Here is a 72,089-nt window from a genome sequence, read left to right as displayed (position 1 = left end):
CGAGCAGCAAGTGTCACGACCCAAAATCCACTATAGGTCATGATGGCGGCTAACGCCACCGTCAAGCAAGCCAACAGTGATTTATCAATTTAATTACTCATTTTATTACTTTCGAAATCATAGATTTTAATAAGAGAGGAGATTTACACTTCTAAATCCATAGGAACGTACAATATTTGTAGTTTAAAAAAGAAATGAAAGGCGATAATAATATACGAAACTTTAAACATCAACTAGTATAACCCCAAAACTCGGCGTCACAAGTGCATGAACATTTTCTAAGGAGTAAAATAATAATACAACATCTGTCTAGAATATAAATAAGACAGGATAAAATAAATAGTACGATGGAGACTCGGTGGACTGCGATGCGTAGCCCGGAATGCAGATCACCTAAAGTCCCCTCAACAGGTGCACCTACGCGCCAAGATGATCACCAAATGAACCTGTCAGATCCTGCACATTTAGTGCAGAAGTACAGCATGAGTACGTAAATCAGCGCGTACTCAGTAAGTATCTAGCCTAATCTCGGAGAAGTAGTGACAAAGGGTCGACATAGACACTTACTAGAGATCCAACAAGCAATATAATAACATAATAAACATATGTGAAGCACACAACCATAAAGGGGTGTTTCCGTAAGTTACTTAATCTTCCAAATATTTCTTTTAAAGTATGAATTTCTCAATCCTGTATTCTACCTTAACAGCTGAGAAAATGTCAAGTACCAATATCAAATGAATAAGGAATACCATATAAAATGTCGGGCATCAGTGGAAAGATAATCTCGTAAATGTTCGAACTACCAGTGAGACGATTATGCCGAGGTCGTTCGGCCCAATCCAGAATAATGTGTACACTACCGAGGGTCGAGCGGCACGAACCATATATGCATCTATTATACTGCCGAGGCGTTCGGCCCGCTCCACAAGAAAGGAAAGAAGTTACCGAATTACGAGACACGTGCTTACAATACAGTACATGAGCACAAAGTGAATATAATCTTTACCGTTTCTCAAATAACTAGCCAACAACTCAAGGTGATAAGGCTCGGCCCAGTATACATATATTTATTTCTAAATCAATTTCAATTATAAATTCAAATAATTAAGCCAGCAGAATGAGTTCAAATAATTCAATTATTACATTATAAGTTCATAAATCTACCGGACATAAACATGCTTTAGCTATGTACGGACTCTCGTCACCTCGTGCGTACGTAGCACCCACAACTAGTTGCACATAACAATAAATATCACCGAGGGGTAGTTTCCCTCTCACAAGGTTAGACATGAGACTTACCTTGCTCCGAAGTTCCATAACCGGCTCCAATACCTCTCTAACTCTTCAATTCAAGGACAAACGATCCGAAACTAGTCAAACAATGTTCAAACCAATAAACATATACTCCAATACTCGTAATAAATCAATTTATAACAAGTCCTAACTCCGCTCAAAAAGTCAAACCCTCAGGCCCACGTGCCCGGATTTCGAAAATTCTTGGAGATTAACATTACCCATAACACCATGAACTCATTTATATAATTTATTCCTAATTCCATGTCCAATTTCATGGTCAAAATCTAAAAATACTAATTTCTAGGTTTTCTACCAAAATCCCACAATTTCTACTAGTTTTCATGCTTAAATCCATACATAAGCCATGTATTTAGCTCACAATGTGTAGAAATCACTTACCTCAAGATTGATGATCTAAATAGCACTCCAAAATTTGCCCCAAAGTCGGCTCCCATGGAAGTAATGAGGTGAAAATGGGCCAAACCCCCATTTTTAAAAACCATACTGCCCAGAAAATTCCACTTCTGCGACAGCCGCTTCTGCGGCTTTAATTCTCGCACCTACGAGAACCCAGACCAGGTCCCCGGCCACTTCCCTATTGCGCATTTGCGCCCCCGCTTCTGCGCTGCCCCGAAGTCACTATTCAACACCTTGTGCACATACTCGTGCCACCACAACCCAGTTGAGCATATTAGCTCGAGCCAGACTGAAGATTCTCCCTTTTTACTTAGTCAATAGGCCTTAGAACTAAGTTCCAACCTACGAATTCCTCTACTAGACCTGATTCTAACATATGAACACCATTTCAATCTCCACCCGCTGAACCCACACAGGATCATGCACCCATGCTAACATCACACAACGCACCGCATCACTCATTTGCCCAAGGCAACCTCTCCCAAGCACAACATCTGCAAATTCACAGACCCGACGCCCGTAGTATACCTCATAACACATATAAGCCTGGTTTTCAATCCTCACAATACTGCCATGACGGAAGAGATGTGTAGAAACTTATAACCACCTACCGAATCAACAAAGCATGGAGTCTTTCCTCCTGACAGGAACCATTACCTCATTCTGAACTGAATAACGATATTTGCTCTTTAATATACCTTATATAAATCTGATTGCACTGATTTCAGGTCCAAAAAATCTCGTCTCACCCAATACATGTTGCTCGGGCAATAAGTCACCTCAAACACTGGCCAAGATCTTATGCAGTCCCATCAAGCTCCAACAAGCTACCACTCAAATATAACTCATAAGGAAAAATGAACTCTGACAAGGAATTGCCCAGCCTGCGTAATGAATAAAACGGCTGAATAGATGCTACGAACCTACCTAAGGGATGAAAAACAAGGCATACAAAATAAGTGTAAGGAACTATACTCAACATCTCACTGTTGCGGCGTGCAACCCAATCTAATATGAAACTATTGCGGCGTGCAACCCGATCCAAATATGATAATGTTATGGAATGCAACCTAATCCACACAACATACCCATGGCGGCGTGCCACCCGATCCAAACATTATACCCATAGAGGCATGCCACCCGATCCGCACATAACAATCAAGAAGAAAACACACATCAAGCCATAATGATTATACTTACGAAATGCCCGAATATCGACCACAAGCACGGCAAGTGCATAATACAAATCCTGGGGAGACGAATAGCGCCATACGCTACGAAACCCAAGCACAACTAAGGTGCGATAAATGACCTGCATCTCGAGAGCCATCCTGCTCATATAACACCGCAAGCTACACGGGACCTCAACACATGTGCGAATAATCAATCCGTCTCACAACCCACATAGTACAATATAGATTACACAGAATAGTTGACGATGGGAATAACATCCAATGCCTGATGACTCCTCCGTAAGCAATGTTATGACAAATGAACATATCCGACCTGACGTAGAGCACACATTCACATTATACCCACCAACGGACCTCAAACCGATTTTGATCATACCATACTGGGCCAATAACCTTCCAAGGATCCACAATGGCCCCATTTATGACATATACGGGCGGTCGTCCACTCCAGACCTAACACCCACAGTTCACAACCAAAGGGATAGAGCGCCTTCCAGGCATAAACTCTCACATTAACGATAGTACCAAAAATCTCCATACTTGGTTTCAATCTTTAACAATCAAGTGACTAACATGTCACACTTATACCAATCTCCTTGTGGGGTACGCTACTACGACCTTCCGCCATGGTAGAAAAGTCTGCACATCCATACCACCAACCGTACTAATTTTGTAAAGCAAATCAAGAATCCGTAAATCAATACAAAAAGCCTCTTACATAGAACGTTATTCTTAGGTGACACTAAAGAAAATGCCAGCTTACTCTGAACATCTGAATTCACCCCTGCTCATCCGAGCTCATGGCATTCTTGTCAGCAACGAACCGCAACCTTGATCCTCAAGTTTCAAATGCCCATGCCACTCACTGTACCTATCATGCCGCTACGCAAGAATACAAGAATTCATCATAACCCCCTAAACTACTAGTAGAATAAACACTTCATTGGCTAGAAACCTTTCACTTAGCTCATTTTAGAAGAACCAATGCAAAACGCAACTGAATTCCCAAACCGCAGAAAATACAAACCTCAAGTCATGATCTAAACTGCCATGACTCTTCCAGAATCCATTTACACCACAAGGCCATTTAAATCACATACCTCCCAAATTAATCAAGTGATGGTGGTTGTCGAGACCGTACGTACAACCACAAACTGCATGTTTAACTTCACACGCCGAAGGAACTAATCATCGCCACAATCATGCTGACTCAACCATTATAAACTGAATCAAGTTCTTCCAATTCACTCTTGACTTGCCTTAGAAATAATAGTAGCTCCATTCAAGAATCATAACGAAACTCAACAACACCTATCCCGAGTGACCCACTTCATGAGACCACGTCGTCTCAATACCCATGAACCATCTCAAACCTTCCTCATGCGCACAATAGCATCTCCAACTGGTACACCCATTCTGAAAGACCTTCCGCCAATCCAAAACTGCTTTTCCTATTTTTTCCAATACTGCCTCGCAGACCCGATGATAACATAGAAAATTTCCCCAAGTATTCTTCACACTATACTGCAAAATCCCAGTCTCCAGACACATAACGAACCCATTAAAACCATTATTGAGAGTCACCCACTCTGACTTGGTCCCGAAAATAAGCCAAACTCTAATGCGCTATCAGCACATGAACACTCCCAAATAAGCAACCAGATGAATTGATTTTTTCCTTTGTACATCAGATCTATCAGAAGAATAAACTCTGAGTCTCCCTATAATTCTGCGCATGAATCGATAAGGAGAAATATATCACACATTCATCAAATCCTTTGCTCAAATTACCCCTCATATTTTCATTTCTTAGTCATAAATAATCTACCAATGCACCGATAAATAAAAACTACACAAGCAGACAACCACGCGATCTAATCATAGATGATAGGCTCCCCCACTTAGCTTTAATCTACAATCACATAAATCTAAAACCCACAATGATTCTTCCTTCTCAATCACCATGATCTCGCACCATTAATCCGCCAAATTCGCGAAACCTCCTATTAAACTTTTCATAAAACTTACCGAATTATCAGCCACAATTGCTTTTTGACCTCCCGCTGGATAGTAAGTAGGACTATTCGTAGAAACTTTATCAAAATCATGAAACCGCCAACTTGCTCATAGGATATAGCCCACCTGTGGAATTCCATACCGACACCTCCCAACGACGCTGCACAGGGTACAACTATCGTGAAATTAGTAAACCCTCCTGAGCCCATGCTCGCCCACCAGCTGTACAAGTCTGTTCAGTCCCTATTGACATCAACTTAAAGTCCAACAATACATCCCAAACGCGAAGTCATGTTTCACACCTCTTCATTTCCAACAAACCCCCCTCTACCATAATCAAGCTTCCTCCGTCCAGCAGCCACCATTCCAATTGAAATGCATGGGCTTAGTCATTACCCACCATGATTCCCAAATCGCTCTAAACATTCCTCGAGGCAAGTGGCTTTCCTACCGCATAATCCATATGCTACTTTGCCACTCCCACTTCGGTTAAACCACCTTCTTCAAGCAACTTCTCAACCTCTGCTCTTCATACTTGACCTTCGAGTAATTTGATCACCGCGAGACACATCCCGCCATGTCCTTCCTCATCTTTCGCTGCCCAAATGTTGCCTCAAATCAAAATCCTTCTCTGTAGCACCTGAACTAATAAATTGCTACCAACTCTAAGCCTCCTCGAAGATCATCTTTCTCGAGCCATCAGCTTTCGAAGCACCAGTTCGATTATGAAATCGCTGCACACCGCCATCTCTGACAACCGCTTCTTAGACACTACTTCACCACACTCTGCCCCGAAGGCAAATCAAAGAAGACCATAACACCGACAAACCTTAATACATTCAAATAAGTATGACAACACTACATCACAAATGAAAATTCCACCATGCTCGAAAATATGAAGTCTCGTTACTCCATCAACCAAAACCTGAATATCCATAGTCCGACTGTCCTTCCTCCGCTGGAATTAGATACCGAACCTCTAAACCATGAACTGAGAAATCCTTCTTTTGAGGCATTCAATGTCGCGATGCATAAATAAGCATCCTACCATTACCCCAACGATGTGCGATAACAATGTATGAACATCATAGCAACCTGTGCATAACCTCAAACCATAAGAAGTATAGATACTGAGCTAAAACGACAGAACATCCTTCCGCGAGGCGACGATAATAGCCCGCCCGAACACGCAGTGAAAATATCTTGTACCTCATTTGTGGTAGCATTTACAACTCTCCAATGCCCCATTGATACCAAAAACTCTACATCGCATAAGATTGAGTAGGAAGGAAATAAAGGCATAAGCCTCAAAGGAATCCAACCGCACGATGAGGAATCAAGAAGGGAAGTGCTCCTAACAACCCTGTAGCCTCTTGAAGATAAGTACAGACGTCTCCATACCGATCTGCAAGACTCTACTAGACTTGCTCATGACTCGTGAGACCTAAGTGAACCTAACGCTCTGATACCAAGCTGTCACGACCCCAAAATCCACTATAGGTCGTGATGGCGCCCAACATCGCCGTCACGCAAGCCAATGATGATTTATTAATTTAACTACTCCTTTTATTACTTTCGAAATCATAGATTTTAAAAAGGAATGAGATTTACACTTCTAAATCCACGATAACGTACAACATTTGTAGTTTATAAAAGAAATGAAAGGCAATAATAATATACGAAACCATAAGCATCAACTAGTATAATCCCAAATCCCGGTGTCACAAGTGCATGAATATTTTCTAAGGAGTACAATAATAATATAACATATGTCCAGAATGTAAACAAGAAAGGATAAAATAAATAGTACGATGGAGACTCGGTGCTGCGATGGGTAGCCCAGAATGTATCTCACCTAAAGTTCCCTCAACATGTGCGCCTACGCGCTAAGATGACCACCAAATGAACTTGTCAGATCCTGCATATTTAGTGCAGAAGTACAGCATGAGTACGTAAATCAACGCGTACCCAGTAAGTATCTAGCCTAACCCCAGAGAAGTAGTGATGAGAGGTCGACATCGATACTTACTAGAGGTCCAACAAGCAATATAATAACACAATAAACAGATGTGAAGCACACAGCCATAAAATGATGTTTTCGTAAGTTACTTAATCTTCCAAATATTTCTTTTAAAGTATAAATTTATCAATCCTGTATTCTATCTTAACAACTCAGAAAATGTCAAGTACCAATATCAAATGAATAAGGAATACCATATAAAGTGCTGGACATCAGTGGAAAGATAATCTCATGAATGTTTGGACTACCAGCGATATAACGTACGATTATGCCGAGGTCGTTCGGCCCGATCCAGAATAATGTGTACACTGACGAGGGTCGAGCGAAATGAACCATAGATGCATCTATTTTACTGTCGAGGCGTTCGGCCCGCTCTACAAGAAAGGAAGAAAGTTACCGAATTACGAGACACGTGCTTACAATATAGTATATGAGCACAAAGTGAATATAATCTTTACTGTTTCTCAAATAACTAACCAACAACTCAGGGTGATAAAGCTCGTCCCAGTATACATAAAGAGTGCTTGTAAGTCGGAGAGCAGAGAATACATAGATGCACCGAATCAATCGCTTGCCACTGCTCAGTGAGACAATGTAGTCAAGTCAATCGCAGCCAGAGCAAAAGATTGATATATAATGACAGTTCACCTTCTTGTGCCAACATCTCCATACTAAATAGATTTGGAGATTCTACCACAAGTGGGTGAAGAGCTATTTGGGCAATGTATAGCTTAAGTTGAGCTTGTAAATATTTTATTTTATTATTTTATAGATATTTGAATTCAAAAGTAATAATCAATAACTAATTATTAACTAAATAACTAATTAATAATTACTTGTGCCATGTGGCTTTTTTCAAGGATGCCACTTGACTTAAGGAGAGGGCTTTTCCCTCTCCTTTTATTAATATATAGATATCTTATTGTTCTCAATAATATTATCTGAAATTTAATGAGTAAAATATATTATAAATTAATGAGACTTATATAGGTATCAAATAACTTTTCTGTTATGTATTTTTCTTTATTATATTACCCATATTTTAATATTATTGCATTGTTAATAGAAACTTTTAAGCATATTACTTTATTTATATTTTTGTATGCTACTTTCTTTTTATAATATAGTAGAAGATATATTTTTTTTTATTCTATTATTCTCAATAATATTTTATGGATAAATAAACTTTTTATTTTTAAAAAGAAAAACAAAATTATTAAAAAAACAAAGAAATTTTAAATTGGCAATTTTTTATTTTTTCTACTTTTAGTTTTTTATTTTAAAATAATTTAAAAACTCCAACTTGAAACTACTCTCCAATTTGAATGGATTAATTTTTTAACAATTTTTGTTTTTTATTATAAAATAATTTATTTTATTATTTTATAGATATTTAAATTCAAAAATAATAACCAATAACTAATTATTAACTAAATACTAACTAATTATTAACTACTTATGTCATGTGACTTTTTTTCTATGCTACCACTTGGCTTAAGGAGAGGGCTTTTCCTCTCCTTTCAATAATATATATGTATATCCTCAAAATCGGATAACAATTGAATTTGTAAGTGGTTTTAAGGATACGTGGATTAACGTGACACAAAACAATAAATTAGATTGCAATTAAAATAAATAGCGATTAAGAAAATGCAAACCACACGAATTGGATAATTTCAGTCTTGGAAGGTTAGCCACCCTAGAGCCGAATGTACTTCGAATGGTATCAAGACACAGAAGAATAAGAGCTTAAAGAGAATAATAATAATGTATTGCTTTAGAATGCATGTTACAATGTGTTTTACAAGTAATCAGACCCTCTTTATATAGTAGGGGAGTCCTACATTAGGTACAACTCTATAAAAGGTAAAAAAATCCTCTAATTAACGGATTGTCGATCTCTTTATCGATACGTGCCGAGATCTATGCCGTGATATTCGGTCGGTCACTAATATTACAGCCTTGTGTTGGCCTAGCTAGACTAACTGGCAACATTCTTTGAAGTTAATCGAGGCTAGGGACCGATCCCGAATCACGACCCCGACATCCTCGAGGGCGGGCGTTATGGTACAGACTCCAAATTGATGATATTTCTACCTCGATCTAAGCTCCCCTGTTACCATATCTTGAGCTTGGCTTATCATGTCGGAGACCGAGATGTACTATGAGACCGGTTCTACCTGTATACAGATAGTCCCCTTATTTTTCGGGGAGTAGATGAAGAGAAAACAATATGAGCTCCCGATTCTCACTTCGATATACTGTGACAAAAATGACAAAATTGTTGAAACGTCTCGTTGGTCTAGTCTTAATGGCATTAAATGCTTGTCAGTTTTCGGTCGGCCACCCCCAGATGTGAACCGTCGCTGGAAAACTATAAATACCCATTCTTTTATTCATTCAAACTTTACATCCAAGCCTTCTGCCCTCGTGTCTAAGAAATTTCAATACTTCCAAGTACTTATATTTTGGTTACTTTGAGATCTTTTATAAGAACTTTCATTCATCTTCATCTCAAACCATCAAGTGTACTCTTTTAACTTCTTCTTTTTCCTCATTTTTTCTCCATCTTTCAAAGAAATGGCAAAGACTTCAAAATTCGTTCCCCAAAAAGAAACTTCCTCTACCTCACGACCGGCTACCGAGGAAGTCGTCTCGCATACTGCTGTCGAGGAACCGGTACCGTAACCTCCTCTGAAAATGTTCATCCCCGGGGGGTGCCTACTTAATGTTGATTTTAAGGTCGAAAAGCCCTCCTCCGTACCAGGTCGGTGCGAGAAGGTCTTGAGGTACATCATCTGCTCGATCACCGAGGATATTCTTTTCGAAGTCAAAAAGGATTGCAACTAGGTTGACAAACATATGGTGATTCCCAAACCTCACGAAGCCTTCACCACCCACGTCGAGGGATTTTTAAGTGTTTATACTTATCCCTTCACGTCGGGCCTCTTGGACCCGGTTATCATCAACTTTTGCAAATGATACGAGGTAACCCTTGGTCAAATTCACCCTTCTTTTTGGAGGATCGTAATACTCCTTCGTTTCTTTGTAAACAAGATCGAAGGGTGCCCTTTCACTATCGACCACCTCATGCATTTATACAGTCCCCGGCTCTACCGGGGGGACTGATCAAGCTCACCCGCTGGGCCAGTAAAGCCCCGCTCTCGAGTATCAATGAAGATCGAGATCGAGGTTGGCTAGGCCGTTTCGTCCGAGTGAAGACCTCAGACTTGATCCCGGTCGAGCACATGTTGTTCCCTAAGAAGTGGAACATGTCACGTAAGTATAATTTTGTTTCCAAGATTTAATTTATCTCTTTTTTCCTTTCTTCTTATCGATGTTCTCTAGTGGTACAGTTGTTGCTCGGATCCCGAATGCAGTTTCTCGACTCAAGGAGTGGGTCGAGGGCATCGTAATACAAAGGCCTTATTCCGAGCGTTCGTGGCGCGAGCTTTCAAAGGGATGATGGGAGGCCCGTTCGCACGGTGAGATCTCTTTCATGAGTAATATTTGGTTTCCCTTTTGCATCATTAAGTCCTCATTTGATTTATTTCTTTTTGCAGGTTTATCCAAGGATGTCAAAATGAGGCCCTCATTCGGTAGCGATGATTTCCCACCGAGTCCCCTGCTCCGAGACAGGGTGAAGAGAAGAAAAGAAAAAGGGCTCCGAGATCTCTAAGCTCAGAGAAAAAGAAGCTAAGGAGAAGGTTGGTGCGTAAATCCAAAGAAAGCACCAGCGCTCGAGCACCGTCTCCGGATTCACTCTATTGGCTGAGGGATAAATCAGAAGGAGAAGGAGAAGCCTTTGATCTGATGGCCAGCGTGTCATCGTGACTCGAAGGGAAAAGGGCCTCCGAACCGGAGAGAGGTGAGGTCGATCTACCTCAAGTTAGGGAGGCCGACGAGGAGGCCGTAGTCGAAGCTTCTCGGGATGTAGGCGACACCCCGGAGGAGGCACTTAGTGTGATAGACATCACCGAGTCATTTTCGTTCACTGAGTCCACATACAATGAGGCTCAGATGGTGAAAGAACATCCCAACAAGGGGGCTCATGGAGCGGACGACCCCTCATGTGGCTTTTTTAGGGCGTGGAATCTACCGCCATGGAAGATGTCACCGGGTTGGGTGACTTGGAGGTGCCAAAGAAGAGTCCGTCTTCGGGAACAAGCGGGCCCTCTTCAAGCCCGAAATTAGTCAATTGATTCTGAGCTCCGAGTGTGGATCCCGACCGGAAGTAGTCGATCGTCATCTCCGTTCCGGAGGATACCGGGGTCCTTTCTGCCCCCCGTAGCGGTGGCCAACTACCTTCAAATTTTGGTGATTGAGGAAGACCAAGCTAAGATGACCGAGGTGGACGCGCCCTTCCTGTTCAGTGAAGCACAACAGGTGCTGAACCGGGTAACTTCAAATACCTCTTGATGACTTCAATTTATACTTAGACTAATTTGTAGATAATCCTAACATTTGTTTTTATGCATGTAGGCCTCAGTGCTTCATTATGAGACCTTTCTTCGATTTCAGGACGAGCTGAACCAGCTTGAGACCGAGGTCCGAGGGCTCACCGAGAAGAGAAATACTTACAAACCTCTTAGCGAGCAGTATGAAGGGGAGACTAAGAGCCTCCGAGTTGAGCTGGAGGTGGCTCGGAAGGAGCATGTTGATATGGTCGAGCAGGTAAAAATATTTGAGGTTAGTGACGACGAGCTAGGCTCGGTGACTAATGGTTGGAATCCGCAGGTCCAACAGAAAATCGACCAGATCGCCCAACTTCGAGCTGAGATGGATGTTGTCAAGGCCGAGACCGACGAATGGAGAGGCAGGATGGACCGTCTGTCCACAAAAAAGAGATTGCTCAAGCACAGCTGACTTTGGCAGAGACCCAACTTCGAGCGGCAAAGGAAAAGGCCGAGGTGTAGGCCATAAAGGTTGAGGAGCTCCAGTCTCAGCTAAGTGCAGCCGTCTCTGATCGGGAAAATCTTACCAAGGAGCTCGAAACGGCCAAGTCGGTGGTCTTGGTGGTTAAAGTCGATGCCAATAAGATGGTGGCCCAATACAAGGCCGATGCTAAGGCGTCCCAGGATCGAATGAAGGATATTGTCTAGCATGCGAAGCGACAATCCTGAAGGGACGCCCTCGAGGAGATTCATGCTCGGGATTTCAACTTGTCGGCCGAAATTGAGAGTGCTAAGGGGCTTGAAGCCGAGGCCAAGAAGTTGGCTTATACCGAGGAAGACTCTGAGGGTTCAAGCGGATCCGAGGGTGGAGGAGACTCTGAAGAACCTGACGACGAGGTGGGCTCCGGTGAAGACCAGGCCGTTCAAGTGCCTTATACATTTTTTATATTTTTATACTTGTGTACTTTTGTGCTTTTTGTCAAGGCCATTTGTCCTTTGTAAAGACTTTATGTATATATAATATAAGGCTTCCTTTTCCCTTCGATAATTTCTGAGTTTTGTTTTTTCTTTGCTTTACTCTTTATGTTCACAAAGATCGGAATGCCTTAGCATGAACTAGTTGGGTCATGTGTGGTGGTTCGAACACGCCTTGCCTTTGAAATTATTTTGTTCAAGGAATCATGGGGGTTCGGTATGACTACAATTTTTACCCAAAGTACTTTTAATTTTTTAGACTATAATTTGCCGAGGGCAGCCTTTCAAACCGGTTTAGAAATTTTTCAAGGCCTTGTTTTTTATTACGAGTCACAGACGTCTCCGAGCCATTTTAATAAGGTCGTAGCCTTTTTAGTTCAGGTGTTTCCCAGTGGGCTTGTCACCTTGAGTTATGTAGGCTTGCCTAAGATAGCAGTCCCCGAATGGGGATGGCCGTAGCCTTTAAGGTTTGGGCGTTTCCTAATAGGTCTTGTGCCCCGGGGCTCCTTTAGCCCGAGCCGCCTGAATATGTTTTTGGACGGCAGTCCCCGATTGGGAGTGATAGTTTGAACCCGGATAAAGGAGACCCTTGGACTTGATACCTTTAGGGGATCGAGTGTAGGAAATTCCTTAAGAGGAAAGAAAAAAGAGAAATTTTTAAGAGACAAGATATTTATCCGCAAGGTAGAGACTTCTTTTTATTCTTGTGCGCAATATTACACATGTGTACAAGTTTTGTGCTAGGTCTCGAGCAGTCTATACGGGCACGGTTCATTTGACCGTTTGGCCCTTATAGTAAATCCTATCGATCGAACCGGGACCATTCAATCATAAAGTTTCTTTCCTTGCTAAAGTCATTATCCGAGGATAATGCCTCCCATTGTTCAGGGCCAATCATAGAGAGGCCTAGAATACCGTTGTCGTGATCTTCGATACTGGTTCATAACCGACCTTCAATTTTAAGTTAACACGATTTACTGTTGCCTTGTTAAAAACCTCACCGGAAAACCCATTTGGGACAAAACAGGTTCAAGGAAAAAAGAGTGCAACGCGTGCTTTCAGGCCTATAAATTGTATTGTCCCTTGCTCGTTACCTGCAAGTGTTAGTTCAAAAATAAAAGAAATAAATAGGGTCGTACCTTAGCAGTAATATCGTTTTAAGTGAGTTATATTCCAGTTGTTTGGTAGTTGCTCGCCGTTCATTACACCGAGTTTGTAGGACCCCTTTCCGGTGATCTCGATAATTTGATACGGACCTTCCCAGTTCAGCCCCAACTTCCTTTCGTTCGGGTTTCGGGTGTTTAGTGTAACCTTCCTTAATACCAAGTGCCCGACATTGAAGTGTCGAAGGTTAGCTCTTCGATTCTAATACCTCTCGATCCGCTACTTTTGGGCAGCCAATCGAACAAGGACGGCTTCGCGCATTTCATCTAATAGATCCAGGCTTGTATTCATGGCCTCGTCGTTTGATTCCTTGGTTGCATATCGGAACCTGAGACTTGGTTCTCCGACTTCGATCAGTATTAGAGCTTCGACGCCATAAACCAGCGAAAATGGGGTGGCCCCCGGTACTGGACTTCAAGGTCGTACGGTATACCCATAAAACTTCGGGCAGGATTTCCTTCCATTTTCCTTTGGCGTTAGTTAACCGCTTTTTTGAGGTTCTAGAGTATGGTTTTGTTGGTCGATTCTGCTTGTCCGTTCTCACTAGGGTGATAAGGCATTGATAGGATTCTTTTAATCTTGTGGTCTTCAAGAAATTTGCTTACTTTGTTGCTCTTCGAGAAATTTGCTTACTTTGTTGCCGATGAATTGTTTTCCGTTGTCGCACATGATCTCGGACGGCATTCCGAACCGGCATATGATGTGGTCCCAAATGAAGTCGATGACCTCCTTCTCCCTGACCTTCTCGTATTCATGGGCTTCCACCCACTTGAAAAAATAGTCAGTCATAAATAATATAAATTGAGCCTTACCGGGTGCCCATGGAAGGGGGCCAATGATATCCATTCCCCACTTCATGAACGGCCATTGTGACAAAAACGAACGCAGCAGCTCCCCAGGTTGATGAATCATCGGAGCATGTCTTTGACATTCATCACATTTTCGTACGAACTACTTCGCATCTTTTTCCATATCGATCCTGTAGTAGCCGGCTCTGGTTACTTTTCGAACAAATGATTCAGCGCCTGAATGATTTCCACTGGTGCCTTCATGGATTTCCCTTAGAACATATCCGGTGTCTCCCGGTCCTAGACATATCATGAACGGGCCATCGAATATTCTTCTGAACATGGTTCCTTCTCCGGACAAAGTAAACCGGGCTGCCTTCGTGCGCAGGGCCCTCGATTCTTTCGGATCCGGGGGTAATTTTTCGGTGTTCAGATATTCTATATATTTGTTTCTCCAGTCCTAAGTTAGGCTCGTTGAGTTAATCTCGGCATGGCCTTCTTCCACTACCAATCTCATAAGTTGTACGACTGACCCCGAGTTGAACTCGTCATCCTCGACCGATGATCCTAAGTTAGCAAGGGCATCGGCCTCACTGTTTTGATCTCGGGGTACGTGTTGCAAAGTCCATTCTTTGAACCAATGTAATGTTACCTGTAACTTATCCAGATACCTTTGAATTAGTTCTTCTCTGACCTCGAATGTCCCATTAACTTAGTTTACCACGAGGAGGGAGTCACATTTAGCTTCGATCACCTCCGCTCCCAAAAATTTGGCTAGTTCGAGACTTGCAATCATGGCCTCATATTCAGCCTTGTTGTTAGTCAATTTCACAGTCCTAATAGATGGTCTAACTACATTGCCTATTGGTGGCTTCAATACGATGCCAAGTCTGGACCCTTTTGCATTCGAGGCACCATCCGTAAAGAGGGTCCAGATCCCCGAAGATGTCCCTGAGTTCACCAACAACTCTATTTCGACCTCGGGTATTAGGGCCGGCGTAAAGTCGGCCACGAAGTCTGCCAATATTTGAGATTTAATGGTAGTCCAGGGTCGATATACAATATCGTACCCGCTGATCTCTACGGCCCATTTGGCCAATCGTACCGAGAGCTCGGGTTTATGCATTATATTTCGCAATGGGTAAGTTGTCACAACACATATAGGATGACATTGAAAATATGGTTTTAGCTTCCTAGAGGTGCTTAGCAAAGCGAGCGCCAATTTTTCTAGGTGAGGGTACCTACTTTTGGCCTCACCTAGAGTCCTGCTAACATAGTAAATTGAAAATTGCGTACCTTACTCTTCCCGGACCAGGACTCCACTTACCGTTATCTCTAATACTGCCAAGTACATGTATTGTTGTTTGTCTGTCTTTGGCATATGAAGCAGCGGTAAGCTCGATAGATACTGCTTGAGTTCCTCCAAGGTCCGTTGGCACTCCGGGGTCCAGGAGAAGTTCTTCTTCTTCTTCTTCAGTAGTGAAAAGAATCGGTGGCTCTTATCGGAGGACCTCGAGATGAATCGCCCCAGGGCGGCTATGCATCCGGTTGATCTTTGCACGACATTCACGTTGTCCACAACTGTGATATCTTTGATGGCTTTGATCTTGTCGGGGTTGATCTCGATTCCTCGATTGGATACCATGAATCCGAGGAATTTACCTAATCCAACTCCAAATGCACATTTCTTCGAGTTCAACTTCATATTGTATTTCTTCAATATGCTGAAGGTTTTGCAAATGTTTTAAATGGTCCTTTGCTCGCAAGGACTTAACCATCATATCGTCAATGTAAACCTCCATTAATTTTCCTATTTGTTCCTCGAACATCCAGTTTACTAGGCGTTGGTAAGTGGCACAAGCATTTTTAAATCCGAATGGCATCACGTTATAGCAGTATGTGCCGTATTTAGTGATGAAGGAGGTTTTTTCCTGATCACCCGGGTTCATCCGTATTTGGTTGTACCCGGAGTAGGCATCGAGAAAACTGAGGATCTCGTGGCCGGCCATGGCATCGATCATGCAATCGATGTTGGGCAAAGGGAAGGAGTCCTTGGGACATGCCTTATTCAAATCCTTATAGATTATACACATTCTTAAGTTATTCCCTTTTTAGGGACTACCATTACGTTCGCTAACTAATATGGGTATTTAACCTCTCGAATGGACCCTATTTAAAGGAGTTTAGATACCTCGTCCTTGATGAAAATATGTTTGACCTCGGACTGGGGTCTCCGCTTCTGCTTGACCGGATGGAACTTCGGGTCCAGGCTTAGCTTGTGAGTGGTTATTTCCAGCAGGATCCCTGTCATATCAAGGTGGAACCAAGCGAAATAATCTATGTTAGTTATAAGAAACTGAATGATTTTTTTCCTGAGCTACGGACTTAACCCCGTGCCCAGGTATACCTTCCGGTCGGATAGATGCTCAATCAATATGACTTGTTCCAGCTCCTCAACTATCGATTTAGTGGCGTCGGAATTATCGGGGACTATAAAAGGCCTAGGAACTCCATAATCATCGTCTTCATCAGTCCTCTGTTTCTCCGGTTTGGTCGGGGATGGTGTCGGTAATTACATCTAGCTTCTTGCTTTATGACCGAACTCGGCCCCTTTGTCGTTGCAAGTGCGGATATCGAATCGTCTCTTCGACCGCAAATATCTCCTTTGCGACTGGTTGTTCTCCGTAGATTGTTTTAATCCCACTTGGTGTTGGGAATTTTAACACTTGGTGTATAGTCGAGGGCACTGCCCTCATGTTGTGGATCCATAGCCTCCCGAACAAAGCGTTGTACCTCATGTCTCCTTCGATCACATAAAACTTAGCTTCCTGGATGGTCCCGACGGTATTCACTGGTAATGTTATCTCCCCCTTAGTGCTTTCATATGCCATGTTGAATCCGTTTAGGACCCGGACTGCAGACACGATTTGATATTGTAGACCAAGCTGCTCTATGACCTTCGATCGTATGATGTTGGCCGAGCTACCTGGATCAATTAACACACGCTTAACTCGAGATTTATTTACGAGTGTAGATATTACCAGTGCATCATTGTGGTGCTGAGCGATCCCTTCCGCGTCCTTAATGTTGAAAGACAATTTTCCTTCCAGTATGTAATATCGAGTCCATTTTTCCCTGGTGATGGATACTTTGGTGCGCTTCAACATCGGCCCCTGAGGGACATCGATCCCACTGATAATCATGTTAATGACATGTTGAGGTTCTTCTTATTCGGTCTGTTTGTTAGAATCCCTATTCCTGAAATGATTCTTTGCTCGGTCGCTCAGGAATTCTCGAAGATGCCTGTTGTTGAATAGTCGGGCTACTTCCTCTCTCAACTGTCAGTAATCCTCCGTTTTGTGGCCGTGAGTGCTGTGATATTTACACATCTGGTTAGGATCCCTTTGGGTTGGATCAGATTGTAGAGGTCGAGGCTATTTGGTATCTTTGATGCGTCCGATGGCAGATACAATAGTGGCAGCATTGACGTTGAAGTTGTACTCCGATAATCTCAATGCTTATTTAGGCCCGATGGGCCCGTCGAAGCTGTTTTTGCTCATGAGTTCCCGATTGCTCTGACCTCGATCACTTCTCCTTTCATTTCTCATAGAGCTCTGCCCGGACCCACTGCTTCTTCGGCCTCCATTGTACAGCTGATACCGATTCTTATTTGATCTCGGTTCACGATCGATGTCTCTGTTGACTCTGTCGATGGTTCTGACGGGATACACGAACCCAGAAGGGGCCCCAAGCTGATTATCTTCGACCCTAAATTTTGATTGATATCAATTATGGAAATCAGCCTAAGTGACAGCCGGATATTCTACCAAGTTTTGTTTCAACTGATGTGAAGCCAATGAGTTCCGAACGTTGAGTCCTTGGGTAAAATCATGAACGGCCCAATCATCAGCGATCGGTGGTAGGTCCATCCTTTCCATTTGAAACCGGGACACGAACTCTCTGAGCATCTCATTATCCCTCTGCTTTACTTTAAAAAGGTCCGATTTCCTGGTCTCGACCTTGATAGCCCCGGCGTGTGCTTTCACGAAAGAATCTCCAAGCATAGCAAATGAATCAATAGAATTAGAAGGTAAGTTATGGTACCATATCATAGCTCATTTTGACAGGGTCTCTTTGAACTTCTTCAACACGATAGACTCGATCTCATCATCCTCCAAGTCGCTCCCTTTAATGGCACATGTGTAGGAGGTTACATGCTCGTTTGGATCGGTCGTTCCGTTGTACTTAAGAATCTCGGGCATGCAGAACTTCTTAGGGATTGGCTTTCGAGCCGCGCTCGGAGGAAAATGATTTTGTACGAATTTCTTGGAATCCAGGCCTTTCAATATCGGTGGTGCTCCTGGGATTTGGTCGACCCTGGAATTGTAGGTTTCCACCTTTTTATCATTAGCTTTGATTTTCTTCTCCCCTGATTCAACCCGTTTGGTCGGTTCCTCGAGCATCTTTATGATCTCGGGGTTAGTCCCTGATTCATTTTCATTCGAACTCTTTGCGACCGGTTCATCCCTGCGGGTGACTTCCTGGGACAGATCAGGTTCAATTCTACTAGGTGCACAACTTTGGTTCTGTAACTCAGCTATCACCGCCTGTTGAGCCTGCAACATTTCGAAGATCACCCGTAGACTGATCCCGTCTCCTCCAATATTTTGTGTATTTTGAGCTGTCGATCGGGTTCCACCACGGACGCTATTCTTAGGGTCGGTAGGTAGGTTTGTGTCGATAGCCACATGTGAATTAGCGTCAATTGGGTCTGCGACCGGAATTCCAATGGGATCAACAGGCGGTACCTCGTCACTAGGCGCTATGTTGTTATTTTCACCGTGATGACCGGACTCATTGCAAACATATAGGGGTACTGATTGAGAGTTCGACATTTTGAGTTTTAACTTGAAATTAGAGACACTTCAAAGAACAAGTGTAAAGTAGTGTGTGTTATGGAGATTTGTATCAAATAACCACTATTATCCTTATCCCCACGGTGGGCGCCAAACTGTTTACCCTAAAAAACGGATAACAATTGAATTTGTAAGTGGTTTTAAGGATACATGGATTAACTTGACACAAAACGATAAATTAGATTTCAATTAAAATAAATAGCGATAAAGTAAATGCAAACCACACGAATTGGATAATTTCAGTCTTGGAAGGTTCGCCACCCTAGAGCCGATTGTACTTCGAATGGTATCAAGACACAGAAGAATAAGAGCTTAAAGACAACAATAACAACAACCTAGTGAGGGTAGTGTGTACGCAGACCTAACCCCTACCCTGGGGTAGAGAGGCTGTTTTCGATAGACCCTTGACTCCGTCCCTCTAAGAACTCCCCACCTTGCTCTTGGGGTGACTCGAACTCACAACAAATATATTGCTTTGGAATGCGTGTTACAATGTGTTTTACAAGTAATAAGACCCCCTTTATATAGTAGGGGAGTACTACATTAGGTACAACTCTATAAAAGGTAAAAAATTCTCTAATTAACTGATTGTTGATCTCTTTATCGATACGTGCCGAGATCTCTGCCGTGATATTCGGTCGGTCACGGATATCACGGCCTTCTATTGGCCGAGCTAGACTACCTGACAACGTTCTTCGAAGTTAATCGAGGCAAAGGACTGATCCCGAATCACGGCCCCGACATCCTCGAGGGCGAGCGTTATGGTACAGACTCCAAATTAATGAGATTTCTACCTCGATCTAAGCTCCCTTGTTACCATATCTCGAGTTTGGCTTATCATGTCGGAGACCGGGATGTAATATGAGACCGGTTCTACCCGTATACAACATAGATATAGATTTTGCTGACAGATTGGTTAAATATTAAAGTCAGTAATTCAACATATTCTTCGGATGATTATTTGTTTTCTAGTCCATTTAAATATTTAGGGTACATTTGTGATTCTTCTAGTTTAACTATGATATAACATCGACTAAAATAAGTTTTTCTCTTCGTATTTTATCCGATTTAGTAAAATTAAAAAAGGAACCACTAGATTGGAAAACTTAGAATGCGATGGATACAAAATGGGCAACTTTATGTTCACATGAATCTTATAGAACAAAGGTCACATGAGCATATCATGCATAAAAGCACTGCAAAAGAAGAAAAAATTCTTATGCTTCAAGGAGACGCAGATGCCCTTCACACGCAACACCCGTTTCTTTTATCTATTTCTTTATTTTATTTTATTTACTTATAATCAAATCTCGAAACAAAATAAACTAGATATATAGCCAATTCGGATGCAGGCGAATGAAATTTTCCTATAGATTCTACAAATTCAGATTTGTGTTCTTGTGCATAAACATATACACAGAGATTTTGGTTCAAATACAGCTTGAAAAGCTCGTTTGAGTGGTTCATAAATCTTTATCGGAGTAAACAAGTAAGGCTTTCATCCTCTACTCGTAGAAATATTATTTCGAGAAAAATAAAATAATAAAATAATAAAATAATTTCTACAATTTTAATATTTTTCAGGTAAATTAGCTTCAAAGTATACTAGCAATGATGAAATAACAATGATATATTACGTCATGCTTCTGGCCTTGTCTTGAGAAATTCAATTATTTTTGTTATCCTAGTATTATCTTCTCGATAAAAATAAACAACAATTATACTAATAGCCATATGACTATAGGAATAGCAAAATTTCTACCATGATAAATAACTTTCTTATATTATATTAAATCTTATCTTATCTTTAAAAATTGATCACTATCACTTAAAATTCAAGATTACGATTCCAAAAATTGTGGCGCAAGAAATGGCCTACAATAAATTTGAAATATTTCGAACCCAAACCAGCTAACATGTCCTTAACTAAAAAAGAAAAGAAAGGGGTAGTTAGGGAGTAGGAAATATTATATAGGGGCATCCTTTTAATGTTAAAAAAAAGAGAAAGAAATAAACTAATAAGGGACCCACCAGTCTACACGTGCCTGTCCAAGCTGTGCACATGCTTCACCCCGCACCCACTCCTCACGCCCTAAATTAATTACTTAATTAATACTAATAATTAATAAATCTGGCGGAGTAAAAATTCAAAATATTTTAAAACCCCTGAATAAATCTTAGTCCTCTCTCTCCTCTTCACACACACACACACAGTAACGTTCCTAATTTCCTCATTTTCCTCTCTTCTCTCTCTCTCTTCTCTCTATCTATCGTAGCTCCCAAGTCCCAACAAACACTCACTGCAAGCAAAAAAGCAGAGAGTACATTCAAAGGAAGCACAAACCCCCCTTTAAAAAAATACAAATATTTTCTCGAACTTCTCCTTCTTAGATCTCTTAATTTATTTCTTTCCACAGAGCCCAAGCTGAGGTAAAGAGTCTTGAGCTAGAAGAAGAAGAAGAAGAAGAAGAAGAAAAAGAATCTGTTTGTGGGTTGTGGTTTTTGGAGCAATTTGGTGGGTTGGTCCAAGAATGGAAAAAAGCACTCCAGTTAGAAAGTCACACACTTCCACTGCAGATCTGCTTACTTGGTCGGAGAATCCGCCGGAAAATTCTCCGGCTATTGGCTCTGCTGCTTTCTCTGCCCGCTCACGCCAGGTGAGAGGATAACTTTTCCTAACAAAAAACATTTTTAAATTTAAAAGATTCGTTTTTTATGTGGTTTTAAAAGTTAAGGTTTTTTTTTTGGGGGTGAAATGACAGCCGTCGGATGGGATCCAAAAGGTGGTATTTGGAGGTCAAGTAACTGATGATGAAGTTGAGAGCTTGAACAAGAGGTAAAAAATATTTCAGCTTTTTGTTGCTTTTTGCATTTTGATTTATTAGCTTTTGTCTTTTCTGTTTTCTGTATATTTCGATTTTGTTAATTTATCTGAGCAAACGAGAGGGCATTAAATGCTTCCATGGGCAGATATAGTTCGGAGAATTTGTTTGATTGTTATTTTGTTTTCTTCTCTTATTTTTGGTTCTATTCTTCACGGTTTTCACTATGCTTTCTTCTCTCTTCCTTTTCTTTTCTTCTCTTCTTTCGGTCCTATATTTTGTTCAAAGAGCCCAAATAAAGTAGAATTGATTTAAATGATTTATATTGTCGATCTCAACTAGTTTGGAATGAGCTGTTGTAGTAGTAATTGTATCAATTTGACAATTTCTGGCCAATGCTTTTGTAATATTCTGCTAATTTAGTTAAGTTCTGACCTTAGGATATTACATTTTTATGTGATATATCTGAATCTCATTCATGCATTCAGATCTGCACTCAGCAATATGTGTGTTGCGTTATCTAGAAGTCGATTTAAACATCTTAACAAGAAATCTTTGTCTGGATAGTGCTTTATCAATTATTGACATCACATAAGTCATATTTGACAGAAAATGAGATATTGGATTGTGTTAGTCATGGTATTTTGTCCCTCGAATATTATTCATCACCTCCATTATTTGAAATGCCTTTATTGTTCTGTATTTTCCTGGCATCTCAATGTCTCTGACATCTATGATTATTGGAATGTTGTATCTTTTTCATTATTTGTTACTTAAGTTGTATTAGATAAGCTGAAACTGTTAGGTTTGGCACTGTCTCAGGAAGCCTTGTTCGGGTTATAAACTAAAGGAGATGACAGGTAGCGGTATTTTTGTAGCTGATGGAGAAAATGGCAGTTTAGAATCTGACAGTGCTAATGCCATCCCTAATAGAAGGATGTATCAGGTATGCGTCCTAGTTTATGTTATCTAGTATTTAATCAGTTCATCATATATGGTCTCCCATCCTATGTACATACATAATCATCTGTGGACTTCCTATCCTATCTATATATAACCTTACGAGCTGACTTTTTACACCTGCTTTTTGTCCCCAGCAAGCTGTAGCTGGTATTAGTCAAATTTCATTTGGTGAAGAGGATACTGTGTCCCCAAAGAAGCCGGTCACTATCCCTGAAGTGGCAAAGCAGAGGGAACTAAGTGGAACTCTAGAAAGTGAGGCTGAGATGAAGTTGAAGAAACAACTTTCTGATGCAAAGACCAAGGAGCTTGTTGGCCATGACATCTTTGCTCCTCCACCTGAAATTCAACCTCGTCCATTGGCTGCTCGTGCTTTAGCACTAAGAGAAAGCATTACCATTGGAGAACCTGCAAATAATGTATGTACATCTATCAATATCTTTATGTTCGACCTATAAACTTGCATATCCCACATTCTGTTTTGCATTGCCTAGGGTCAACATTTATCCCATTACTTTGTAGAGCAGCAATGGCATCAGGAGCATAGAGGTTGAAATCAACGAACTGCAACATTCAGTGCCCTTGTAGTAGAACTATCATTAGTGTTAGTAGACTATCTAAATGAAACCACAAGAAACTGTTTGTACTCCCGTTAGTCTTTAATCCTAAAAATGCGGAGTCTCTGTGTATGTTATCAGGCTTTAGCTAAAAAATCTTGGCTTAGCTTCACCTCAGGACGGGTCAGGCGAGGAGTTGAGTGCTCAGACACTAGCTTAACATCTCTCTTCTCATTGTTTCTCCATCCGATTTCTGATTCCCTGTATCATTTGTCAGCAAAATATGTTCAGCCTTGGTTCTTTTAATCTTTTGACAGGGTGATGTGTCTGGTGATGAACAAGCGGTCAAGACAGCCAAGAAGATTCCTGAGAAGAAACTTGCAGAGCTCACCGGAAATGACATTTTCAAGGGCGATACTCCTCCAGCATCAGCTGAGAAGCAACTGAGTTCAACAAAGTTGCGAGAAATGAGTGGAAGTAATATATTTGCGGATGGAAAAGTAGAATCTCGGGACTTCTATGGCGGGGTTCGTAAGCCTCCAGGTGGTGAGAGCAGCATTGCATTGGTGTAACTTGCTAGGTCTAACTCGATTTACATCATTATTAATTGTGTTTCCTTTTTATCCATTATTATTTGTAGTGGGGGTGTTTGGTTCTGATGTGATTTGACCAGTGTTCTGGAATTTGGTATGTCCTAGGTCTTATTTGACATGTCGACCAGAGCTTAAGAACTTTTGGCTAATTGGGTTTTATGTTCATAAATCTGTGTTTCTGGTGCACTTTGTTTTTGTGAAGATGTGTCGTCCGAGTTCAATTAATTAATTAATATTTGTGTCCTTTTTTAGACTCTTGGTTCATATTTCTAACATGCTTGCCAGTCCGTTGGATCACTTTTCTGTTTGGCTTTAAATAAGATTTCTGCATTCATTTGGGATTTGAGGAGCTAAAGTGGGCTCGCTCTTCATCTTAATGTAATTCCCTTCTATTGGTCAAAACTAATTGCATCAACTAGCAAAGAGAATACGAAACAAATAGGGAACACAATTGCAGAAAGCGACTGACTCTATGGAGGCAAAATTCTTTCACTCAAACAAAATATTCAAGGCAAAATAAATTGTTTACTTTCGTGTAACATTATCTGTCTTTGATGTGCACTAATAATGACTTTTGCTTGCTATAAACATAATCGTAGAACTTGTGAAGAGAAAAGCGGAAACTCGATGAATTTGGAACTTCGCTTCTATTATTTTAACTTCTTTCACTCTTTCATCCCCTTTCGAATCTTCCATTTTTTTTTTTTTGTTTTCTTAAAACCAGAGCGACGAAATTTAAATTTTTTTCTATGAAAAGCATTTGTAATATAAGAATTATTGAACATTTCCGATGACCAAAGTGGTTCACCTAATGCAAGATATACAACCTGTCAGCAAGGAAAATTTGTGCTATAGGATGTTAGAAACCTCCCCATTTATAAATCGGCACCTAATAATACTCGGCGCATGTTAAGCAAGGATCGCTAACGTACGTTGGTAGAGATGGCCCGTCAGAAGAAGAGGAACTCCATAGTTACGGCAAAGAGCACGGATGAAGAAGATAAGGCAGATGAAGATGATACCAGACTTGTTACCCCGGAAACGGGAATCCCCCAAAACCTAGGGTCTGTCCAATTATTCCATTGGATGTAAGGAATGGGTAGTGCTCCAACTATCTAACACGGCCAGGTGAGGAAGGAATCAACGACACCGGTGGAATTGCAAGCTCCAGTGGTAAAAATCCCTACAAATCCAGTACAAAATGAGATAGATACGGCTACAACGACGAGAAAATTAACATTCTCGGCAGGATTAGGGGCTCCACAAAACCCTAGCTGACGCCTTCAAAGGCAATAGGTCACAACAACAAGGATCGAAATTGAACTATTATCCTCCTATAATTAATGACGGAATAAAAATAGTTAGACTGAACTACACAGAGGTTGAGGAGCAAAATAGGAAATGGAGGACAAGCCTAATTGGATATGTAATAGGTGGATCCCCCCTATTTAAAGAGATACTGAAGTTTGTGTATGGTGTGTGGCACTTTGTTTCGACACCAGAGGTATTACTTCACGACGAAGGTTACTTTATCTTTAAATTCAGTTCTAATAAAGATAGAGATCTAGTACTTCGAAATGGCCCATACACATTCAACAACATGCCAGTGATATTGAAGCAATGAGAGTCAGATTTCCAAATGAGCAATTAAGCTATGACCAATATCCCGGTTTGGGTGAATTTCCCTGGGTTGCCTATACAATACTGGACGGTGGAAAATCTGGGAAGAATAGCAAGCTCTATAGGGAAACCAATTTGCACAGATAAACTAACAGCCCAAGAAGCAAGGATATCTTATCCACGCATGTTAATCGAAATAGATGTGTCTCAACAATTGCCTGACATAGTGCTGATTGAAACAGTTGATGGTAAACATAAGGAGCAGTTATTGAGCTACGATTGGCAACCATCTTTCTGTCAAGACTGCCTTCAAATAGAGCATCATACATGTGACTGCAATGCACAAGAAGAATAGAGTATCGTACAGGTGACTGCAATGCACAAGAAGAAAAGACACATAAAACTGGCCCTGCTTCTAAAGGTCAGGCAGGGACTAAGAAGCAACAAGGAGAACAACACAAGAGAGGAAGAAAACAAGTCAATAAGTGGGTAGTAAAGCCAAATGCAGCCAAAGAAACTCAAGGGCAAGAAGCAAGAAGCAAGAGTTGAACCTAGTACTAACAAAGTGATTGCAACAGAAGGGATAAGGCAAGAAGAGCTGAAGGGAATGTGCAAACTGAAAATGCTGATTTCCAGAAGGACAAAACAAAAGGGAAACAAGTGCAAAGCCCCAAGGTGAAAACATCACTAAGGGATGGTTTATCTATTGCAAATATTGAAGCTATGCTACACCAAAACAGATTGAGTGCACTGAGAATTCAGGAAAAGGAAGATGCAAGTCAGGCATCTAAAGAGGAAAGAGTACCCCTTGCTCAACCTCCATGATCATTAGCTCATGGAACATTAGAGGGATTAACAAGCCCTACAAGCAGAAAGAACTCAAGGCCTTTCTATTTAAAAATAAAATAACAGTACTAGGGTGCCTTGAGACAAAAGTAAAAACCTGGAATGCAAAAAAAGTTAGAATAAAAATTGGAAATGATTGGGAAGTGTTTGCAAACTACACACATGCTCCAAATGGAAAAATATGGATATTGTGGAAGACTCAGCATGTAAAAGTCAAAGTAATACTTGCAGGGGCTCAGTTGGTGCACTGTGAAGTCAGGGATAAACACTCAGATGTTACCTGCTGCTTAACATTTGTGTATGGGTACAACACAATAGAGAAGAGACAGGAAATATGGACACAACTAAGACAAATCCACAGTAATATGGTGGAGGTTTGGCTTGTTTTAGGAGATTTTAACACCATGATCTCTGTTTCTGATAGAATCAATGGCAATCCTATTAGTCAGACTGAGGTGGAAGATTTCCAAAAATGTATTGCTGACAATGGGTTGGGACAGTTGAATAGAAAAGGCTGTCAATGGTCATGGTGCAACAAAAGGGAGGATGCAGACATAATTTACAGTAATATAGATTGGGCCTTGGGAAACTCTTACTGGTTTATGAAATATAGCAGTATAGAGGCAGTGTATGAAAACTATGAGGTATGTGATCATTCTCCCATAATATTGTGTACTGCGGTTATTAGGAATTGGTTGCCAAAACCTTTTAGACTATTGAATGTGCTCCTACAGGATGAAGAATTCAACCAAATGGTCTAAGAGGTGTGGAATCAATCTATCCCTAGATATACTATGTACTCATTTTGGAAAAAACTGCAATATCTAGGAAGCAAAGCAAAAGGGATGAACAAAACTTTCAACTCAGTGGAAAAAAGGATAGACACTCTCAAGGGGAAGCTGCAGAGGATACAAAGTGAGATAGATACTGACCTATTCAACAATCAGTTGATATTGGAGGAGAAGGAGATATTAATACAAATAGTGAAATGGGAAGGCATCCAAGAGAAGGTGTATAGACAGAAATCAAGGGCAATCTGAATATCAGCAGGGGATTCCAACACAAAGTATTTCTATGCACAGTTGAAAGCAAGACAAACTAGAAATAGAGTGTCTACCACATGTAATGAACATGGTCAAAAACTGACTGACCTTCCTTGGTAGAACAAGAGTTCATAACATTCTTCAAAAACTTGCTAGGGACAAATGCTACTGAACTACCTTGCCTTGATGTTACAATAGCCAGAAATGAACCATGTTTGAATAGAGAACAACAATATGTACTCATTAAGGCTGTATCAGAGGAAGAAATCAAACAGGGACTTAAAGATATGCCAAATGACAAATCTCGTGGCATAGATGGTTTTCCAGCTGAGTTCTTCAAGACATATTGGGGCATTGTTAGAAAAGAAACTATACAGGCTGTGAAGGAATTCTTTGAAACAGGGAAACTTCTGAAGAATGTTAATAGTACTACTGTTACATTAGTGCCAAAGGTTTCAAGTCCCTCTTTTGTAAAAGAATTTCTACCAATAGCATATTGTACCACCCTATACAAACTCATTTTCAAGATCCTTACAACAAGATTAAAGATAGTGATGGACTTCATAGTAGGACTAGCACAGTCAGCATTCATAGAAGGGAGAAACATATTAGATAATGTGATTTTTGCTCATGAGCTGGTAAAGGGATATAATAAAAAAGGAGTCTCGCCTAGGTGCATCATAAAAGTGGACATAAGAAATGCATATGATTCAGTTGAATGGCCATTCCTACGTATGGTCCTACTGGAATATGGGATACCTAGCAAAATGGTCCAGTGGATAATGAAATGTGTGACTACTGTGAGCTACTCTCTGCTGATCAATGGTGGACTTACTAGTAGATTTCAAGCAAGGAAGAGACTGCGACAAGGGGACCCAATGAACCCTTACCTGTTTGTACTAGTAATGGAGTATCTGAATAGAACTCTGAAAACTCTTAAGGACATCCCTGACTTCAACTTCCATCCAAGATGTGCAAAGCTGAACCTCACACACATCTGCTTTGCAGATGATCTGATAATGTGTTGCAGAGCTGAAAAGGTTTCCATTCAATTATTGCTTGATAAGTTTAAACATTTCTCGAAGGTGTCTGGGCTCATGGCAAATCTGGACAAGAGTTCTATCTACGTAGCTGGAGTGTCTCAGGAATTCAAAGACATGATCACCTCAGATTACTAGTTCAAGCTGGAAGGCTTACCATTCAAATACTTGGGGGTGCCTCTATCATCAAGAAAGGTGACAATCCAGCAATGCATGCTGTTAGTTGAGAAGATAACCAACAGAATCAAGTACTGGATATCAAAGTTTCTCTCCTACAATGGAAGACTACAACTGATAAAGAGTGTTTTATTTGAAATGTAAACATACTGGGGGCAGGTATTTCTGATGCCAAAGAAGATCATCCAATTAGTGACTAATGCGTGCATGATATTCTTATGGACATTCAGCCAAAACCCCTCAAAGAGGGCACTGATTGCCTGGGACAGAATATGTATGCCTACTTCAGCTGGTAGACTAAACGTCATCAACTTCTTATGGTGGAACAAAGCAGCTCTTTGTAAATTAATGTGAGTTATACATATAAAGAAAGATGCACTATGGATAAAATGGATACATAATTTTTATATAAAGAAGCAGGACTTCACTACAATGAACACCCCTAGGCAAGCATGCTGGCTTGTAAGGAAAGTTTTTGATACAAGAAAATGGTATCTGAGCATCGACTCTTTTGCCAACATCAACAATTATTGCAGGCAGGGGGCAATTCAATATTAAGAAGACATACACATTAGTGAGTCCTCAATACCCAAAGGTTCATTGGAAAGCTTTAATGATGGGTTCAAATGCTATACCTAGACATAATTTCATTTTATGGCTGACACTTCATCAAAGGCTTACCACTGTTGATAGACTGGTAACTTGGGGTATACAGGTAGCAAGTGAATGTGTACTGTACAATAGTGGGAAAATAGAAACAATGGCCCATCTCTTTTTTGAATGTCAGTACTCAAGGACCATCTGGAGTACAATGCTCAAATGGATGGGAGAGAGACATCCAGTTGGATTTTGGGAAGAGGAAGTAGTATGGCTGAAGAAAAGAACCAAAAATGGTAGGCCTCGAAATAGCATATTGGCATTCTTATTTGCAGCTGTGGTTTATCATACATGGATAGAGAGAAATATGCGTAGATTTCAGGGGCAAAAGACTGATACCAAAAAGAGAATACGAGATGTTGTCCTCCAACTACATATCAAAGGACAACAGAAGGCTAAATGGAAGAAGATCTTAGAAGGTGTAAATAGTTTTCCTCTATGAATAGTTGGCACTCAATAGTATAAGTAGCAGAGGGAATATTGAAATATACATAACAGTTTTGGTTATTGTTCTTGAGTCTAGCTCTTTAGTCCAAAGGAGTTGGAGGAGATGTAATTATCTTTACTGGTTGAGTAAAATCTTTTGATATTTGACCAAAAAAAAAATCGACAATTAATTAGTATGTAATAATTTTGACTTGGGTATATCTTCATCTATTTTCAAGGTTGGAAGAATCATAATTTTCGAGGGGAAAGCTGACATGAAATTGCTGTTCTATACATTTTCACAATTGGCAGCTGCGATGCAATAATAATGTTGCGTTAAATTATTCCAATTATATGTTGCGATATTGTCCATTTTGGATCAAACTTTTATAATTTTCCTCAAAAAGTGTCACATCCTTAAAAGTATCCAATATCTTATAAGTAAATTCTTTCTTTTTTGTACTTTCATGTAGGATTTTTTTCATACACACACAACAAATATTTTACTTGTACTCAGGGGCGGATCTATATTGTGGAAAGAGGGTGGTACGCCACCCGGTCGCTCCGGTAAAATTTCATGTACCCATAGGTATTTTACTAGTATTTTACGTGAAAAAGATAGCTAAATAAAAAATGGCATCCCAAGTAACAAAATGGTTATAGGTGCCATGGTCAAGGTAACTCTTGGCAGGCCCAATACCCAAGATTGACTTTTGCTCATATTGCAATTTTACTTTACTGTGTTACCTCTTTCCAGATTACTTTTTTTTTTTGTCATTTTCGCTTTCTTGAATTCTTTTATCTTTATTTTTGTATTTTCTTTGCCCCACTAGTGGGATTTTACTAGGTCGTTGTTGTTGTTGTTGTTGTTGTTGTGTTTTGTATTTTCTCTCTTTGTACAATTTTATTTTTATTAGTTATTTAGATTAAAAAAGTATATTTGCTTATGTTCTTTTGTTCTAGATCTCAATTTCTTTTCTTCTTTTAATATGCTTTTAATCATTTTTTTTTTATATTTAGTTAGTATTATTTTTTCCTTGAAAGGACCAAATATATTCAGTTTGGTTATCATGTGTTTATTTATGCACCAAAAGATCTTGTAAAGCAAACCAAATTAATTCAAAATAGATCGAATTGAACTAAATTAATTTAAAATAGAGCGAACTGACAAAATGCATGTATACCCAAATTCAACTGCCTTGACTACTGGTTATTATACATTAAATATTGTGACACCCGCAACCATCAAATCCTGGATCCGCCTCTGCTTGTACTAATCTTTACAATCTCCGCTAGAATATTATGATATCATGTGAGTAAATTTTTTCAGAAGAGTTGTTTGGAAAAGATTTTCTGTTCACACCTTCTTGTACCTTGTCGCCTCTCTATCATTGATGAAATCAAATAAGAATTCAACTAAATTCGTGGAGAGGAAAATCGTTTGGTGTAGTGGGCTGTGGGCCTCATGGGCTTCTTAAGCTTGTTGGAAGATCTCAAGAGAACTCTTTTAAGTTCCAAAATATTTTGGGAGATTTGCATCCGTACCCTATATCTGTGCCCCCTTTTAACCTGTACCCTATTTTTTTAAAAATTATTGATTTGGTAGCCATCTCACAAAAAGTCCGTAATAATATGACAATTACACCCCTGACAAAAGATAAAAAACGATCTCTTCCTCTCCTCTCAGCAACTTTATAAAAAAATCAGAACCTTGTCCAGATTCATCTTCAGAATCATACTTGCATGAAGTTGTTTCACCTTGAAACTAAAACTTCATGCTAATGTAGCATGAAGTTGTTTCATGCTGAAGCTAAAACTTCATGCTAATATAGCATGAAGTTGTTTCACATTGAAGCTAAAACTTCATGCTAATGCATGCTGAAGTTATTTATCCTCCAGTCTACAGTTATGTCATGAATTTTATCCGAAACTTCAGTCTAAACATGCTGAAGTTATTTAGTTCATTTGTTAAAACTTTAGACTAAACATGCTTAAGTTATTTAGGTCATTTGCTAAAATTTCAGACTAAACGTGCTTAAGTTATTTAGTTCATTTGCTAAAACTTCAGACTAAACATGCTTAACTTTTTTAGTTCATTTTTGCTAAAACTTCAGACTAAACATGCTTAAGTTTTTATCTTGTAGTATGTAATTTTTTAATGAGTTTTTGCTAATGCATGCTGAAGTTATTTAGTTCATTTGCTAAAATTTCAGACAAAACATGTAAAAATTATTTAGTTCATTTGCTAAAACTTCAGACTAAACATGCTGAAATTTTTTAGTTCATTTGCTAAAATTTCAGACTAAACATGCTTAAGTTTTTGTTTTGAAATATGTAATTTTCTAAAGAGTTTTTGCTAATGCATGCTGAACTTATTTAGTTCATTTGCTAAAATTTCATACCAAAATATGCTGAAGTTTTGTAGCGCAGTCTATAGTTTTGTCCTGAGTTTTATCCGAAACTTTAGTCTAAACAAGCTGAAGTTTTTTAGTTTATTTGCTAAAACTTCACCCTAAACATGCTTAAATTTTTGTCATGCAGTTTGTCAATAGTTTTTATTAAAGAAGGGCAAAATCGTCTTTTTAAAATGCTTTTAACAAAAAAAATGGGTACGGATGCAAACGAAAAAATAAAACGGGTATAAATTAAAAAGGGGCGACCAAATAGGACGTCCCATGCAATTTTTACCTATATCATTGATGAAGTCAAATAGGAATTCAACTAAATTCGTGGAGAGGAAAATCGTTTGGTGTAGTGGGCCTCATGGGCTTGTTAAACTTGTTGGAAGATCTCAAGAGAACTCTTTTAAGTTCCAAAATATTTTTGGTTGAAATGAAATAGTTGGAGTTTTTTTTGTCTTATTTCCCATTTTGTATAATGGCTTCGATAGAAATTATAATATATTAACTTGACTTATATGTATTTAATGAAAAAATAATTAATAATGACTTGAAAAGATTGTTTCACAGATAAACAATCACATCAAAATTAAAGCTTGAATTCTTGAAAGTTGTAAAACATTATTCTAATGTAGTTCAAGCGTAAAAGCACTTACAAATTCTCTTTTAAACTGAAAGTAAAACAATACGTTATATGTGGATGTGAAAGTATAAACACTTATGTACGAACGACAAATTCAAACAAGAATGAATTATATACAAGGAATAGTGTAAAAAAATATTTTATATAATTAGTTCACGTCTTAAATAGTTACATGTAAAGGTGATGTAGCACCTCTTTATCCAACAATTGTTATTTTTCCCTCCCTTTTTGACATTTTTTTCTTTTCTTTTCTTTTTTGTTCAAAGCAGGCCATATCGAAAGAAGTTACGCCTTGTTATAAAAATATTATATTATGGATGTCCATTTATTACTCTACTGTAAATAATCTTCCTGAAGAACATTATCCATTTAGTACTCTATTGAAATTTATCTACAAGTAGCTGATGCAGGCAAGTTGCAAGCAGCTCAATGAAATGACATGCAACAACTTCTTATTAAACAAGCAGGTTGCGAGCAATTCACGCAGATAGCATACAAGCAGCTCAAGAAAAGTCTCGCAGCTGCTTCCTGAAAAGCCTTGCAGCTGCTTCCTGAAAAGCCTTGCTTTATTTCTTCTATAAATAAAGGAGTTTTCAGTTCATTATGTACATCAGTTAAAAGTTGAATAATATATCAGTTTCTCTCTATACTTGTCTTTGATTTATTTACTTTATAGTCTTTATATTATAACATGTTATCAGCACGAGACTATGCTATCTCGAGCACATACTTTGAAAGTATCAAAGATACGGACTTTGTTTTTCTTCTAAATAATATCAAACATTTCTAAACTTGAATTTGTAGCACTGGATATATCGGGCAAAAACTACATGTCTTGGGGGCTTGATGCTGAAATTCATCTTGATGCGATGGGTCTGGCAGATACTATCAAGGATAAAAATTAAGTATCAAACCAAGACCGTGCCAAAGCAATATTATTCCTACGCCATCACCATGATGAAGGCTTGAAAATGAAATATCTCATTGTTAAAGATCTAGTTATATTGTGGAATAATTTGAAAGATAGATATGACCACCTGAAGATGGTCGTTCTTTCACATGCACGTTATGATTGGACTAATTTAAGGCTACAAGATTTTAAATCTGTCAATGAGTATAATTCTGCTATGTTCAGAATTATTTTCCAATTAAAAATATGTGGTGATAATATTACTGATCATGATATAATGAAGAAAACTTTCACCATTTTTCATGCCTCGAATATGCTCCTACAGCTGCAATGTAGGGATGAGATTCAAAAAGTATTCTGAACTTATTTTTCATCTTCTTGTGGCCGAGCAACATAATGGGCTATTAATGAATAATCATGACAGTCGACCTACTGGTTTTTGTCCATTCCCTGAAGTGAATGAGACTAATATCCACCAAGCTAAACATGGAAGAGGTCGTGTCCCCAGCCGTGGTTGGGGAAGAAACTCTAATCATGGTAATTATAATGCACCAAACAACTCTCCTTACCACCAGCGGTGGAAAAGTAAGGAACAAAAACATGAAGTGGTGCAAGCAACAAATGCAGAAAATGCATGCTATAATGTGGAGAAAAAGAGCACTAGTCACGTACATGTCATACGCCAAAGCACTTGGTTGAGCTTTATCAAGCCTCCCAAAAGAAGACAGAGAAAAAAACTAAAGCAAATTTTATTTCTGAAGATAATATAGACTTCATGTATTTGGAAGTAGCTGATTACTTTGCACTCCTAGAAGAAAAACAAGTCATGTGATCGGTGATGAATCTGTAAAAATTTAAATATTTTAATTTTTGTGTTTATATTAGATAGTATGGTTATGTAATTGTTGTACATAAATAAAATTTATGCTTTGATAATGATGTTTACTCTAATATTTATTTTGTTTATGTCATTTTGAAAAATATGGATAATCCTTAAATTATGTTTGGATCAAAGACCAGTCATGAAAATATTTGTGTAATTGATAGTGGAACAACTCATTCCATATTCAAATATCAGAAATATTTTTCTTATTTACATAGGGAAAAAGCAAACGTTTCTGTAATTTTTGGTAATATAAGTTTGATTGAAGGCACCGGAAGAGCCACTATATTTCTGTTTAAGGGAACAAAACTTATTATAGACATTGCATTATTCTCTTCCAAGTCACGAAGAAGCTTTTTGAGTTTTATAGATATCCGCTGGAATGGGTATCATGTTGAAATAATATATGAAATGAATTTGGAATATCTTTGTATTACAAAGAATGTTTCTGTCCAGAAGTGTATTGTAGAAAAGTTACTAACTTTATCTTCTGGATTATACTATTCAAAGATTAGTACTGTTGAAGCATACTCTATATATCGTAAACCAGAAGTTTACTGATTTAAATACTTTTGTGCTTTGGCATGGCCGCTTGGGCCATCCTGGATCAATAATGATGTGACGAATTATTGAAAATTCGAAAGGGCATCCATTAAAGAATTTTAAGATTCTTAGAAATGATAAATTTTCTTGTGATGCTTGTTATCAAGGCAAAATGATCACTAGACCATCACCAATGAAGGTTAGCATTGAATCCCCTGCCTTTTTACAGCGTATACATAGGGACATATGTAGACCTGTTCACCCACCAAGTGGGTTGTTTAGATATTTTTCCTAATCACCTCTCCTCAATACTTCTTCGGCCTACCTCTACCTCTCCTTAGGCCCTCCAGGGCTAACCTATCACACCTCCTCACCGGTGCATATTTGCCTCTCCTTTTCACATGCCCGAACCATCTAAATCTCGCCTCCCACATCTTGTCCTCCACAGGGGCCTCACCCACCTTGTCCCGAATAATTTTATTTCTAATTCTATCTAGTCTGGTATGCCCGCACATCTATTTCAACATCCTCATTTCAGCCACCTTCATTTTTTAGACATGGGAGTTCTTGACTGGCCAACACTTCTCCATATATAACATAGTCGATCTGAGCACCACTCTATAAAACATACCATTAAGTTTAGGTGGCACATTCTTATCACACAAAACACTTGAAGCGAGCCTTCATTTCATCCTTCCCGCCCCAATACAATGTGTAATATCCTCATCGATCTCTCCATTCCCTTGTATAACTGACCCAAGGTATTTAAAACTCACTCTCCTAGGGATGACTTGAGAATCAAGCCTCACTTTTTCATTTGTCCAATTAAAGTTGGACTCTAAGTATTCTGTCTTGGTCCTGCTCAACTCGAAACCTTTAGACTCCACGGTATGCCTCCAAATTTCTAACCTTCCATTTACACCGCCTCATATCTCGTCAATCAGAACAATGTCATTTGCAAATAACATGCACCACGACACCTCTCCTTGTATGTGGCGCGTCAGTGCTATGATCACCAAGGCAAATAGAATTGGACAGAGGGCAGACCCCTGATGCAACCCATCATAAATGGGAAGCATTCCAAGTCCCCTCCCACGGTCCTCACTCGAGTCTTAGCTCCATTATACATGTCCTTAATAGCCATAATGTAAGCAACATGAACACCTCTAGCCTCCAAACATCTCCACAGAACCTCTCGTGGCACTTTATCGTAAGTCTTCTCTAAATCGATGAACACCATATGTAAATCCCTCTTCCTCTCCCTATACTCCTCCCTCAACCTCCTAATAAGATGAATAGCTTCCGTAGTTGAACGTCTTTATCACGCCCTGAACCTGGGCCAGGACGTAACATGGCACCCGGTGCCTGACTACACATGACCAAGTGAACTAACTGGCTGGCCGTATCAATATGTGATATCATAATATACTAAATGCGTAAGATAAACTAACACATGCTGATATACTGAAAGTCTGAATGATATAAATCAAGTGCGAAAATACTAACATAATCTGTAGCTAAAATTGCTTAACATGAAAAGCCTTTGACTTTGTTTAACTGTTACTCTAGTCTTTGAAGCCCTTAATGAAGTACTGAAACACTCACTATCTATACATACTGAAAGACTCTAAAGTAATGATAATGCCCCGAAAGAACTAGGGCTCACCAAATAGCTGGTACGAGAATCCTAGCGGTCTGAATCGTCAACCTGTAAATCATTACGTGCATTGTGATATGTAGGCCCCAAGTAAAAGGGACATTAGTACATTTGAATTGCACTGGTATGTAAAGAAACTGAAAAGAAAGAACTATAAATGCTGAACTGAAACTGAAACTAAAATGATAACTGATCACTAATAACTGAAATGATAACTGATAACTGAACTAAACAAATGAGGTAAGGATATGTATACTCCCTCTTCTGAATGATGAACCACCTGTTTATCTGAATATATATACTGCAGCCTCGGGACCAATATATATATGCACAAACTGTGGCCTCAGGCCTAAGTATACATGCACAAACAGCAGCCTTGGGACCAAGTATACGTATACATAACTGCGGCCTCAGGCCCAAAGATGCATAAAGCATAAATTGCGGCCTCATGCCCAAATATGCATAAAACATAAACTGCGGTAGAACTAAAATCAGGAACTGGGAATTAGGGGTTCAACATTCAGGGATTTAAAATCAGGAACTGAGAATCATACTGCAATACATGATACTGAAATACTGAATTATATTGAGTTACATAATACTAGAATACTGAATAGAACTAAACTGAGACATGTATTAATGAACTGCTTATGAAAACTTATGCTTCAACTGTTTATGACATGCTATTAATCTAGACTGAGACTCATGGGAATTAAACACAAGTCTATATTGATTACGCACTGAGCTCACAACGTTCGAAATGAAAGTCATGAACGAATTACAAAGCTAGAGAATTGAAGTTCTACAACTATTCAAGGAACTGAGGCATAATTACTTTCTAAGGCAATTCATAATAGTAATAAAGAATGAGACGTAGGGAGAATCATAAACATTCCCAAACGTAAAGAGTTAGCCTAACATACCTTAACATCCTGCTCTTGAGCGTAATACAACATTCGCCAACCCTTTCAACTTTAATCTCTATCAATACAAGTCAAAGGGATTCCACGTTAGCAATAATATGCATGTTTCGGTCACTTAGGATTTTTATCAAACACCTGGTGGGTATAAAGTTTTATAGCCCGCATTAATGGTGTTTCTACACCCAACATCCCATTCTCTTACTCCTAGAAAATTCTAAAATATCAACTTGCTATAATCAATACCATTCTTCATCATCCATAGGATAAATAACACCCTTAATCAATAATCAATAATCAACAACCCAAATCTATAATCATTCATGATTTTCTATCAAACCCATCAACTCATATCTCATGAACTTAGAGTCTATAAATATTAATCCAATGCTATAATCAATTAGAGGGGGAAGACATTACCTTTTGAAGTTCAATCCACTTGAATTCGAGTTCTAGGGTTTCTTTTCTCAACAATGATATCCCAATCGAATGTCTAATAATTTGAAAGGTTTGCCCATGTTAATAAGGTGTTGGAGAATTGAAATTAACTTAGAATAACCATTAGAACTCACCTTGGATGGTGGAGAGACCTTGGGAGAGGTTAGGTTCTTGAGAGATTCCCTTTTTAGAGCAAGTTTTTGTGTTTTGGGTTGTGGGGACGAAGTAAGGCTTATAAAACAGCTTCCCGGGTGCTCCCCCAAGCAGCTGAAGGCACAACCACGCACCTAGACGCGCAGCAGGGCAGTAGCACTGCCATAAGTGCGCGGCCGCGCACGGAACCATTTGGGCGCGCATCTAGTAAAACGCACATAATATTTTGCACAGATATCTGGTTGGGCTACACAATATATTTTTGGAAAGCTATTTCAAAGGGATACAACTTTTATGTTTTGCATTTTCCTAAATTCCTTATAAAGTTTCACAAAATCCTGCTGGAAGACAGACCTCTTGTAAACTTAGTCGATTTTATCGAATCTTATGCACCCCATTCTCCGTCTTGATTCTAAAACAACTATTTCCACCCATACTCATCCCGATAGAACTTCTTGTGTATAAAATATAACATTACTACACATTTAACATGTCCACACCTAAGACAAATTTACGGAGTATTACATTATTTCCCCCTTGGGATCATTCGTCATTGAATGATTGCCCTGGCTATAACTACGACTAACTCTGGACCTTAAACGAGTCTGATAGAAACATGCGAATTCTGAACTGGAACGAATATTTGGGCACTGAACTGACATCAATATCTGAGTACTAAGTTGGCATGCATAGCTGAGTACTGGACTGACATGAGTATCAATGTACTGAACTGACATGAGTATCTGAGTACTGAACTGATATGGGTATCTTAATACTAGAAACTTGAATGTTATAACATGACACATAAAATATTGGGTGTACAGCCGCCAACTCTGATGGCAACTCTAACTCATAAGCTACTTGGCTGATCCTACGTAGGATACTATATGGCCCGATGTATCTGGGATTGAGATATCCTTTTTTCCCAAATCTTATAACACCTTTCATAGTCCAAACTTTCAGAAACACCCAATCATTAACTTGAAACTCTAGGTCTCTATGCCGCATGCCCGAATATGACTTTTGGCGGCTCTAAGTCATTTTCAAACACTCTTGAATAAACTTGACTTTCTCCATAGTCTGATAGACCAAATTTGGTCCCAACAACTCTTCTTCACCAACTTTGAACCAACTAATTGACGATCTACACCTTCGCCCATACAGAGCTTCGTGTGGTGCCATCTTGATACTATAATGAAAGATGTTATTATAAGCAAACTTAATGAGAGGTATGTGATCATCATAATTACTTTTAACTTAAATGACATATCCTCAAGTGTCTGAATAATGCGCTCTGCCTGGACATCTTTCTGAGGATGAAAACCTTGTGCCTAATCTTTTCTGAAAGGAATTCTAAAAATTCGTTGTAAACTGAGCACCACGATATAAAATGATGGACAACGGAGTCCCATGCACTCTGATGATTTCTTGGATATACAACTTGGCATAATCCTCTACTGAATCTGCAGTCTTCACTGGTAAGAGGTGAGATAACTTGGTAAGTCGATCTACAATCACCCAATTAAATCATGCTTTCAAAAAGAGTGAGATAATCCTATTATAAAGTCCATATTTACCATCTTCACTCAAGAATATATGTATTATGTGGTAAAATACTAGGCTTTCTGTTGCTCGACTTTCATTTGTAGACAATTCAGACACTTGGCTATAAAGTTTGTGACGTTCTTTTTCATGCCGTTCCACCAGTAAATCTCCTTAATACTATGATACATCTTTGTGGAACCTTAGTAAATAGAACACCTAAAATTCTAGGCTTCAGACATAATCCACTCTCTGAGCCCACTACGTCTGGACTACACAGTCCATCTTGGTACCTCAAAGTACTTTCATCTCCCCCTTATTCAAAAGACATCATTTTATGCCTGTGAATCCCCTCTTTTTGCTGCAACAAGCTGGGGTCATCAACTATTTCTCCTTCACTTCGGCTACTAAGGAGGAACAATACAACAACTCTACCATCTTCGGAATCCGAAAGTCGAACTCCTAGCTTGGCTAAGTGATGAACTTCTTTCACCATAGTTCTCTTGTCTGCCTCAGTCATGAGCTATACTTCCCATACTTGATTATCCCTTTAAGGTACTTCCTGAAAATACTTACAATATTGTTGTGAGCAAGTCTTTGACCAGTACTCTAAAGATTAGATTCTCGTACAATGGAACTACCCTCGTGATACATAACTGGGCATGATTTTATAGTTTATCCTATGCTAACTATGCGGGTGACGAGGCCAATATGTATAGGATTTTCCTTCTCGTGCTTTGTCAAATTCTAGTATAGTTTATGATATCGTCCCACAGAGATTGGAACATCTATGCTACAGACTTTTAATATTTCAACTACTATTTGAGAGAATCAGTTTGATAAAAAGTGAGTGAGGTTTAAAGCTTATTAATTACTTAAACAAAAATCAAGAACTTTCGGAAGATTTATAATTTAAAAGAGTTAGGAATCGTTGAATTCACTTGATAATATATTACAATAAAATCTCAATTTTTACATGTATTTCTCTTAGGAATAATTGTTTATTGCTAATATAATTATATTTAACTCACTAAGAAGTAGTCAATTAATAGCACTCCGTGAGGTTATGTGATTAATTGAGTTAAAACTAGTGACGATTATACCGAAATATTTTTCTTGCTTGAATTGTGCTAAGAGATAGTAAAAACTTCGTGAGAATAGTTTTACTAAAAAAAATCAATAATCTTGCTTACAATAATTTCTCCGTGAGAATTAAAACTGTGGCAAGCAAGATTACGAAGTTGGAATAATAGATTACTAAAAATTACTCTCACTCTACTAATTATTCATTGGTTATTATATATCAATTTTGCTTCGTGAGAATTACAAAATCAATATAAGAATAACTTAGAGATAAACTATGTAGAAGTGATAATAATAATTAATTAAAACTATTATTACGGCACAGTACAAAGTATAAAAAGAAAGTTTCAAGCCAAGGATGTATTAAACTGAGATAGTATTACAAATATATATATCAAGTTTCATCAACTATCCCAACAAAAGAAGTTACTCCATTACGAAGTAAGAAAAACTAATTTAGGAACAAAAAACTTGTGAAGAAATATTATTCTTCTAAAAGAAAGAGAACTAGTAGAAAATACTAAACACAAAAGAGAGAGAGACCAAAAAGTAATTTTCTCCCGTAAGACTCAATGTCTTCTCTTCAAAATTCACACTCTATTTATAGAGTTTTCTTGCCTAAGGTTCTCCATAGTTGCAACTATGAAAATTGTAGGTGCAATTATGACCTTGCCAATTTGAGCTTCATTCTAAAGAGGAAGAACCATAGTTTCAACTATAGTTTGCTAGTTGCAACTATGTAATTTGCTCCATAATTTTCAATTGCCATTGTCGCAACTATGGTGTTATATTTGCTTCTTCATTCCCGGTTGACTACTCAATTCTCACTCTTTTTTTGCTTTTTTTCTTCAATTTTCATAAGCTCTTCCTCCTGCGAAGTATGTTAGAAAATATGGGAGAACATGGTATATTTATTCATGTTTTATTTAAAATATTTAATATTTATATATAAAAATATATGAATAAATTATATCCATCAGCGAGTTTCAAATCTCCAACTGGATTTACTGACGAATCTCATTTCTAAAAAAAAAAAAAATTGTAACATTTTCTTCAAAACTTTTGGTCTTTGTAGGATAGAAAATTTATTCAAAATAATTTCCCCCATCATGCCAAATGATTAATCTTTTAAGCTTCACCAAATCTTTTACCTTGCTTCTGATTTCATTTTTTTTAAAAAAACAAAATTTTGCGTTCTTTTTCTCTTGAATCTTTCGGAATTGATAACTTTATTATCACACGCCTTGAATATCACAATTCTTCATCCATAGGCTTGCTCTTCATGTTAATCTCCACTAATATAGATTCAACACTGATTTTTGAAATCTATTTAGGACTTTTTCTTGGCTTATAATGTCAGGTTTCAGGCTGGTAGGATAAAAATATTTTTGTAGTGACTTTTCTTCTTCTAGCTTGGAGCAAATGCTCCTTGATATTAAATATTTCATTTTTTTCCCCTAGTATTTTGGCATTTTCTTTTCTTTTTGTATATATATGCTTTCATCAACATAAAGAGATATAAGAATATACACACTCTTATATATTAGATCTCTCTCCTTTTGTTTTCTTTTCTGTTTCGTGCCTTGCACAATCTTTCTTCCATTTTTCTAACAAACATTACTTATCATGGCTGGTAGAAGTAATAACTATAATAGTAATATACATCTTTGTCGTTTTATTTTTTTTGTTTATGGATTATAGACCATGCTGTTTTTAAAAACAAATAGGATAAAAGCTCAAAGATAGGTTCTAAGAGGTAAAAACTTTTTTTTTCTTGGAGAAAATAAACTAAAAGAGGCTAAAAGGTGTATCAAAGAAAGTCTAATTTCATCTTTCAAGAATCAGTGTCATCCATTATTTCGCCTCGAAGAACATTTAAAGCAAGTTCTAGAAAAATTATTGAGTCTACCTTCTTGTGATAATAACTTTTCTCAATTCCTTTGATCTTGCGAGTTGGAGAAGCTAGTTTTGCCTTCACAAAATTAAAGTCGTAGGCATATAACTGATATGATAATGAAGAAAAGACTTAATATTTATGCACAATAGAAATAATTTATTTTACTAATTAAAAACCTACAGTGACACAATCATTAAGAAAAAGAAAATTATTATAATATTATAGATTTTTTTTTTCAAGGAGAAAAAAAAAATTAACAAAAGAGAAATTTCCTTATAACAACTTTTAAAGAAAGAACGTGATCATTCTTTTTATATTATTATATGCATTTTTCATTTTTTTTAAAACAAAGTAATAGAATTATGACATATAGCTAAGCACTTGATATTTCGTAAATATTTATAAATTATCTATCTATCTCTCTCTTTCTCTCTCTCTCTCTCTCTCTCTCTCTCTATATATATATATATATATATATATATATATATATATATATATATAGAGAGAGAGAGAGAGAGAGAGAGAGAGAGAGAGAGAATTATTCTATAAGTAAAAATATATATGTTTTTGGCTTTCACATTTACAATCACAGAAGAAAGCTTGAAAGAAACTGTGACCACACACGTTCTATGTGTAATAGACTGGACTAATTTAACACCTTAACAGTCATAGGATCCGGGTTTTGATATAAACCAAAAAATTTACCTGAGCCAACAATTAATTTACATAATTAGATGGTTAACCAACCAGTGACTTAGGCATACCGACCAGCATGGAATTACTCCTGTATAGATGGCTCTGTTTTTGTAGAGGCCTTCATGGGATGTCCCGGTTGTACAATAATCTTAAATTTGTCTCCTCCACTTCTCTGTTGAATTTCGATTGCTCCATAGGAAGTAACACCTGTAACATTGTAAGAACCTGTCCACCTGGATTTTAATTTTCCTAGGAATAGCCTGAGTCGACTATTGTAAAGAAGTAAACGATCTCCAATTCTAAAATTTTTTTGTCGGATCAAATTGTCATGCCATATTTTTATTTTTTCTTTGAAAATTCTGGCATTTTCATAAGCTTCCTGCCTCAGTTCTTCCAATTCATTAACCTGAAAAAAATCTCTTTTTACCAGCAGAGGTTAATTCAAAGTTTAATGCTTTGAGTGCCCAAAATTCTTTGTGTTCTAATTCAAATAGCAAATGGCAAGCCTTCCCAAAGACTAATTTATATGGGGATGTTCCAATTGGTGTTTTGAACGCCGTTCGGTATGCCATAATGCATCATCTAATTTTAAAGACTAGTCTTTTCTTGAAATTCCAACTGTCTTTTCCAGAATTCTTTTTAACTCGCGGTTGGAAACTTTAACTTGCCCTTGTGTTTGAGCATGATATGCTTATTCATGAAATGAGTTCCTTGATCACTAATGATTACTCGAGATATGCCAATCTAGTAAAAATATTCAAAAGAATGAGAAGAAGGAAAAGGACCCATGAAATCTATTCCCCAAACATCAAATATTTCACATTCTTTTATTGATTGTAATGGCATCTCATCTCTCTTAGTGATATTACCTATTTTCTGACACCTGTCACATTGTGCGACATATGTTCGGGCATCTTTGAAGAGTGTTGGCTAAAAAAATCCGGCCTCCAATACTTTAAATGCCGTACGGTTTGCAGCATAATGACCTCCAATTGCTCCATCATGACAGTGATACAAAATTTTGGTCATCTCTTCTTCAGGTACACACCTCCTGATGGTATTATCTGCACAAATTTTGAACAAGTAAGGTTCATTCCACAAATAATACTTAGCATAAAAAATAAGCTTTTTTCTCTGTTAGTAAGAGATATCTTGGGGTGTCCATCTTCCAATCAAGTAGTTAGCAATATCTGCTAACCAGGGTGGTTGAGTCACAATAGAGTCAACTGAAAAAATGTGTTCATCAGAAAATTCTTCTTTTATCTCGCTGAACTCAAGGGGAGGGTCTTCTAGTCTAGACAAATGGTCAGCTACCTGATTTTCTGTTCCTTTTTTGTCTTTTATCTTAAGGTCAAATTCTTGCAGAAGTAAAATCCATCTTAACAATCTAGGTCGAGCATCCTTATTTTCTAAGAGGTATTTTAGAGCTGCATGGTCAGTAAAAAACAGTGACCTTCGTTCCTATCAAATAAGAACAAAAATTTTCAAATACAAATACTACTGCCAGTAACTCTTTTTCTGTTGTGGCATAATTTAGTTGAACCTCATTTAGTGTTCTACTAGCATAGTAAATGGGACGAAAAATCTTATCCTTTCTCTGGCCTAAAACAGCTCCAATTGCCGTATCACTAGCATCACACATAACCTCAAAAGGCTGACTCCAATCAGGGGACACAACTACAGGGGCAGTTGATAATTTCTCCTTCAGGGTGTCAAAAGCTATCATACAATCACCTGAAAAATCAAACTTAATATCTTTTATCAAGAGGTTAGTCAGAGGTTTTGAAATCTTTAAAAAATTCTTTATGAACCGCCTGTAAAAACCTGCATGACCTAGAAAGCTTCTAATGCCTTTAACAGTTGTGGGAGGGGGTAATCCTGCTATAAGATCAATTTTAGTCTTATCAACTTCTATTACATTAGCAGTGATTTTATGTCCTAAAATAATTCCCTATGTAACCATAAAATAATATTTTTCCCAATTCAGAATCAAGTTTGTCTCTTCACATCTCTTAAGAACTAAAGTCAAGTGGTAAAGACAATCTTCAAACATTTTGCCAAAGAGTGTAAAATCATCCATAAAAATTTCAATAAATTTTTCAGTCATGTTAGAAAAAATTACTGATATGCAACGCTGAAACGTAGCAGGGGCATTGCATAGACCAAATGGCATTCTCCTATAGGTATATGTTCCGTGAGGACATGTGAAAGTTATCTTATCCTGATCTTCGGGTACAATTGGTATTTGGTTATACCCTGAATAACCATCAAAAAAATAGTAAAAACCATATCCTGCAATTCTTTCCAAATATTTGATCAATAAATAGTAAAGGAAAATGATCTTTTCTGGTAGCATCATTGAGATGTCTATAATCAATACAGACTCTCCATCCTGTAACAGTCCTTGTAGGTATGAGTTCATTATTTTCATTCTTTATAACTGTCATACCTCCTTTCTTTGGTACTACCTGAACTGGACTTACCCAAGGGCTGTCTGAAATTGGGTAAATAATACCTGCTGCTAAAAGCTTGACAATCTCCTTTTTCACTACTTCCTGCATTGCATGATTCAATCTCCTTTGGGGTTGGATTATTGGCTTGTAGATATCCTCCATGAGGATTCTACGCGTACAAATTGCTGGACTAATCCCTTTGATATCCTCTATAGTCCAACCTAAAGCTCCTTTATGTGCTTTTAAGACTTGAATTAGTCTTTCTTCTTGTTCTGCAGTCAAAGAAGATGAAATAATTACTGAAAATAATTCTTGCTCAAGCTAAACATATTTTAAATAAGAAGGGAGAACTTTGAGTTTAATTTTCGGTTGAACTTCTTCTGATTGCATCTCTTTATCCTTAGAATCATTTTCCAGTCTTTCAGCTTCTTTCCTGATTGTGGGATCAACATCTTGTGTAGTGCCTGATTTGGTCAAATATCTTTCCATTGAGTCAGAAATTAATTGATCATCTTTGAATTCATCTGCACGATCACTAATCATGTCAATAGAAAAGCATAAAGATGATGCCTCATCTCCTGAAAATCTTAGTATCTTTTGTATATAAAAAATAACTCTTTCTTCATCAACTCTCAAAATTAGTTGTCCTTGATGAACATCTATGATTGCTCTTCCTGTAGCAAGAAATGGTTTACCCAAAATTATTCGTTCATCAGGACATTCTTTCATTTCAAGCACTATAAAATCTACAGGGAACACAAACTTATCTACTCTTACAAGCACATTTTCAATTATTCCCTTAGGTTTCTTAGTACTTTGATCTGCAAACTGAAGTGAAACACCTATGTCCTTCATTTCACTGAGATCCAATTTTCTAAAGATAGAAAATGGCATCAATTTTATTGAAGCTCTAGAATCACAAAGTGCTTTTTCAAAATATACTCCTCCTAAAGTGCATAGAATGGTAAAACTTTCATGATCACCAAGTTTTTGTGGTAGCTTATTTTGAAGTATAGCACTGCATTTTTCAGTAAGCATTACCACAGAAACTTCTTCCAATTTTCTTTTACTTGACAAAATTTCTTTTAAAAATTTAGCATATGAAGGCATTTGCAACAAAGCATCAGTGAAAGAAATATTAATATGAATCTGTTTCAAGATTTTCAAAAACTTTGCAAATTGACCATCAAGTTTTTCTCGTTTCATTTTTTGTGGAAAAGAAATTGTCACAGGCGGGGCAGTCATTTTTTCAGAAATTTTTTTTCCTTATTCTTTATTTCTTTCTCCTTTGATGGTTCAGATGGTTTTTCAATATTCTTACCTTTGTCTACCTGTTGTTCTGTCTGGTTCTTTTTTGTCTGTCTGCATAAGGTTCATCAAGTTCCTTACCTAACCGTAAAGTAATGGCTTTAAGGTGCTCCTTTGAATTTTTCTCTGTATTGCTTGGTAAGGGACCCTGAATCTTTTCTGACACAAGAGCTGCCAATTGGCTTAATTGAATTTCTAGATTTTTGAGGGATGAATTTTGGCTTTTCATATTTTTATCAGTGACCTTAATATACTTGTATAAAAGGTTATCAAGACTTGGATGAGTTTGTTGAGGCCTCTGCTGGTATGACCCTGCTTGTTGATATGGTCCTGCTTGCTGATAAGGTCTGTAATTCGGTTGCCCACGATTTTGACTCTGGTATCCTGGCGGCCCCTGCACCTGTTGTTTCTTGAATCTTTGAGAGTTTTCTGCACCATTTGGGTTACTCCACTGAAATCCTGGATGCTTTTGTTTTATTGGACTCCCAAAAGGATATGGCTTGTAACCGATGACATTAACTTGTTCATCCGTTTGATTGGTTGCTTGGCATTCATAATTCTGGTAGTTTTCTCCACACATGTCACAAGCCTCATATTGGTTTGATTGTTGTGTATTCACTTGAAAAGATTCAAACTTTTGTGCCAAAGAAATAATCTGTTGCGTTAGTGTATTCAAGGCATCAACCTGATTTACCGTAGCAGCCTTTTTAATGATTACATGCTCGGATGGCCATTGGATAGCATTCTCAGAAATTTCATTCAACAGTTGCAATGCTTCCTCTGTGGTTTTTCCCATTACAGAACCTCCTGCAGCTGCATCTATCACATTTCTAGTAGAGGGTTTTAACCCGTGATAGAAAATGTACAATTGTATATGTTCAGGAATTTCATGGTGTGGGCATTTTCTTAACATTGCTTTTAATCTTTTCCAAGCTTGATAAACTGATTCAATGTCAGTCTGCAAGAAATTAGATATGTCTTGCCTTAACTTTGTGGTTTTAGCAGGGGAAAAATATTTGTTTAAAAACTTCTGAGTCATCTGGTCCCATGTCGTAATGGACCCTTGAGGTAAACTTCGCAACTAAGTCTTGGCATCTCCTTTTAGAGAAAAAGAAAATAGCCTTAACTTGATAGCTTCAGGAGGTACTCTATTGTACTTAGCAGTTTCTACAAGTTCTAGAAAATTAATTAAATGACTATGTGGATCTTCACTTGTATCACCAGTGAAGACACAAGATTGTTGAATTGTTTGATTCAGGCCGGTCCTGATTTCAAAGTTGTTGGCTGTCACTGGGGGCTTCCTGACACTAGATTCGCAGTTGAAGCGATCAGGTCTAGCATAATCCCTAAGGATTCTGTTTGCTGATCTTGGCGCTACTTCATCAAACTGCTCCTCTACATGAACTGGTGGTGGAATCTCCAGTGGATTATTATCATCTTCTAGTTGGTGCTCTATTCTATCACAAGTTATGCTTTGAGAAGATAATGCTTGTCCTTTCCTACGCAATCGAAGAGATCTTTCAATTTCAGGATCGTAATTAGCCAACTCTTTTGTAGAAGAGCGGGTCATAAACTACTTAAAAATTTAAAAGTGAAAAAAAATTAAATTTAATTCCTAATGTAGTGCTAGTAATTGATAACTAAACTATAGAAAATTTCAAAGAGAATATAGATAGTTAGTGAAGAAAAACAAATACCATAATATTGTAGATAATAATACTAGTAATTAGGCTACTAATAAAATAAAAATATATATATAAATAAAACAATGAAACTAACAATTAAGCGTTAGTAGTAATACTAATAATGAATTTTAATAGATCAGAGTATTATTAAGTATAAACAAAAGTTGTACTAGTGAGTAATAATAGTGATAAGTGAGAATAACACTGTAGAAGTACTAATAATAATGATAAAATATTACAAAAAAAAACAATAAACAATGATAAGAAAATAATAATATGTAACAACAAACTATATTGAAAATTAGAAAAAGAAGTACATCGAAGTACTTGCAATGAGAAAAAAAAATGATACAACAAGTGATAGTACTAATAATAATTATACTAAATATAACGAAGGAAAGCTAATGATAGCAATAATAGGAAGAAGTACTAATATGTTTTTTTTAGAGTGCTGTTACGAAAAGAAAACGATAATATTAATATGATAGTAGTAGTTATAGTACTACTTAGTAAATAGTGATAATAATAACATATAACAATAATAAAGTCTCAAATTAGTAACAAAATATTTAATCTGAAATAGATGTATGCCAATCCCCGGCAACGGTGCCAAAAATTTGACGAGGCCAATGTGTATAGGATTTTCCTGCTCGTGCTTTGTCAAATTCTAGTATAGTTTATGATATCGTCCCACAGAGATTGGAACATTTATGCTACAGACTTTTAATATTTCAACTACTATTTGAGAGAATCAGTTTGATGAAAAGTGAGTGAGGTTTAAAGCTTGTTAATTACTTAAACAAAAACCAAGAACTTTCGGAAGATTTATAATTTAAAAGAGTTGGGAATCGTTGAATTCACTTGATAATATATTACAATAAAATCTCAATTTTTACATGTATTTCTCTTAGGAATAATTGTTTATTACTAATATAATTATATTTAACTCACTAAGAAGTAGTCAATTAATAGCACTCCGTGAGATTATGTGATTAATTGAGTTAAAACTAGTGACGATTATACCGAAATATTTTTCTTGCTTGAATTGTGCTAAGAGGTAGTAAAAACTTCGTGAGAATATTTTTAGTAAAAAAAATTAATAATCTTGCCTACAACAATTCCTCCGTAAGAATTAAAATTGAGGCAAGCAAGATTACGAAATTGGAATAATAGATTACTAAAAATTACTCCCACTCTACTAATTATTCATTAGTTATTATATATCAATTTTGCTTCGTGAGAATTACAAAATCAATATAAGAATAACTTAGAGATAAACTATGTAGAAGTGATAATAATAATTAATTAAAACTATTATTACGGCACAGTACAAAGTATAAAAAGAAAATTTCAAGCCAAGGATGTATTAAACTGAGATAATATTATAAATATATATATTAAACTTCATCAACTATCCCAACAAAAGAAGTTACTCCATTACGAAGTAAGAAAAACTAATTTAGGAACAAAGAACTTATGAAGAAATATTATTCTTCTAAAAGAAAGAGAACTAGTAGGAAATACTAAAAACAAGAGAGAGAGACCAAAAAGTAATTTTCTCCCGTAAGACTCAATGTCTTCTCTTCAAAATTCACACTCTATTTATAGAGTTTTCTTGCCTAAGGTTCTCCATAGTTGCAACTATGAAAATTGTAGGTGCAACTATGACCTTACCAATTGAGTTTCATTCTGCAGAGGAAGAACCATAGTTTCAACTATAGTTTGCTAGTTTTAACTATGTAATTTGCTCCATGATTTCCAATTGCCATTGTCGCAACTATGGTGTTATATTTTCTTCTTCATTCCCGGTTGACTACTCAATTCCCACTCTTTTTTTGCTTCTTTTCTTCAATTTTCATATGCTCTTCCTCCTGCGAAATATGTTAGAAAATATGGGAGAACATGGTATATTTATTCATGTTTTATTTAAAATATTTAATATTTATATATAAAAATATATGAATAAATTATATCCATCAGCGAGTTTCAAATCTCCAACTGGATTTACTGACGAATCTCATATCTCCTCCTTAAACCAAAGGTTAAGGTCTTGTACTTGCAGATCCTTCTCTTTTGTTGGGATCCGAACAACTTCTCTTATCTTCTGCAATTCCTTGAACTTTACATCAATGGTGACTCATCTTCCGACATACTTCTGAGCAATCGTTCTTACTAGAAAAAACTAAATTACTTATATAAATGAAAAAATAATATATTCATAATTATCATACATAATCTTAATAATCTAACTCTGCTCACACTATCAATCTTGGGAAAACCCCTTTTCGGTAACTCTTAAAGGTTATTCTTCTGTAGCTTCCTCTCTTACTGCGTAGCTAATTTTGTTTTCCATCAACTGTCATTGTAGTTCGAGTTTAACTTAAACTCTTTAGTTTCTAACACGTGTTCGATATTTCAAACTGTTACCCACTCACTAGTGTTAACTTGGCTAAGTAAATCAAATCATACTTCTACTACCTCTGCTGGCATTGCTAATTCCCCGTATCTACTAAAAACTTACTTACTATTCTTTTACTAACCACCTTATAGCACCATATTTTTTTGTTCTGCTTTGAATAACTAAAGTGAAGCATAAGGTTATTCCTAACTTTCCTCACCATCCAACCCTATTCTACAGTCACATACTATTTATTTTGAACTATGTACATGGATCACACTTTTAGAATTCATCTGTCTTAAACGAAATTAGAATATCTAACCCCAAACTTTCTATACACTTAAAAATCACATTAGACTATAAACATCCGGGGTAAACACTTAGTCACATAATCTAAGGGAGAACTGTCATATCTTTTATCTCACAATAATAGCCGCTTCATATAGTAACTTACTAATGTAGTACTTTGTTGTTTTGATTTGAATTAATCTGAATAACTTAAAATCACTCCATGAAATTTGATATCGGATGCTCTTGGTTCTCATTTCGTACATCATATCATCTTAGTCATATGCATGATTCGTGCGAAATTACATCTTTGGTAATATCAAACATTTCTGCCTCCTAGGTATTTTGCCCTTATGATATTTTCTGTCTAAAACTATAGTGATCAATTCTATGCCTGCAGCGGTTAGACTCTTAACATGTGTGGGGTCTGACATTTAAACTATCATCATCCAACATATGGCTCCATTTTCAAAAATTAAATAAAAATTTTCTGTGAGGTAAAACACATACAGATACACTACCATGCACAAACTTGTCCTTCAGAGTATACCATCATCTGATAAATCACCTCCTGCACTATCCGCCGAGTCTTGGGTATTAATCCGGACCTAAAAGATGCGAAGATTTTGCTATAATCACGGTTACTTACATTCTCTTTTAGCACCCATATGCATCACTGTATACTCACAAGTCACTAGAATCCGGATACATTGAAAATTAGAGATATGGTAACTAAATAACTAAATACTAGAGTACTGAACAATTATAAACTTGCTAACCGAAAGATTGTATAACTAGTAACTGAGGTAAGCTGATAACCATAAAACATGATAATTACTTTTGTACTTTCTAATATGGTTATACTCTAATCTGTACTGGTATCCATTACATCCTTTCAAGTCTCATTAGTTACCAACCTATACTTCATAATTATACCCCAATAGGCGATCATCCTCTCTAGGGCCTTATTTTTCCTGCCCGTCGCTTAGGCATTCGATAAGTTTGGAATCTGATAGGAAGAGAAGGTTACTTATTGCTCTAAGCTTCATGGAACGATTTAGAGTAGAAATAAAAGAGACAATCATGAATGTCTTGGTAGTTAACCGTTTATATGCATTGTCGGCACATACATATAAAGGAAACTCCACTAGACACGTCTTTATAGACTCCATAGGACTCCTGAACCTAGTGCTCAGATACCAAACTTTGTCATGCCCCAAACCTGGGCCTGGACGTAACACGACACTCGATGCCTGACTACATATGACCGAGTGAATCAACTAGCTGGCTGAATCAACATGTGATATCATAACATACTGAATGCGGAAGATAAACTAACACATGCTGATATACTAAAAGTCTGAATGATATAAATCAAAGTACGAAAGTACTAATACAATTTCTAACTAACATTGCTTAACACGAAAAGCCTGTGACTCTGTCTAACTGTTACTCTAGTCTATGAAGCCCTTAATAAAGTACTGAAACACTAACTGTTTGTAAATACTGAAAGACTCTAAAGTAATGATAATGCCCCGAAAGAACTGGGGCTCACCAAAAAGCTGGTACGAGAATCCTTGTGGTCTGAATCGTCAACCTGTAAATTATACCTGCATCGTGAGATGCAGGCCCCAGGCAAAGGGGGCGTCAGTACATTTGAATTGTACTGGTATGTAAAGCAACTGAAAGAAAGAACTGTAAATGCTGAAACTGAAATTGAAATGATAACCGATAACTGATAACTGAACTGAACAAAGGAAGTAAGGATATGTATACTCCATCTTCTGAATAATGAATCACCTGTTTATCTGAACAAATAAACTGCGGCCTTGGGCCCAATATATATGTGTACAATATGCGGCCTCGAGCCCAAGTATTCGTGCACAAACTGTAGCCTGGGGACCAAGTATATGTATACATAACTGCGGCCTCAGTATCAATGATGCATAAAGCATAAGTTGCGACCTCAGACCCAAAGATGCATAAAGCATAAACTGCGGCCTAACGCCCAAAGTTTTTTTTGGCTGAGAAACTGGAAATATTTATTCACTAAAAGCTAAGTCATATCAGTCATTTGATCTATTGGATCATTACATACTAATGATGAGCCTTGCATGGCACTGAGGTTACCAAGCTTATCTAATTATCTACATACATTAACAAACATGAACTTCATATAAACTTCACCGGCTTTGTCCTCCAGCATCCTGGTCGTGACATAAGGTGGTGGAATAGCTAGATGACTAAGTTTATTGATATTTGGATGCCTTGATGCTTCTTTGACCAAAATATGTGCTACTTCATTCCCTTGATGGAAGTTATGTATGATCACCAACTCAGGCCCAAAGATGTATAAAGCATAAACTACAACCTCAAGCCTAAATCCAAGGAATGAGACGTACGAAGAATCATAAAGAAAGTTAGCCTCTGAGGCAATTCATAATAATCATAAAGAATGAGACGTACGGAGAATCATAAACATTCCCAAACGTAGAAAGTTAGCCTCACATACCTTAACATCCTGCTCTTGAGCGTAATACAACACTCACCAACCCTTTCAACTTTAATCTCTATCAATACAAGTCAAAGGGATTTCATGTTAGCAATAATACGCATGTTTTGGTCACTTAGACTTTTTATCAAACACCTGGTTGGTATAAAGCTTTATAGCCCTCATTAATGGTGTTTCTACACCCAACATCCCATTCTCTTACTCCTAAAAAATTTTAAAATATCAACTTGCTATAATCAATACCATTCTTCATCATTCATAGGATAAGCAACACTCTTAGTCAATAATCAGCAATCAACAACCCAAACGTATAATCATTCATGATTTTCTATCAAACCTATCAACTCATATCTCATGAACTTAGAATGTGTAATCATTAATCCAATGCTATAATCAAATAGAGGGGGAAGATATTACCTTTTGATGTTCAATTCTATTGAATTCGAGTTCTATGGTTTCTTTTCTCAACAATGATGTCCCAATCGAATATCTAATAATTTAAAAGGTTTATCCATGTTAATAAGGTATTGGAGAATTAAAATTAACTTAGAATCACCATTAGAACTCACCTTGGATGATGGAGAGACCTTGGGAGAGGTTAGGTTCTTGAGAGCTTCCCTTTCTAGAGTAAGTTTTTGTATTTTGGGGTGTAGGGGACGAAGTATGGCTTATAAAACGGCTTCCCGGGTGCGCCTCCACGCAGATGAAGGCCCAACTCCGCACCTGGATGCGCAGAAGGGCAATAGCATTTCCACAAGTGCGCGGCCGCACACAGAATCATCCGGGCATGCATATTGCGCATTATCTAGTAAAATTCACATAACGTTTTGCACAGAGATCCGTTTGGGCTCCACAATATATCGTTGGAAAGCTATTTCAAAGGGATACAACTTTCATGCTTTGCATATGCCCATATAACTTCACGAAATCCTGCTGGAAGATAGACCTTTTGTAAACTTAGTCGATTTTATCGAATCTTATACACCTCACTCTCCGTCTTGATTCTAAAATAACTATTTCCACCCATACTCATCTCGATTGAACTTCACCTGTCTAAAATATAAAATTACTACTCATTTAACACGTCCACACCTAAGCCGAATTTACGGAGTATTACAGTCTTGACATAAATTCAAACTGGTTTTCAGAAATATCCACAATCCTCCTCAACCTCAGTTCTACCACCCTCTCCCAGAATTTCATAGTATGACTTAGTAACTTGATGCCCTTGTAGTTGTTGCAACTTTGGATTTCACCTTCGTTCTTATACAACGGGACCATCATATTCCATCTCCATTCTTCGGGCATCTTCCTTCGTCCTATGATATTAAATAACCGGTGAGCCACTCCAATATTTGCCACATTTATTCGTATATACTAGTACTAGGCAGCTCCAACTACCAATATTTGCCACATTTATGCAAGGGAAACCCCCCCCCCCCCCCAAGAAAAGTACCATGCATCATTTTAATTTCTTTTATCACAAGGATAAACATTAAAGCGATGATAGTGAACACTGCAGACAACAGCTCGTATTCAAAACCTGAACTTATGAATGTAATTAATACTACAACCTTTCTTGCAACAAAACGGCAAAAGCAAAAGACCAAAGCTAAAGAAGCTCTTTTGCAGTACATAAACTACAAGTAGAAACTAATTAAGCAAGCCCTGCAAACAGAAGTTCGCATACAATGAAGTGTAAAGAAATCAGAAGGCACGCACTGAAAAGGCAACTGTCGTTCTCCGATTAAATCCTGTACGGGTCGTTTGATACATGGCAAAAGGATAATAATCTCAAGATAAAGTTTGAGATTAATTGTATCTTGTATTTGGTTTGGGGTATTAACTAATCCGAGAATAACTTTTATACTAAAATGGTGGGATTAGTTATCTCATATAGAAGGTGGGATAATTAATACCATGGAATATCCCATCATTGTACTGTATTTTTTGATTAGGAAACAAGTTATTCCAAGATTAATTATCTCAGGGTTAGTTATCCCGTTCTTCCATAGGGATAAAATAATACTACAATCCCGAGATAAATTATACCGTAATTTTTTCTCAACCAAATATGGGATAAGCTCATATCAAATTTAATCCTACCATTAATTATCCGTCATGCCAAAACGAGCTTTATGCCTTGCCCATTTATACTGATCGATGGACTTCCGTTTTCTTGTTTGTAATTTGTAAGCATTTTTTTCAACCATATTATGTGACATTCAAAAAACAGAATATATGGGAGAGAACACTTATGCGTTTATCTATTGACCATTCTTTCTATATTAGTTTAGCTTCATCTTTAACTAATTGATATTACTACCAACATATACTTTTTTGTTTATTCCTTTCTTATGATTCTTTCGGTATAATAATGAGGCTGAAACAGCCGTGAGAAGTAACTAGTACCTACAGTTGGGACCAGACCCTCATCTCTTCTCTCTCTCTCTGCAGCTCAATTCTCAATTTAAACAATTCCAAATTCTCAAAATACAACTAGAAAACCACAAATCTCTCAAAAAACACAGCTAGCTAGGGTTCTTGTTTGATAGGAAGGTATTATGAACAAACTTTTCTCGCTTCAATCTTACTATTTTATAAATCTGCTACAGAAACTAGTGTTTGCTGTTTCGCTTGCATATCTCTGACTCTCTGTGGTTTGTATGTATATATATAGACGTGAAGGGTCATCAGTTAAGGTTCTTCCTTGTGATGCTAGATTTTTATTTTCAAGAAAAGAAATCATCTTGTTGTTTTCTCGAAAATGAAAAATGGAGTCCTAGGAATCTAGTCACGTTTAATTTGAAATCGTAACCATTTTCTAGTGTTTATTCTCTTTGCAAACTACAAACTCTAAAAAAACAAAAACAAAAAGATCTAATTTTACAACTTCTTGTTTTCAGTCTTGCTTTGATATGAATATGAACTCATGAATTAGTGATCTGTTAATTTCCATGCGTATACAGCTTTTCTTATTTTATCATTTAGTGAAAACCACACTATGTGGAGCTGTTTCACCAGCAGGTATAAATTAAGTGACATAGGAAAGGGTTTAAAAATTTCTTTTTCACATTGACAATGGAATTTATAAGCACATGCTCCTTATCTACCTCAAAACTAAGAAAGATTGCTTTCATCAATAATTCATCTGAAAGGCGTCTGACTTGGTCTGTTCAAGATTGAAGAACAAACTGAAGGAGTAACTTACGTCTTTAGCCTTTTCTTACGTATCTGAAAATAGTTTCTCTCAATAATTTTGCAAACTTTTCTTATACTCTTGTTATGTTTTCCGTGATTTTACAACACTTAAAAGTAGTAGTACTATTTTGTTAAGCTGATTGGTAATTAACTTTGCATGGCAGATGAAGTACAAGAAGGCATGTGATTTGTTTCAAGAATTACTCAAATCAAATGGAGTTACTAGGCGTTTATTTGGACTAGATGGGGGAACCAAATACATTGTGTAAACATCAGTAATGGAGGTGAAATCGTACAGATCTAATCTAGGGTTTGAGAGTGAGAGAGAAGAAGCTTTACATTATTCTGAGGTTGAAGAGAAGGAGAAAATGATCAGTTCCTCTACAAAATGATAAGCCCAAACAATATACACACCTAACCCCACTTCCCCTCTAACCCACTATATAAATAATTACAAAAGAAAGACAAATGGGCCTGGCCCAATACAAATAATAACAAAACAAAAATATGAGACTAATCAGGAGTGGGTGGTATATTTCTAACACCCCCCTCAAATTGGAGGGTGACAAAACCCCCAACTTGGAAAAAAAACCATGATGAGCAGCACCATCGAGAACCTTAGTGAAAATATCAGTCAGCTGAGAAGAAGAAGAAGTATGCAGCAGATGAATAAGGCCTTCAACAAGCTTGGCCCGCACCAAGTGGCAGTCAAGTTCAATATGCTTCATTCGTTCATGAAAAACTGGGTTCTTAGCAATGTGGATAGCAGCCTGAGAATCACAAAAAAAAAGAAATAGGTGAAGAAGAATGCAAACCCAAATCAGATAACAAACGAGACATCCAGGCCAGCTCAGCCACAACTTTACTCATGGCCCTGTATTCTGCTTCAGCAGAAGATATGGAGACAACATGCTGCTTCTTAGACTTCCAAACCACAAGAATGCCACCCAAAAATATACAATAACCACTCACAGACCTCTAGTGTCAAGACAGGCAGCCCAATCACTATCACAGCAAGTAGTTAGAGACAAATTAGAGGAATTGTTGAAGAAAATCCCACAATCAGATGTACATTTCATATATCTTAACACATGGAGTGCAGCTTGCATATGGGGAAGCCAAGGGGATTGCATGAATTGACTAAGGTGTTGAACAACAAAACAAATATCAGGCCGAGTGTGAGTAAGAAAATTCAACTTCCCAATAAGAGACCTGTAGACATCATGCTTTGGTAAGGGATCACCTTCATGAGCTTTAAGCTTGGCAGACGACTCAAGAGGACAAACAACAGGAGAAACATCTGAGTAGTGAAAGTCAGCCAATAGATCAAGGATAAACTTTCTCTGATGAAGGAAAACCCCAGAATCTGAATAATAAACCTCAATGCCTAGAAAATAATGTCATCCACATAAACAGCCAATATCACAAGAGAAGCACTAGAACTCTTAATGAAGAGGGAGTAATCATTGAGAGAAGAAGAATAGCCTCTAGATGTGAGGTCCTGAGAAAGCTTAGCATACCACTGCCTTGAAGCTTGTCTCAAGCCATAAAGAGACTTCTGAAGCTTTCACACCAATTGGTCAGAACCAGATGAGGAGGGAACAAAATAACCAGGAGGAAGCTTCATGAAAACTTTCTCATACAAGTCCCCATGCAAAAAGGTATTATTGACATCAAGCTGAAAAAGGGGCCACTGTCTTTTAACAGCAAGAGCAACCAAAGTTTTAATGGTGGACATTTTGACAACAGGAGAGAAAGTCTCTTGGAAATCAATACCCTCTACCTGAGTTTCCCCCTAACCACAAATCTAGCTTTATACCTCTCAACACTGCCATCAGCCTTATATTTAACCTTGTAAACCCACTTACACCCAATAAGTTTCTTACCAGGAGGCAAAGGCATGACATACCATATGCGATTGGCTTCCAAAGCCTCAAATTCATGTCTCATAGCCTCCTACTATTCAGGAAGATGGGCAGCTTGAGAGTAAGACTGGGGCTCAAAAATAAAAAGATCAGCAACAGCTGATAAGGAAGAACCGAGCCTAGAACAAGTAGGGAAAGAACAAACATAGTTCTGGAGGTAGCTGGGGGGATTGTGAGGTATGGTGGACTTCCTGACAAGTGAAGGAGAAGTGGAGTGAATAGGAGAAGAAGAAGGCAAAGCAGCAGAAGAGGGAGAAGAAGGAGAAGAAGAAGAAACATTACAAGGAGGAGGTGAAGATGAAGGAGAAGATGAGGGAAAAACCTCACCACTTGTCTCACCAGAAGAAGAGAAGTAAGAAGTTGTAGAAGGAAAGACATCAACAGGAGATGACTGGGAAGGAAAAACAGTAGAAAGAATGGAGGAAGGTTGGGCAAAAGGAAATATGGTCTCATAGAAAATAACATCTCTGGACACAAAAGAAGATTTGGAAGCAAGCTTATACAACTTATAGCCCTTTTTAGCAAAGGGGTAGACTAAGAAAACACAGGGGACAGACCTAGCTCCAAACTTATCCCTATGGACCCTAGGAACAGTGGCATAGCATAGACATCCAAAAGATCTCAGATGGCTATACGAAGGAGGCTTTCCATAGAGGAGTTCAAAGGGGCTTTTGTGGTGGAGAAGAGGTGAAGGGAACCTGTTGATAAGATAAGTGGCAGTGAGAATGCAATCATCCCAGAAAGAAGTAGGCAAGCTGGATTGAAAAAGCAAAGCTCTTGCAGTTTCAAGAAAGTGTCTATGTTTCCTTTCAACTACACCATTTTGTTGAGGAGTGTGTGGACAAGAAGTCTAGTGGATGATGCCTTTCTCAGTAAAGAATTTGGAACCATAGGTAGAGGAACCTAATTCTAAAGCATTGTCACTCATAACAGTTTGAATCTTGAAAGAAAAATAGGTATCTACCATGGTTATAAAAGCCTTAAGGAGGTCAAAAGCACTGCTTTTGGAACCAAGAAGGTGGGTCCAGTAGCCCTAGTATAGTCATCAACGATAGTAAGGAAATACCTGGCACCACCTAATGTGGAGGAATAGTAGGGACCCCAAGTATCAACATGGATTAGTTAAAATGGTGAAGAAGATTGAATGGAACTATTAGGGAAAGGTAACCTAGTTTGGCTGGCCAAGGGACAGACAGAACAAGGGAAGGATTGCTTAGGGGAAAGACAAGAACTAATATCAGAAATAAGTTTCATCTTAGAAAAAGGTACATGTCCTAGTCTAAAATGCCAAAGAAAATCCATCTTATTAATAGCGGAATGAGATGAATTATAAACAGGATTAACAGTAAAAACAGAATCAGGTGAACACACAGCAATAACAGGAAAAGAAATAACAGAAAGAGATGAACATGGCATGGATGTTGACTGAGTAATGTCCAGCTTGTATAACCCTTTGTCCAATTTACCAAGAACCAATGGCTTCTTCAGAGAAGGGCCCTGTAAGACACACACGGCCTTAGAGAACTAAGCAATGCCATCAAATTGTGCCACTAACTGATAAACAGAAATAAGGTAAAACTGGAAAGTTGGAACTTAGAGGACATTATGAAGTGTGAAATTGGAAAACAAAGTCAAAGATCCAGTAAGTGTAACCTTAACTTTATATCCATTAGGAAGAGATATAAGGCAAGGAATAGTGAGAGGTTATATATTAAAGAGAAGATACTTTTGAGAAGTCATATGATCAGATGCCCCGGAGTCAAGAATCCAAGCTGAACTATCTACTTGTGAAACTAAAGTAGGTTTAAGTAACACACTGTGAGTAGCAATCCTACCAGCAAAATGAGCAGAGGCCATGAGAGAGTGAGAAGGATCTGGGCTAACATGAGACTGTTGCAGAAGCAACATCAGTTGAGAATATTGCTCCTTAGTCAGCCCTGACACTCCAGAGTGCTGATCAGATGCATCATTTGAAAATACAGTACTGGGACTAAGGCTAGAATGGACTGAGAAGACAAAAGAAGACTCAATAGCAGCATTGGCAGATGCTCTTCGAGGTGCAGCATTCTTTGTTAACTTGAAATTGGGTGAAAAACCATGGAGCTTGTAGCATTTTTCAATGCTATGTCAAGATTTCTTGCAGTATTTACAAATAAGAGAATTTGAAGGCTCAAAATTCACTCGAGGTGCATAAGCAGGTTTAGAAGCACCAACATTAAAAAAGGCAGACTCTGAGGTAAATTGAAAGGTAGAGGACACTTGTCTCTATTTCTCATCACTTAGGAGGATGTTGTACACAGTATCATTAAAGGGGAGGGGATTAGCATAATGATGTTGCTACCCACCTGAACATATACATCATTCAACCCCATCAAAAACTGGTAAACACGTTGCTCCTCCTCTGCCTTTACTCCACCACCACAAGTGCACTTACACTTAAAAATAGAAGCCAACTCATCCCATAGTTGCTTTATTTTATTTAAGTAAGAGGCAATATCAAGAGCACCCTGAAAAATGTGAGCTAATTCCTTCTTTAGCTCAAAAACTCTAGCTCCATCAGCCTGCCCATACCTAGTCTCTAATTCCCTCCAAATATCCTTAGCATATTCAGAATACACGTCTGTTCGATGGATTTGCTTAGTGACAGAGTTGGAAAGCCATGCAACAACTAAATCATTGCATCTCTGCCACTGCTGCATGAGAGGAGATCCCTCAGGAGGTTTCTCAACAGTCCCATGGATGAAATCCAGCTTGTTTCTAACGAAAAGGGCAACCAACACGGATCGTCGCCAACTCCCATAACACGTCCCATCAAATGGCTCAGAAACTAAAGCGCTTCCCAACAAATCAGAAGGATGAATATATAAAGGATGGCAAAGGTGAGTATAATCATCAGGACGGAATGGAAGACTGGTGTGTGTTGGGGTAGTATCACTTGTAGTATTAGAAATAGACGAAGGCGAAGATGCAACAGATATCGCCATTAAAACCAAAATAATACTAAAAAAATAATCCTAATGAAGAATCACAAGACAAGAGGAGAAAATGAGACAGGATACCAACTTTTCTCGCAACCGGAGAAGGTACGGCCTTGAAAACGAAAGAACAATCACCAACAAACCCTAACACATGCAGTTTGGAGCTTGATGCACAGAATTGAAGCAATAACCAGTGAAGAAACGATAGTTATCGTGTTGTGCAGAACAGAAGACCACAATACGGCTCGACCAGTAAAAAAATCCGTCGATTTCGTCAGTTTCGTCGAAGATCGTAACAGTGATGAAATCCGACGAGGGTAACCTAGGAAGGAAGGGGAACACCGGATCTATGAGATTCTGTGGCTCTGATACTATGTAAACATCAGTAATAGAGGTGAAATCGTACATATCTAATCTAGGGTTTGAGAGTGAGAGAGAAGAAGCTTTACATTATTCTGAGGTTGAAGAGAAGGAGAAAATGATCCGTTCCTCTACAAAATGATAAGCCCAAACAATATACACACCTAACCCCACTTCCCCTCTAACCGACTCTGTAAATAATTACAAAAGAAAGACAAATGGGCCTGGTCCAATACAAATAATAACAAAGCAAAAATATGGGCCTAACACTAATCAGGAGTGGGTGGTATAATTCTAACACATTGGTGTTGCTGTTTCCGACGAAGAAAACAGATTTGCTTTGCCTCTGAGGTAATTTGTTATTCTCGTGTTGTTATTCCCTTTATTTCTTGAAAATGTTCAAAGTTAGGAAGATATACACAGTTTTATTATAGAGTACTTATCATTTAATTCAAAGAAATGACAATGAGTGTTGGCTACATTCATCAGCTTTCTCAGCCACAACGCAACTACCTCATTGAAAGCTGCTTTTTTCCACAAGCACGTAAGCCTTATCATCTTGCAAAGACACTTCAAGTTAAATTTGTTTTCATTATTTGCCTAAAAAGGGCTAGTTATATTGTGGCTCATGGCTCAATAATAATTCTTGTTTTTTTTTTGTTGGTCCTCTCTTTTTTGCAGATCTATAAATATTCTTTGGGGGAGTATCATTCTGGGACACCCTTTTGATAGACTAGGAAGAAAGAGCCAAGATGTATATATGTATTCACTTTTTACATAATTAGTTTACTTATGTTAGTTATTAATCACATGGTTCTAACTTGATCGAGCATTTCTTTTATTTGCCAGGCTATACATATTCGGCGTTTCAAAGAAGAACTTCGTTGCTTTAAACAACTGAAAGATTTACACTTTACATATTGCAACAACAATTTTACAATGAAGGTGAGTGGTACTAACGTTTTAATTTTGTAAAATATATCATATAAATTAATCATATTTGTGCATCAAGACAGTATCATGCAATTCTTTTAATTGTAAGGTTGCAACAAATATTCGTTATATATATTGTTAATGTCATAACTTATATATAGTTGCATGTAAACAAAGGATTTAAGCCTTTAGACCTACCATAGTGTAAAAAGAAATCAGCCCCTCTGTTATTTCATAACTTGTCTTTAGTTTTTAACTTTTTATTTGTTGAATTAAAATTGACCTTTTGGCTATTGAAATGGACCACATGACTAACACTTATGTCTAATATTTTGTTTTCAGAATGCCGAAACAATAATAACACCTGATATGTTTGAAGATGAAAAGAGAAAGTGCATGCTGCAACAGGCTTCGGCTACTATAAGGCTTCAGGTAATTATAAAAGAGCTTCATTCGTTTCTGAGAAAAATTAACATTTTTAGTAAAAGTTAAACTTCTCTTGCAATTCATAGCTATATTATTTGTTGCAGGCCTATCTTGACTATGTGTCCAAAGACTCTTCAAATGGTGCCGGTGGTGGAAGTTAACCCATGAGACTAATTAGCGTTACATTTTTACTTTGTAGTTCCTTTTGCCCATTTCAGTTCAGGATGTCGACCAACTCTTAGAACTTTTGGCTTATTTGGTTGTATGTATGTTCACAAATATGTGTTTTTGGTGGAATTTGTTTTGCGAAGTTGTCTATTTTGAGTTTAGTATTTGAGTCCTCTTTAGATTCTGGGTTCATATTTTATCAAAGAGGGTGTTGATTATGTGAAATCTCCTTTTGGAGCTAATTAATTTCCTTCTTTATATGTTATCTCATTCATAGACTGATTGACCTCTCAATGTCTGAAATAAGTTCGGAATATTGGCTGAGCATAAACTGGTCTATACAAGCAGTCACTGTCTTGCTAAAGCGTGCAAGTTTATCACATAATATACATGAGATTAAATTTAACTTTTTCCTTCCCGGTCCCGTGTAAAAATAAGTTTTAAAAGTTAGACTATTGAGAAAGAACCTTAGCACATTTAGCTCAAACAAAGAGTAGTTTAGGAGGTAAGCCATTTTTATTGAAATGTTCTTGACAATTAAGATAATAAAATTACGAAATATTTTGATCGCAAAAAATATTTGTAAGCATGACAAAGGATGAAAAGTGCATGTTTTGGATATGTTTGTGCATTATTTCTTGTGTGAGTTGCGGGAATTCACACCGCTTTTGAAGTGAAAATATGCTCCTTACGTGTTTCTTATGTGTAGGAACAAACTTATGCGGAAAATGATCAAATATGAGAAATATTGGTGAAAAAAGAGCTGAAGAGAAAAGTCCTAGACAGCGAAGCGAGGTTCACTTCGCCAGACCGGGACCGAAGCAGAAGAAACCAGAAAAGTCCCGGACAACGAAGTGAGATTCACTTGACCGGGACCTGAGCAGAAGAAACCAGCTTCTCCAATCCGAAATAGGAGAAAGCAAATTCGCCCCAGACAAACCCTAGTCTCTATAAATACATCATAAAACGTGCTTTTGAGAGAGAGAGAGAGAGACACTACTTTGGAGAGAGAGAAGACTTTGGGAAGGCAAGAATACGCTTGGAGCAAGGAGAATGTTAAACTTCACGTTTTTTCCTCTTTCTTCCTATTTTTTCATTGTTATGAATTCTAGTGTTGTATTTTTACATACTAGCATGAATAGCTAATTTCCTATCTAGGGTTTTTATGGAACCTTTTGGAGGATCAATTCTTATATATAATTCAGCCTTTGAATTTCTCTACTTGTTTAATTACGTGCTTATTTCAGTGATTGAAAAGCTTTCAATTGACTGTGCCTATTTAATATGTATTGCTTGGAAAATGGTACATATTTAGGTAGTTGTTGAAAAATATCACTCCTATCGTACGTGAGGAATCAATATAGAGGGTTTAAAGGTGGGATTAGGAATAACGAAACCTTGGCGCGATCTTAGTGAGTGGTGAATTAGTGGCAACTAGCGTAGTTCAGAAGAATATGTCTAGTAAATTGTGGTAGTTGCTCGAAAGAGAAATACGACACCCGAAGTACTCACGATCAGTAGAGAATACTTAGGCGAAATTATATAAGGCATAGCAGGAAGAATTCCGATAATTGGGGAAATCATAACTCTAGGCCTCCTTTATCTTGTCTCCAACTTTATCCTCGTTAGTTGATAATTTTGAGGAACTACTTTCTAGTATTTGTTAGATAATTAGTTAGAAATAAACATTATAATCTTTATAATTAGAAAATTATTTGGACTTGTATTTCTTAGCAATACTGAACAATTGTAGTTAAGCCTACTTTTCTGTGGGGCTCGACTCCGGACTATTAGACCGGATTATATTTGCAAAGACTGCTTATCCTCTTTAAGATTAGAGTTGGACGTGATCAAATTTTGGCGTCGTTGCCGGGGAACTAACGGTTTAGTTGTAGGTGTACATAATGCTAGGTTTCAAGTTTGAACTTTTATATTATTTTCTAGCATTTGAATTTTTTTTTAATTTTAGTTTTATTTGTTAATTTGAGAAACTTGGTATCGTGGAATTATGAGAGTTTTGATATTGGTAATTCTACTGTTGATCTTCCTTGTGCGTATTGTGGAGGAAACCACCAGTGACAAAATTGTCAAAATAGTTTCGAGAATGAGTTATGTTCACCAACTCAATCTTATGTGTGGAATGTGTATAATATGTGTGGTGGTCAAGATGATCACTTTCATGGTTGTACTTATATTTCTTATCTTCCCCCAACCCTTACTTTGATGATTTTTTTTTTTCCTTTAAGTTAATAGGAACAAAGAACCCAGGGATGATGACCAGAAAGAGATCGAGGATATGCTAAGGTGCCTTGTGGAAAAAATGATGAGACACAACTGCGGATACAAAGGCAAGATGCAACTATTCGTAACTTGGAGGCTCAAGTGAGCCAACTAGTTGAAGCTTTTTATGCTCAACATGTTAATATTATGGATAGTAGCCAGGAGCAGTGTGTATTAGAGATGGAAATTGAGGTGCCAATGGAGGGGTCCAAAGTAGAACACCTACACTCTAACCAACTAGAATTTGAGGATGTCGATGTTGAAGAAGTAATACTAGAGTCAACCAAGGACATTGAGGATACAAATTTAATTGACCCTAGTGTGATTGGTGTTGAGGATGTCAAAAATCTTGAAGTTCATGTATTTGAGCACGTTAGATCTCATTCCAAACACTTCTCTATATCATGTTCGGATGGAGAAATGGGAACATATCCTTGCGAGCCTAAAAATGAGTCTAGGGAAGAGGTAGATGAGCCTTATATTTTAAACGTTTCAAGGCCGTCTAGGCAAGGTGACACTCCTCAGTCGAGAGCCAAAAAAAGCATGAGAATTGTTTTAATTTGGCTCACAAGAATTTGTATCTCCCCAAGAGCATAATCATAAGCTTGAAGCAAAACTTTGGGTTCAATTCATAAGCTCGGGGTGGAGGCAACAAGTGGCTCGCATCGTGCCGCGTCGTTAAATCAAGTGTTTATTGGGAGGCAACCCAGCTTTACTGCTTTCTTTTATTTTTATTTTTTATTATTGTAGTATTATTTTTTATTTCTCTAGGAGCATGGGAAATAAGGCCATTGGAAGAAAGAAAGCAAGTGAGATGGTTAGAACTAAGTGTGGGGTGCCCGCACAAAGAAAAATACCCGGGAGAAGTCTGAGTACCCCATGAGTTGCTAGTGTTTCGGCCTTTGGCCTACCAGGGAGTTTCTTTTACCCTCTTATTATTTATGTTGTGCATTGGAGACAATGTACAATTTTAAGTGTGGGGCGAGGAGACTATTTGGGTGTTCCTATGCTATTTTAGTTGTGTTATCTTATGTGTGATGAAAATAAATCAAATAAAAATTAGGTAAAAATAATCCTTCTTGGTTTTTCTTATGGTCACGGTTCTTTTCCAAGAGATGACTCTTTGAACCGGGTAGTAGTTTTTTTTTTAGGTAGAATAAGTTTTGGACTTTACCCGACGATGGACTTCCTAGATAATTTTCTTGAGGGTTTAAAGTCCAAAGAAAAATACAAAAATATTTTCATTATTTTTTTCTTTTTAAATTGATAATGGAATGGGAAGGAGCTTGAATAATTTGTGCTTTTGACATATTTTATATCGGGGCTTAGTTCAGGAGCATTTGAACTGAGTACTTTCTTTATGGTCTTTGTAATTACATGCCTTGAAAATATATGTGACTTTATTTTGATACCGAGGCTCATCTTTCGACTCATGTAATTAATTCCCGTGTGCTTCAATTTTATGATGATTGTGCTAGTTTCTTTAAACTCGAGATCCGGGTCCGAGCCGTCCTAAGTGAGTCATGTGCATTGTGTGAGGTGAGATTTTGGTGTACTTTGTGCCATCCTTTCTAGTCTAGAACTTTCCCTCTAAGTGAGTCAAAGCGAAATTATTAAGTGTTGTAAGTTTGGGAAGTGATATAAGCTTTGATTGACCATTTAGTATATTTATCTACCAATGCTGATATTATCAATAGTCACCCCTTTTAAGCCTGTAGACCTTTTATTTGGTAACCACATAACAAGCTGAACCCTCTTTGTTCTTAATCAAATCTTGTTAAACATTTACCTCTGAAAGCACTTAAGTAGATAGAAGAGTAAAGAAAGAGATTGTGTAGCTTTTGAGTGGAACCACAGAAAGGCCGACAAGATGTACTTGTGTATAAACCAAAAAAAGGTACTAGCCGGAAATACAAAATTAAGGAGAGTGTAAAAAAGAAAAAAGAGAAAGGAGAAGAAGAAAAAAAAAAGAAAAATAAATAAATAACACCTCCCATATCTCTGTTCTGGCTAGTAAGTATCTATATGTTGATGTGCTTAATGAAGAAGGGCCAAAATATGTATGGTTTCATGGCAAGATAATGAAGTGGTCATGACAAGAAGGTGCTTCAAAATGAAGTGTAGTGTATTAAAGTGCTTAGGAGGGTTAGTCACTATTTTCTCAAATATATCCTATCCGTCCTTTAGCCTACATTACAACTTATAAAATCCTGCTTGATCCTAGACTTTGCAAGCTTAGATTAGTAGAGTTTCTTTGTGAGAGTGAGCAAATTCTTCCGATCTGAGAGTCCTTAAAATATAATTGAACTTATATTGAGTGTGTGGACTACTTTCTCTATGGTTTGTTGGTAAGGGCATATGATTTGCAAATGATTGGTAGAGACCTTGACTTTTGAGTTGACACAAGGAGCGAGTCATAGTGTGCAATGCATTGGAGTCAAGTTTTGAGGTGAGGATGTAAGAAAGAGTCACATGAAATTTTAAATAATCTTGGCATGAGTTTAGAACTTGATGAAATGTATGAAGAGTGCATATGCTAGGTTCTAAGCGTTAATATACACCATTATCATTGGTCTGATGCTTCAGTATGTTTTGAAAGGTATTTCTTGCTTATGCGCTTAATTTTAAGTTGCTCGAGGACGAGCAAGAGTTTAAGTGTGGGGTAGTGATAAATGATGAAAAGTGCATGTTTTGGGTGTGCTTGTGTGTTATTTATTGTGTGAGTTGCGGGAGTTGACACCCCTTTTGAAGTGAAAACATGTTCACTACATGTTTCTTATATGTAGGAACAAACTTATGTGAAAAAGGATCAAATAGGAGAAAAATTGGTGAAAAAATAGCTGAAGAGAAAAGTCCCAGACAGCAAAGCGAGGTTCACTTCGCTAGACCGGGACCGGAGTAGAAGAAACTAGAAAAGTCCCGGACAGCAAAGTGAGGTTCACCTCATCAGACCGGGACCGGAGCAGAATAAACCAGCTTCTCCAATCCAAAATAGGAGAAGAAAAATTTGCCCCATACAACCTTAGTCACTATAAATACATCCTAAAACGTGCTTTTGAGGGAGAGACACTACTTTGGAGTGAGAGAAGACTTTGGGGAGGCAAGAATATGCATGGAGAAAGGAGAAGGATTCAACTTCACGTTTTTTCTTCTTTCTTCCTATTTTTCTATTGTTATGAATTCTTGTGTTGTATTTTTACATACTAGCATGAATAGCTAATTTCCTATCTAGGGTTTTGATGGAACCTTTTGAAAGATGAATTCTTGTTACGTTCTTATAAAATTGAGCCTTTGAATTTCTCTACTTGTTTAACTACATGCTTATTTCTGTGATTGAAGAGCTCTCAATTGAATATGCCTATTTAGTATGTATTGCTTGGAAATGGGTACATATTTAGGTAGTTGTTGAACATCATCACTCCTAACGTATGTGAGGAATCAATACGGAGGGTTTAAAAGTGGGATTAGGAATAACGAAATATTGGTGCGATCTTAGTGATCAGTGAATTAGTGATAGCTAGCGTAGTCCGGAAGAATATGTCTAGTAAATTGTGATAGTTGCTCGAAAGATAATTACGACACCCGAAGTACTCACGATCGGTAGAGAATACTTAGGCAAAATTATAGGAGGCATAGCGGGAAGGAATCTGATAATTGGGAAAATCATAATTCTAGGCCTCCTTTATCTTGTCTCCAACTTTATCCTCGTTAGTTGATAAATTTAGGGAACTACTTTATAGTAATGTTTAGTTAATTAGTTCGAAATAAATATTATAATCTTTATAATTAGAAAATTATTTGGACTTGTATTTCTTAGCAATACTGAATAGTTGTAACTAAGCCTTAGTTCTCTGTGGGTGTCACGAGCTGAAATTACCACCTCGGGACCGTGATGACGCCTAACATTTCACTTTCTAGGCAAGCCAACGTTAGAATATAATTAGCCATTTTAACAAAATTTAAATTTATTAATAACAAGGAAACAAATGCGGAAATAAAGTCTGAAATAAAGTGAGTAATCCAAAATAATCGCGAAATCTAAATTCCATCCCAGAACTGGAGTCACAAGTGCACGAGCTTCTAGAATAATACAAATAAAGGTATGAATAAAATTCAAGCTGATTGAAATATAATACACAGCTAAGATAAGATAGAAGGGGACTTCAGAACTGCGAACGCTGTGCAGTTATACCTCAAGTCTCCACTCGTAGCTGTATCTAGGCGAATCTATAGTATGCCGCCGGGACTAACTCTGAAATCTACACAAGAAGTGCAGAGTGTAGTATCAGTACAATCGACCTCATATACTGGTAAGTGCCGGGCCTAGCCTCGACGAAGTAGTGACGAGGCTATGACAAGACACGTATGTAATCAACATGTACAAGTATATATAAATACAAAGTAACAATAATACAATAAATAACAATTTATAAATTGGGAGGGAACATGCGAAGGGGAAGGATATAATAATTTCAGCAAGAGAAGTGTCACTTAGCAGCCAATTAATTTATCAATCAATAAAACTAGCAAATATTAATATGAAAATGGCACGGCACCACCCTTCGTGCTTTTACTCTCATTTGACACGACATCACCCTTCGTGCTTTCACACTCACAAATGGCACGGCAACACCCTTCGTGCTTTCACACTCACAAATGACACGGCAACACCTTTCATGCTTTTACACTCACAAATAGCACGGCAATACCCTTCGTGCTTTTACACTCTTCCTTACCATGAGAATAATAATATAAATTCGTAAGAGTATTTAAATGCGGGGATATACACTTATCAATCAATTCAATACCAAAATTCTGACTTCACCTTCCAAAATATTCAACAATAATTAAATGAATAATAAATTCACGAATAATGATCAAATAATCAACAATAAACTTAAGTAGGAATATCTTAATTAAATAGACAATTATTCACAATAAACAAATTCCATTCGCATGCTTTGATTCAACCATAACGCATAAATACTCGTCACCTCACATATACGTTGTACCCGTACATTAAATCATGTAGCAAATAGACAATTAAGTTATATTCCCTCAAGTCAAGGTTAACCACGACACTTACCTCGCTTTGCAACCAAATTCAGGAATTCAATAAACCTTTGCCTCGTGAATTCTTGTACGAAATCCTCAAATCTAGTCATAAACAATTCAATATACTCAATACAAATCGTAGGAATTAGTTCCATATGAATTTACTAATTTTTCGAATTTAAATTCGAAATTCATTTTAAAAATTGATAGTGGGGCCCACATATCAAATCTCGTAAAAACTTACGAAATCTGAATACCCGTTTCGATACGAGTCCAACCATACAAAAATTATCAAATTTCGATGTCAAATGGACCTTCAAATCTTAATTTTTCATTTTTGGAAAGTTTTACAGAAATTCCAATTTCTTGCATCTAAATCTGAAATAAAGGATGAATATAGACATGGATTCATGAAATACAATCACTTTTGGT

At 37.5% G+C, this 72,089-nt stretch overlaps 4 protein-coding genes and 1 non-coding gene across 5 annotated transcripts; 4 read left to right on the top strand and 1 right to left on the bottom strand.

The window, feature by feature from the left end:
* Positions 1–21,362: 21,362 nt before the first annotated feature.
* On the top strand, positions 21,363–24,358 carry LOC107825153 (uncharacterized). Its single transcript, XM_016651982.2, has 5 exons — positions 21,363–21,839; positions 21,945–22,018; positions 22,827–22,950; positions 23,102–23,383; positions 23,839–24,358. The coding sequence occupies exons 1-5, from the start codon at positions 21,714–21,716 to the stop codon at positions 24,091–24,093; spliced, it is 861 nt and encodes a 286-aa protein (XP_016507468.2). The 5' UTR covers positions 21,363–21,713; the 3' UTR covers positions 24,094–24,358.
* A 2,197-nt stretch (positions 24,359–26,555) lies between these two features.
* Positions 26,556–27,341, top strand: LOC142167099 (uncharacterized). Its single transcript, XM_075227255.1, has 2 exons — positions 26,556–27,224; positions 27,315–27,341. Exons 1-2 carry the CDS (start codon positions 26,556–26,558, stop codon positions 27,339–27,341), a joined length of 696 nt encoding a protein of 231 aa, XP_075083356.1.
* Positions 27,342–28,872: 1,531 nt separating this feature from the next.
* LOC107825152 (uncharacterized) lies at positions 28,873–29,939 on the top strand. Its single transcript, XM_016651981.2, has 3 exons — positions 28,873–28,881; positions 29,000–29,180; positions 29,377–29,939. The coding sequence occupies exons 1-3, from the start codon at positions 28,873–28,875 to the stop codon at positions 29,937–29,939; spliced, it is 753 nt and encodes a 250-aa protein (XP_016507467.2).
* Positions 29,940–48,332: 18,393 nt separating this feature from the next.
* Positions 48,333–48,439, top strand: LOC142167679 (small nucleolar RNA R71). The gene has a single exon (XR_012697767.1). It is a non-coding gene; the product is annotated as a small nucleolar RNA R71 (small nucleolar RNA).
* Positions 48,440–59,491: 11,052 nt separating this feature from the next.
* Positions 59,492–62,441, bottom strand: LOC142167098 (uncharacterized). Its single transcript, XM_075227254.1, has 4 exons — positions 61,803–62,441; positions 61,243–61,533; positions 60,626–60,954; positions 59,492–60,212 (listed from the first exon to the last, which is right to left on the bottom strand). Exons 1-4 carry the CDS (start codon positions 62,439–62,441, stop codon positions 59,492–59,494), a joined length of 1,980 nt encoding a protein of 659 aa, XP_075083355.1.
* Between the last annotated feature and the right edge of the window lie 9,648 nt (positions 62,442–72,089).

This window comes from Nicotiana tabacum, chromosome 12 (genome assembly GCF_000715075.1).
Source record: "Nicotiana tabacum cultivar K326 chromosome 12, ASM71507v2, whole genome shotgun sequence".
NCBI classification, from domain to species: domain Eukaryota; kingdom Viridiplantae; phylum Streptophyta; class Magnoliopsida; order Solanales; family Solanaceae; genus Nicotiana; species Nicotiana tabacum.
The sequence above is the reverse complement of the archived record's forward strand: the minus strand, read 5'-3'. Positions and strand labels throughout refer to the sequence as shown.

Bases quoted from the DNA above. Each gene is read 5' to 3' on its own strand.
- LOC107825153 (XM_016651982.2), top strand. From the start codon at position 21,714: ATGGAAAAAAGCACTCCAGTTAGAAAGTCACACACTTCCACTGCAGAT. The intron at 21,840-21,944 runs GTGAGAGGATAA...GTGAAATGACAG, and splicing joins TCTCTGCCCGCTCACGCCAG to CCGTCGGATGGGATCCAAAA. The intron at 23,384-23,838 runs GTATGTACATCT...ATCTTTTGACAG, and splicing joins TTGGAGAACCTGCAAATAAT to GGTGATGTGTCTGGTGATGA.
- LOC142167099 (XM_075227255.1), top strand. From the start codon at position 26,556: ATGATCATTAGCTCATGGAACATTAGAGGGATTAACAAGCCCTACAAG. The intron at 27,225-27,314 runs GTATGTGATCAT...GTGCTCCTACAG, and splicing joins CAGTGTATGAAAACTATGAG to GATGAAGAATTCAACCAAAT.
- LOC107825152 (XM_016651981.2), top strand. The intron at 29,181-29,376 runs GTAAATTAATGT...CAATTATTGCAG, and splicing joins GTGGAACAAAGCAGCTCTTT to GCAGGGGGCAATTCAATATT.
- LOC142167098 (XM_075227254.1), bottom strand. From the start codon at position 62,441: ATGGCGATATCTGTTGCATCTTCGCCTTCGTCTATTTCTAATACTACA. The intron at 61,534-61,802 runs GTGGGTAGCAAC...CCCAATTTCAAG, and splicing joins TGAATGATGTATATGTTCAG to TTAACAAAGAATGCTGCACC. The intron at 60,213-60,625 runs GTTACCTTTCCC...TTTTCAATCCAG, and splicing joins CCCTTGGCCAGCCAAACTAG to CTTGCCTACTTCTTTCTGGG.